At 42.8% G+C, this 66,496-nt stretch overlaps 3 protein-coding genes across 9 annotated transcripts; 1 reads left to right on the top strand and 2 right to left on the bottom strand.

Moving 5' to 3' along the window:
- Positions 1-22,506: 22,506 nt before the first annotated feature.
- LOC118207250 lies at positions 22,507-31,765 on the top strand. Of its 3 annotated transcripts, none has more exons than XM_035380639.1 (6): positions 22,507-23,052; positions 24,392-25,032; positions 25,691-25,843; positions 26,956-27,032; positions 27,929-28,195; positions 30,418-31,765. In XM_035380639.1, exons 2-6 carry the CDS (start codon positions 24,402-24,404, stop codon positions 30,460-30,462), a joined length of 1,173 nt encoding a protein of 390 aa, XP_035236530.1. In that variant the 5' UTR covers positions 22,507-23,052; positions 24,392-24,401; the 3' UTR covers positions 30,463-31,765. The 3 variants fall into 3 exon arrangements, with proteins under 3 accessions (XP_035236530.1, XP_035236528.1, XP_035236529.1); XM_035380637.1 differs by lacking the exon at positions 22,507-23,052 and adding an exon at positions 23,084-23,454; XM_035380638.1 differs by lacking the exon at positions 22,507-23,052 and adding an exon at positions 23,087-23,454 and having other exon boundaries at positions 25,694-25,843.
- Positions 31,766-34,314: 2,549 nt separating this feature from the next.
- LOC118207390 (patatin-like phospholipase domain-containing protein 2) lies at positions 34,315-46,201 on the bottom strand. The gene is made up of 9 exons (XM_035380899.1): positions 45,991-46,201; positions 44,786-45,018; positions 43,512-43,577; positions 42,788-42,997; positions 41,766-41,826; positions 38,658-38,972; positions 37,532-37,661; positions 36,893-37,015; positions 34,315-35,654 (listed from the first exon to the last, which is right to left on the bottom strand). Exons 1-9 carry the CDS (start codon positions 46,199-46,201, stop codon positions 35,258-35,260), a joined length of 1,746 nt encoding a protein of 581 aa, XP_035236790.1. The 3' UTR covers positions 34,315-35,257.
- Positions 46,202-54,440: 8,239 nt separating this feature from the next.
- Positions 54,441-64,700, bottom strand: etv7 (ETS variant transcription factor 7). Of its 5 annotated transcripts, none has more exons than XM_035380796.1 (9): positions 64,435-64,698; positions 63,602-63,740; positions 62,575-62,739; positions 59,798-59,929; positions 57,718-57,876; positions 57,183-57,410; positions 55,869-56,011; positions 55,228-55,328; positions 54,441-54,702 (listed from the first exon to the last, which is right to left on the bottom strand). In XM_035380796.1, exons 1-9 carry the CDS (start codon positions 64,468-64,470, stop codon positions 54,519-54,521), a joined length of 1,287 nt encoding a protein of 428 aa, XP_035236687.1. In that variant the 5' UTR covers positions 64,471-64,698; the 3' UTR covers positions 54,441-54,518. The 5 variants fall into 5 exon arrangements, 4 of the variants coding, with proteins under 4 accessions (XP_035236687.1, XP_035236688.1, XP_035236684.1 ...); XM_035380797.1 differs by having other exon boundaries at positions 63,602-63,737; XM_035380793.1 differs by having other exon boundaries at positions 63,602-64,698.
- Between the last annotated feature and the right edge of the window lie 1,796 nt (positions 64,701-66,496).

The following is a 66,496-nucleotide window of genomic DNA, read 5'->3' as shown; positions in this document are numbered from 1 at the left end:
CCGTTCAAATACCCCATTTAAATTCACGCGGCTCACCTGAGACGGGCAGCGCAGCCAAATGCTCATGCAAAGAGGAGGTCACAGAAGGTTCAGATATCAAGTGTTGCAAATGCTAAATACGCAGAAATTAAAAACGTAGAGACACACTAGCAAAAAAGAAATTGGCTTTATTTCAGTCTGCACCCCTACAGACTCGGTTCTAACATTCACCAAATCAGCTCAGAGAGAGAGAGAGAGAGAGAGAGAGAGAGAGAAAGGGCAGCCCAAAACAAACATACAGCGCTACATTTATATGTTTATTCTCACACATGGCATTGTCAAGCAGGCAGTCAGTAATTGTTCTAATCAATATTGCCACAATAAATCGAAGTAATTAATTAAATACACGGCCTTATTTTGTGATAGACATTTCAATTACACATTCTGTGCCAAGTAAACCAATTATTTTTGTAATTTAAATGTACGATGGTCTTCTCTATATATTGAAATTAAAGAGTGCAAAAGCAGCACAAACACAATGAATTAGATGTATAAAGGGGCAATATTGCAACTTTGCACACAACAATGATATTATGATTACTTCTCAAAGAGATAAATCCTAGATTAACCTGAGCACATACCCACACGAAAAGCAAAGCATATGTGTTGACTGTCGGGGAATCCTCTTTAAGTCTTCAAACCTCTATCAAACATGAATTATAATCTATATTATTGTTATTGTTTCTATTATCTATTATTACTATCAGTTATGATAATAATAATAATTATTATTATAATTATTATTATTATTATTATTATTTGCTCAACACAGAAAGCAGTATAAAATATGAATCATAACCTTATGCTGACACATTTCCTCCAGAGCTTATGAAGCATGCTCCTAAACCAAAAGAGCCTTATTAAAATTGCAGAGCCAATTCATTTTTTATAGGCCCACGCATCCCAGGTCTGTGACTGTGTGACACGCTCATGGCGTGGGAGAGCTCGCGTGGGCGCCCTGCACACGCGTGACCATCCGCAGCCCGTGAGCGCGTGCGTCTCCGAGCCCTCCGGAAGCGTGCGAAGGCACACGCGTGACCTTCCCAGAGCGTGTGTTCACGGACACGCCTCGCCTCAGATCCGTGGGCGCGGGGACAGGTCGCGCCCCAGCGCTCATGGAAAGAATGTCGGCGTGTATGCAGTGCCCGCGTGTCGGAGGTGTGTGTACGTGTGCGCGTGACATATGCAGTGTTGGCACCCTATATAAACGCCACCAGGCTGCTCCTGCATTCCTGCTCGTGCTTTGAATGCCGTCTTACAAAGCTCTTATTACCGAATGTAAAACTGTCAGCATCCTGCCCTACTTTCCACCAGATCCCATAGAACCTTCCGGAATGTACTGCATGCAGCTCCTTTTGAGTACTTCAGCACTTCCCTCTCTTGCGCTTCTCTTTAGTGGCAAGTATGGATTAGCTTTGTTCAAAGAGAAGAAAAAAAATGGTTTCTCTCTGCCTGATTGTCTGTTCTTCAGGGGCAGAGAGAACATTGCTTTTGTGATAATGTCCCTTCTTGTTCCTGCTAATGGCTGAGGTCCCCTTGTGCTGAGCATCCATCTGTCATCCTGTTGCTGACTCCTTGCTCTGGGGCAAGACTGCAGCAGAGATAATTCATAAATTACCGACGCCCCCCCAGAGTTTCAAATCCAATGGTTCGTCTCACTACAATATTTATCACAGCCACCGAGGCTGTGACTGCCCCATAGCGCTATGCGGAGCTAAGTGAAAATGTCCAAACTAGCTGTTTAATTCCTCGGTGATTCACTGAATAAGAGATACAGCAAACAAACACTGGCCCACTGACCTGTAACAGTAGGCAGCTGTGTACAGTGAGCTCCATAAGGTTTGGGACAAAGACATATTTCTTCTTGATTTGGCTCTGTACTTCACAATTTTATATGTATAATCAAACAATTCACATTTTATTAAAGAGTATTTTTAAACGTTTTGGTTTCACCATGTAGAAATTACGGCACTTTTCATAGGCCATCCTTCTTATGGTAAACTATTTTTTTTGTGGTGATTTGCACCTTGCAGTGTAGCCTCTGCAATTCTGTTTGTGAAGTCTTCTGCGGATGCAAGTCACTGACACATCCATGCCTGCCAGCTGAATAGTGTTTCTGATCTGTCGGACAGGTGTTGGAGGGTTTTTCTTCATTTTGGTGAGAATTCTTCCGACTGTAGAGGTCTTCCTTGGTCGATTAGGCCCTTTGTGATAACGGAGCGCAAAATGCGATCAAAAGCATTGAATCAAGACTAGATACTGAAAGCTCTCTTATATCTGCTCCAAAGAAGCAACTGAACACACCTGACTAATCAGAAACACTTGTGAAGCCATTTGTCCCAAACATTATGGTGCCCCAAAATGGGGGGGACTATGTATAAAAAGTGCAGCAATTTCTACATGGTGAAACCAGAAAATACACTTTAATAAAAGCGGAGAATCTGCACTTTAACCGCATGTGAATTGTTTGATTACAAATCTGAAAGTGTCGAGTACAGAGCCAAATCAAGAAAAAATATGTCCAAACATTATGGAGGTCTCAGTACATTGTTGGTATTCCATGTAATGGCTGTAATGATTGGTGCAGTATGCTGAAATTTAATTCAGTTTTTAACGGAAGGGTTTCGTATGCTAATGCTAATGTTTATACAGCCACTGGCTTGCATTCAGAGTGCAAACATATTTTAGTGTTCTCGTCTGGCACATTCTCCATGTGAGGTAATGCTCTCATCCTTCATCATTATGGGAAAAGTCTTAATGGTGAGGCTGTGATGCCCTTGGAGGACCTGGGCCAAGGCCAAAGCTTTTTATTGCCTTTCTTATCTCACCACCGCCAGTGATCAAAATGCTCCATCCGCACGGCTAGCCCCCTCCATTTAGCCACTTGTGCGACTTAGAACGTTTTGGGGTATAAATACTCTGAGAGGCCACAGAGGTAACGGAAGACTGAGTTTCATGAGCAGACACACCGAGCAGCCAATAACTCACTCCCTTTTAATCAATCAGAAGGTTTTGCTATCCGCAACAACCCACAATGTTTGGCTCAATCAATAAATCACCAATCATATGATAGCTCCTCCCATTTTGGTTTTACTCCATGTGTCTCAATTACCGGTCCAATCGTTGTCCAGACCTGGTTCAGATACATACTCAAAACACGTCAACTCTTCAGACAGTGGAAACATTTTAAAAATACCAAACGGTACTATTATGCAAAATAATTTAATTAACAAACCTGGAAAAATCATGTTTTTTTTAAAAGTGTCAGTAGTTGAATTGTACAGGGCCTCTAAGGGGTTACAGTATATGAAAGGTCAAATACAGTATTTGAACGAGATGAAATCTGGTTATTTTTTTATGCTTTTAAAGGGAAAAGTAGCAGCTGTAAAATGGCGGCCCTGTATGTTCATATCCAGGTTCCCACCTGTTTCCAGCCCCACACGCATGGCACTGATCCACATACAGGCGCAGGTAGCCGATGAAAAGCCTTTAAAGACAAAACAGAACCAATACAAGCAATCTGTATGTATTCAACCGCAAGGAACATACAGTATATCTCCAACTTATTCAGTACAACCTACGACATTTTATATTGAACTGCATGTGTCTGGTTTTAGGGGGAACTGCTGGCTGTCAATTCATCAACCCCAGAGTGTCCCTAAAGCACCACTCATAACCTACATCTCCAAATAGACCGCTCCTGCAGGTCTGGTTCTGCTGGAAACAGCCCAAATGTCACATTTCCCCTCAGTTCCTCACTGACGGGCACGTCCCATCCACAGCAGAGGGATTTACGGCTTTAAGGAGTGAGTGCATGCTGTGTGTGTGTGTGTGTGTTTGTGTGTTTGTGTGTGTGTGTGTGTGTATATGTGTATAGTGTGTAAGCATGCAATGTGTGTGTGTATGAGTTTGTATGTGTGTGGTGTATGAGCATGCCTTGTGTGTCTGTGTGTGTGTGTGTATGTTTGGTGTATGAGCATGCAGAGTGTGTGTGTGTGCATGCTTATTTGAATCCATGTGACCATGCAATGTCTGTGTGTGTGTGTGTGTGTGGGTAGGTGTGTGGGTAGGTGGGTGCATGCATGCATGTGGATGTGTGCAGGGGGGTGAGTGTGTGTCTGTGTGAGTCTGTGTCTGTTTCTGTGTGTGCGTGCGTGTGTGCGTGCATGTGTGTGTGTGTGTCTGTGCGTGCATGTGCGTGTGTCTGTGTGTGTGTGTGCGTGCATGCGTGTGTGTGTGTCTCTGTGCGTGCATGCATCCGTCCTTTCATTCTGAAGGTAAATACATCAAAGATATCAGAAAGTATGTTTTTATTCAGTGCTGTCAACCCGCATTACAGAGAGGGCATGAAGCAGAGGCTTTTCCTTCCAGATTATTCTATGCACCAGCTGGACGAACCTCAAACACACACCTTCCACCCATAACTGCTTATGCGGATAACACTGCGTTAAATGAAGAGAACAGTTTCAGCTTGTGAGTAATGTTGCTGTCGGTGGCTAACCTTGAGCTTCTGAAAGCCTCTTTCTGCTTGAAAGAAGTATAATAAGATCCAACAGACTAAGAGGAATGATATCAGACAGATGTTGCCAAGGTCAGTTAGCTGTGCAAGTCAAGGAAATCCTCTTTTTTGAAATCTTACCTCATGGACAATACATCTTTGTTTTTCATTCTGTTGTTAGTGCTGACTGGATGTTTGCTCTGCCTGAATTCCAAGTTGGATGTCAAGTTAGAAAAGCACAGATACCTGGTGGGGAAAAATGAAGACTGTGGTTTTAACTAACACAACCACTTCAAGATTAGGAAATACAGTGAAAGGGTCAACGGATTTAAACTTACAACCTTCATTAGACAGTGTGAGCATTTAGCAACAGCATAAGAAAGATTTTGGAAATATTACCACAAGGCTGTACATATAGAACAGAATATCCCTTATAGAAAAGCAGTTCTCTGCAATTCAGTTTAAACGTGTATACGTTTTGGATAATACAATGATTTGATGATGCATCTATTTTCTGAAAATCTATTACAAACTGTGAAAGCAGAAATAATTTCTGTGTCTGCCTATATGTTGTTAAGCATGGTAATTCATTTTTAATTCCCTGCTCTTGGTATTTAGATATACTCTATTTTCGGTAAGGGAGGCCTCTCCCCTACTCCCTTTACAGTTTCCTCAGTAGATGACTTTGTATTAGCTACAACCTGTTGTGAGAGCCCGCAGTGTGCTTTGAATCAGATGTCCAGAGCTAAGCTATCCATCTAATCCTGTCCATACCGGGCCTCGGGGTTGCCATGGATGCGGCATTAGTGCATGCCTGAAGCATCAAAACAATGAGTATCCACACATGCTCCATTAATACAATAACTTCATTTTTCATTGAAATTGTAGGAAAAAAATAATAAATCAAAAAGGAAGACTTGTTTTTCTTTGTTGCCCTTCTTTTGTTTCCTGTGTTTTGTTTCATAACCTTTTATGGCGAAACGCCTTTGTGACAGCAGTCATGTTGTGATGTTAACTAAAGGCAAAGAGACTTGGCCTCAGCCTGGAGCTCAAGCACATTGCAGTGGTCTGAATTATTGAGTGGGAGGCTTGTGAAAGTGATTGAATCAGTCTCACCTTGACACCAGTCATACTGAGGCCTACGGCAAAGAATAAACAAACCTGAATGGGACAACAATACACACACACACACACACACCACCACACACACACACACACACACACACACCACCACACACACACACACACACACACACACCACCACACACACACACACACACACACACACCACCACACACATTATAGCTGAGCAGTGTCTTCACACACACACACACACACACACCACCACACACTCTCACACACACACACACACACCCACACACACACACACCACCACACACATGTAAGCACACACACCACCACACGCATTATAGCTGAGCAGTGTCTTCACACACACACACACACACCAATGCACACACACTTGCACACACACACACACGCACACAGACACACACATACACACACACACACATGCATACACACACACACACACACACACACCCACACATACACGCACACACCCACACGAATACACACACACACACCCACACACACAAACACAGACTCACACACTGCTTGGAACTTTCCATCAAAGCAGGCTTGTTAAAGATGGATCGCTCTCATGCATCTTTTACGTCTCTCCGAGCGGGCTCTGGTGCTTCAGCTGGGCTGGGGTTCCAGCATAGCGGTCAGCCTGCTGGGTTCCAGTAACCCCAGGAAAAAAAAAGCAGTAATAAAGCTGTTACAATGGCTTTCCCCTCTCAGTTTGCAGAGAGCTGCAGTCTTCTTTTACAGCAGCACTGAGGGGCGGAGAGCAGGCGTCTCCGACTGCAGCGACCCAAGACGTCTCAGCCTTGGCGGGAGAGAGGTGCGGCGCATTCCAAGGGCTCGGCTGCCTCTTCTTCGAGGAGCTGCTGTGCCACTGCATGCAGGCAGACCCCCACCGAGCAGCTGTGAAGGATCAGTACAAAACCACAACAACAGCGACAGAGCTGGTGCACTAACACAGACGTGTTCGCTTGAACTTCTCCTGTTGTTGACAGAAAAACCTAATTCGTGCTTAGGTCCTGGTGGGTTGCTTCATGGTACTAAAAGGTTATTTCACTTAATGGGGTTTTTTGATATGATTTCAGTTTTAGTGTATGCTTTTGATTGGCCCAGAGAGTGAATTGTGTTAAATGAATCATATTTGAAATATTTAGAATAGTTATTGATGACCTGTTGGCTTTACAATAGCGGGCATCGGGCATTCAGAAGTTTGTTGAAAGCAAGAATATGCACTTGAAGCAACTCAAGTATCAGCTATGCTCAAGAGGCTGTGCATATTTAAGATTATTCTTGATAAAATTCATTTTCATATCATTTTTGGTTATGGAACATGCCACCTAATGTGTAAACTTCTATTAATGTTAATAATTGCAAAGAAAAAAATTAAATGAACGCGTTCAGATGTACAGCTTTCAGACACATGATATCCCTGAACAATGAGCAACTTTTTGCATCAATTTTTTACAAGCTAGTTTTAAAGAGATCAGAAATTTCAGGTCTTTCTCTTCATACTGCCAAACAATCTGTTCAACAAATTAATTGCATTGGAACAATTTTGGATGGAAAAAAGGATTTGAAAATGAATATGTCCTCTTTATAAGGAGATTAAAATCGGATGGTAGTACAATTGTAGGTAAATATAGAGGAAAAACACAATGAATACCATTGAGTGATTTATTTTATTTATTTTTTTGGGTGGGTGGGGGGGGGGGGGGGGGGGGTCACACCTAGTTTCCATTCCTTTCAAGTATTCACACTGTAAGGAGTACGGACACCTAGAGATTTTATTCAGCTGCTGATTCAAAGGTTTATAGTCTGTAGCTTTCTTGTTTTTCCTCGTGTCTGTGTGATATAGTCACTCCTATTTTTAACTGCCTCTATCAGAGTGAGTAATAGATAATATCTGGGCTCGGAGATAAGATTCCAGTCTCTGACTCACTGATGAGCTCGAGGGATCCGCGTGCATTTTCGCCATGCAGAGTCACTCTTTGGCACGCGAGACAGACTAGGTAGCGGATTGTTTTCCAATCTGGAGTTCTGGACCGCTGTCAGAAGCCGGGAAACGTAGGCTACCTACCTCATCGCGTTCACTGGCAATGGGAGGGGATGACTCCACGTACGCCTATACGCTACCCATATTCAACAGGGATGAGATACTGGCTACAAACTATCGCTAAAAACAATAAAAAATAAAGTAAATACATTTATTTTAAAAAATACACAGTGGCCGTTTTCCCGGCAAAGCTCAGACAGGTTAATATCATATCCGTAAAGCACATTATCTGATTGCCGACGGGCGCACTGGCCCACAATCCCTGTTGGGGCGTCCTTTGGGAAAGAGCTCATCGGCTACTCTAAACAGTGAGTTAAGACTGCACTGTGTTCCCTGCACCATCCCCCCCAAAGAACCACACCGATGGTATTTCTGATGTCTGCATTTTCACGGTGGGTTAAATTACATAATTACTAGAGGCGACGACCTCAAACCGTCTGGTTGCGCAGCAAGGCTTTTAAAGCATTTGGCAGTTATCTGACTGTCAGAGTCATGCAGTGCAATGACAACACAGTAGACCTACGTTTTACAACCCGTATTTTGATTTTTTTTTTTTTTAATCCAAAGCCCAGGCCTGTCGTTTAGCATGGAATCGATTTCTGAGTTTGATGTTTCTTAGGTGAGTTAGGACTGTTCTGAGCATGTGGGCTGTGTGTTATAGTTATCGTCATTTTATTGACAACGCCGATTATATAATGAAACCATAAATGCAGTTTATGGGGCTACAAAATATCGAATGGAATTTAAATGCCAATGATGCAGTTTTTTTTTGGAAATATGTTTTCTGCATGGACAAGCGAGAGTAGAGAACAGGCACTACTGTAATAGTACAGTCTTATTCTTTGCTACCTGTCAGTTTCTTGTGTAAGAATACGAGTGACAAACTGCTTTCATAAGAGAAATCTGTGTTCCATACAATTTCATAGGACTCAATTCGACAGACCGCATTTATAAAACAGATCGTTATGATCTGAATCCCAAAGCATCCTTTTGCGTAGTATGAAAAGCATACCAGCTGGAAATGTGTGGGGAAAGCAAGCTTGTGATTGGGACAGCACACTGAAATTGAATGTTTTGGTAAAAACTTCAACAGGACCAACAGCCCTACAAAGATAAATAAATAAGTAAATACATTTCTGTGATGTTTACAACAAGGCAGGTACATTGTTGGAACGTCAGTATATGAGCCAGGGCATGAGCCTACGTACCCAGAACTTCATAAATATTCAGTCTGTAAAAACAACAGCGGAGCTGAGCTTTTAAAGTCCCTCTATATAAGTCTGCTAAAATGTAAGTGCATCTACTTGTTTTGGGCTTGTGTAAGATGTGGTATAATTTTTAGCCTCTTTGTATTGCATAGCTCCCTATCTGCAGTACACTGAATGTGGGTCAAATCCAGACTCTATGTGAACAGAGTGGCATAAGAGGATTTTGGATTCACTGAAACTCCTCACTAAACAGTAACTCTTGGATCTAAAATGATTATAGCCCATACATTTTCTGTCATCACATTCTGCTGCAAGAAAGCTGTTGTAGGCAAATTTACAACGGGATTTTTGCCCATTTACAACAAGATCACACAATACATTTGGGCTATCCTGCTGGATATTTTTTATAAAGACATGGTACCTAGAACTTGGGGTTCTCTTGGGGTATTTTAATGGTCATGAATTGTAGTAGTTTATGAAAGTATTCAACCATATACAACTGAACACAAACCCCTCCAACTTCTCCCATGTTCTCCCTTCTGTGATTTTAGGAGTCTTTGTCATAATTTTGTTCTCCAGAATCGTTGTCAGACTTGATCCGCATTTCAGTGTGATTTTATTTTCCTTTACAAGATCATTTTAAGTCCCTACATAGTAACACCTTTGCTTTTTGTACACTCACCTCGCTGTTTTTCTGTGAATACCTGTTTCATTTATATGTTCTTTCGCTTATTACTTTTAGCAGCCATACCACCACGCACTCTGCTGCTGCCGACTGGCTGATCCTAAGCAGGTGTGGGCTTGGTTAGTACTTGGATGGGAGACCACCAGGGAATAGTTGCTGCTGGAAGTGGTGTTGGTGGGCCAGCAGGGGGCACTCTTCCCTCTGGTCAAATAAACCCCAATGACCCAGTGCAGTGACGGGGACACTGTGCTGTAGGAGATGCCGTCTTTCGGATGAGACGTTAAACCGAGGTCCTGACTCACTGTGGTCATTAAAGATCCCATGACACTATTCGCAAAGAGTAGGGGGTTCCCCGGTGTCCTGGCTAAAATCCCAGATCTGGCTCTTGCAAAAACTTGCCACCTAATCATCCCCAGATTTAACTGGCTAAAAAAAATGTTCTCTCCCTCCAGTGGAGCTGCTCAGTGGCCAACAATAGAGGATTGTGGTTGTACTGGGCAGCTCCCAGGTGTGAATGTGTATGAGTGTGAAGCAAGTTGTTCCTGCAAAAGAGCATCCGTGTTCAGTGAACCTACCCTGGGTAAATAAAGGTTAAAAAATAAAAAACTATGACAGCAGCGTGCATTTTGTACATCTTAACATGTCCTATGATGTCAATTTTGGAATAAAGAGTGCTGGTAAAATTAGTGAATAAAAGAAATGGTATTGCAAGCACTGTGGCATAGTGTAGCTATCAATCTGTGCTGTTCTGTAAATGAGCTCAAGATATGTTACAGACGAGGAACTGACACCAGGAAGATGGGTTTTGTTTACCGTAATTAGGAAAGAGGCAGAAAAACAAGCAGACTTAAGACCGTTAATACCCTTCCCCTGTCTACTGTCTCTCATGTATAGTTAACTGCCTGAGTGCAGACGTGGTCCACAATGGGGCCGGGTCAGTGTGCTAAACCTTTAATAGCCTGATGCTTTGTTCCCCTCTCCCCTAAAGCCCAGCAGTTTAGGGTGTCTGTACATAGGCGCTGTCCTGGCCTCGGGTACGGTGTGTATGGAGCTTCTGTTTGGTGCCCCTTTACCTGCCACTTTTCACCAGGGGCTGCACTGGAGGGCGTGACCGAACAGCAGTTAAGAATTCTGTCATCGTTAATTCAATTAGCGCTCAGACAACAAAAAAATGTACACCCCATAACTTTTTACATCCACGGTTCAGCACCTCCTTTTTAAGAATTCATTTTAAGAATGTTAATTGAAACGGAAACAAAAACAAACAAGCAAAAAATGTTCCATCGCTTCCTAAATAGTAATGTTGTTTCATATGTGCAGAGAGATTTTCCCTTTCGAATAACATCAAAGACAGCCATGCCTTCAGAAACTAAAGGTGGCAGGGAAGGTGTTTGCACATGTGTGTGTGTGCATGTGTTTGTGTGTGTGTGTGTGAGAGAGTTTGTGTGTGTGTGTGTGAGGCGTGTGTGTGTGTAAGTGAGTGTGTGTGTGTGGTGTGTATGAGTTGTATATGTGTGTGGCGTGTGTGTGTGAGGTGTATGTGTGTGTGTGTGTGTGTGTGTGTGTGTGTGTGTGCTGCACAGTAATACATAAAGGAATTAGCCGGGAAAAGCTGTGTTTTATGGGATGGAAAATAAGCCCTGCCATCTGTTAAGAGACTGTTCTCTAGAAATTATATTTAAAATACAGCTCTGGGAGCTTGGTGTGTGTGGTGTCTGGTGTGTGTGCGTGTGTGTGCGCCTGTACGTGTGCGTGTGTGTGAATATCTGTGTGTGCATGCGTATGTGTGTGCATGTGCCTGTACGTGTGCTTGTGTGTGAATATCTGTGTGTGTATGTGTATGTGTGTGCATGTGTGTGAATATCTGTGTGTGTGCATGCGTATGTGTGTGCGTGTGTGTGAATATCTGTGTGTGTGCATGCATATGTGTGTGCGTGTGTGAATATCTGTGTGTGTGTATGCGTATGTGTGTGTGTGTGTGTGAATATCTGCGTGTGTGCATGCGTATGTGTGTGTGTGTGTGTGAATATCTGTGTGTGTGCATGTGTGTGCGTGTGTGTGAATATCTGTGTGTGTATGCGTATGTGTGTGCGTGTGTGTGAATATCTGTGTGTGTGCATGCATATGTGTGTAGTTTTGGCCTAGCCTGCATGAACAGATTGGCCTTTCCCCCCTGGGCTTGGTGCATTGAAAAGCTCTTTTGTCACACATGTTTACAGCCATTGACCGCTGCAAGGACTTCCCCGTCTCTCTGGTTTCTGCCACAGTCGGACATTGTTACTGCTTAATTATTGAGAATGATCTTTACCTTCCCTTCATCTGAATAATTCAAGGGCAATATGGATGCTGGTCTTCATGGCTCAAACATTCAAGGGAGATCGGCCTGCATGATTGTTTAAATGTACATGATTTAAACTTGAGCCACCTATATAACAGGTGTCTTATATAAGATATCCAGACACACAGATCTCTCATCCACATGCACGTAGATGTAGAGAGCCCTCATCCACGTACATGTGGCTCTCTCAGCACACGCAACCGTATACAGGCCTGCACGATCACACACACGCAAAGTAGGCTTATGTGAAAGTGCATCAGTTGTGCAGCCTTATCCCTTCTTTGAGACCTGACGTCGGCTGTTAGCGGGCGCGCGCTGCGACTCTGTCAGCGGACGCTCTGTGATGCCGGGGCCTGTTTGAGTTACGCAGCCGGCTTGTTTTCCCGGGGCCTGACCTCCAGCAGAGGTCAGGGGGAAAACTAGCGCTGATACAGCGTATACGGTTGCACACAGCGTACGGTCGCTTAGCCGCGGAGAGGGTGATTAAAGCTAAACTTCTGGACAGGCGAGCCTTATCACCCGAGACGAAAGGTGAGCCCCGCGATTTGACTCGCGCCCTGCTTTCGGCCCGTGAAAGAACGCTGTGGTTAGCAGGCTAGCAGGCCACCGTCTGGTTCGCTTCGTTTGGGTTCAGGTGCTGGTGCTGATGCTACGCTGTGAACGGCTGTCACTGCAAGGCTACCAAGATGAGGATCAGCTTTTCGCTGAGTCCAGTGGGTGGCTGGTCCTGCGGCTAGTGCTCTGCTGGGGTGACTCGCGAAAGGCCGCTGGGGCAACAGCGGTGCTGAAAGGGGGCCGCTGGGGCAACAGCGGTGCTGAAAGGGGGCCGCTGGCTTTCCTGGACTGGACTGGAGAGCGCGTTTCGACGCCGACTCCCATCTCTCAGGGGCCAGGTTAGCATCGCTATTTTTTCCCCTGATTTCCACAGAAACGGCGCTTCAGACAGCTGTGACATGATCCCCCCCGTAACTCTCCTAGGCTCCTCCCCCTCCGTTCTCTCTGTCGGGGGGGGGGGGGGGGGGGGGGGGGGGGGATTGTGGGATTGGTCCACCATTTTGAGTTCTGACTGACAGATGGTCTGAATAACAATGATCAGATCTCTGTTCTGGGAGATTAGGTAATTTCACATGGTGGTCGTGTAACACGGTGGTTGTGGAGCTTAACTGTACAAGCAAAGGTTGAGAGGTTTTAACCCTTGCCCAGGCAGCACGCTGGGAAAAGCAACACAGGGACGACGTAGGCGCTCTGTCGCATCCGTCTGTGGGAAGAACTTGTGATGTAGCGCGGAGGTAGTTTGCTCATTCGCTAAGATGTCGCGGCAACGTTGCTTACCTCGGCTCTGCTACAGAAGCAGCTTTGTGGGAAATGTATCGATGAGAACGTCATCAAGCATGAAAGACTACAGATAGTTTGCACAGGCATAGAAATGACTTTCGATAGTTTTCCTGTTTATTCAAAACTCAAAAGCCTTAAATTCTACTCTTGAAATCAACATTTTTCTTTGGAATATTTCTGTCTATGCTCAATCAAACAGTTTTCGCTTGATAGTTTGACACCACTCTGATTCCGTGCCTAGCGAGGTAGCTGCAGCATCTTCCCAATGGGCAAACTGCCTCCACGCTACATCACGAGTTCCTCCCACAGACGGAGCGCGACAGAGCGCCCAGCTCCTTCTTACATCGACGTGCTGTCAGGGTGGAATGCGACTGACATTGTACATGACAATATTGCGCAGTCTTAAATTTGTATATCTATAACATGTATAATGCAAGTTGCCCTAATAAAAAATTTGGATGCTTTCTAATAAATACCTCTCACTTTACTCAATTTAGGACTTCATACAAGACACCACACTGGGATTCGAGCCTTCTGAAGTGAAGGGTTCTAGACTCACACTCATAAAGTAAATATCTGGGATCAGGTTCTCCCTGTCCGTATCCTGACCTCATCCATTAGGAGCTAAACAGAAAACCGGCCCACCCTCTCTGAGGCCCACCCTCTCTGAAGCCCATTGTTAGCACGGGGGTCGGGTTTACGCAGCAGGTTTGTACAGAGAGGTACTCACCGTGCCTGCACTCTTTCTGTCTGTGCCTGAGGGGACAGCAGGGCCTGGACCACAATGCAACAGGGCAGCATTGTGCCCGGGCTTTCGGTAACCTTCTTCTCTGAGTGTGCAGGAAGCAGGACTCCAGCTCTTGGCTAACGGCCAGCTGCAGTCTCAGAGGTCACTGAGGTTACTATTATTTTGGTTTGGGTTGCCCCCCTGTGGCAATTGTCTGTTATTGCGGTTTCTTATTTTTCTCCTTTGTCCCTGTTGTTGTTGTTTTGGATGAACCCAGACAGTTCTCTCTGAGCATGCGCTGGTGCCAGTTCTCTCTGAGCATGCGCTGGTGCCAAGTCTCTCTGAGCATGCGCTGGTGCCAGCTCTCTCTGAGCATGCACTGGGGTCAACTCCCTGAGCATGCACTGGGGTCAGCTCTCTCTGAGCATGCGCTGGGGCCAGCTCTCTCTGAGCATGCACTGGGGTCAACTCCCTGAGCATGCGCTGGTGCCAGCTCTCTCTGAGCATGCGCTGGTGCCAGCTCTCCCTGAGCATGCGCTGGTGCCAGCTCTCCCTGAGCATGCGCTGGTGCCAGCTCTCCCTGAGCATGCGCTGGGGCCAGCTCTCTCTGAGCATGCGCTGGTGCCAGCTCTCTCTGAGCATGCACTGGGGTCAACTCCCTGAGCATGCGCTGGTGCCAGCTCTCCCTGAGCATGCGCTGGGGCCAGCTCTCTCTGAGCATGCGCTGGTGCCAGCTCTCTCTGAGCATGCGCTGGGGCCAACTCCCTGAGCATGCGCTGGTACCCAGACAGCTCTGTCTGAGCATGCGCTGGTTGCTGAAAAATGAGCTTTCCCCTGGAAATAAAATAAGAGCAAAGCTCCGGGCAGTTATTTAACCTATGGTTAGTTTTTTTTTTATTTTAAACTTGCGAATATGCAAAAGTCTCGTTTGGCCCTTTAAATTGTGTGGCTGTGGCCAGGCGGTGCAAATCCGCCTGGCACCACTGAGCAGGCTCCCGGCGCATGTCTGGATCTGCCCCGCCTCGCCGGGTTGCTATGCCACCGTCTCCGTCTCCATGGCCCCCTCTCATTTGTTCACAGGCAGACGACGGAGGATGCCACCGCCCGAGCTGGAACGACGGGGCCTGACATCGCTGGAGAGCAGGCTCATTCACCATGACAGGCCTTGCTATTTTACATTACGTTATTTGTATTAGAAAGCTCTCTTTTCTCTTCATTCTGTCCCTTTTTTAAAGATGCACAGGCAGTGACTGCTCTAAAAAGGCTTTATTTGCAGCCAAGCTTTTCTCCTTTAATTAAAAAAAAAAATCAGTGACTCAACACCTTCATGGTAACCCGAAAGACACTCACTGTGTTCTCTTTAAGCAGAAAATATCAGCTTAAAGGAAATCTACAGCTTAAGGAAAATTCATTAAGATATGAACAAAATAATCCATGTAAATCAATACTATGTTGGTTGTTAACCAGTGCTAATTTATCAAGAGGTTATCAGCAGTACACAGTGGCTATACACCTGTTTGTGGCGTGATTAAAAACATTCTGATCTGTCACCTGGCCTGGAGCGCCCGCCTCAAACCGTCTGATTCTGACGTTGGCACGGTCACGGCTTCCTTGCGTGGGCAAGCTCATCTGCTGATATGCCAGTGTCACAACTGGCACTACGGTGGCCCGCTAGCGGACCACCGAGACAGGAAGTCAAAATGAGTGCTGTCACCTCACCGGTATGCGGTTGTATTTCTTGTTTTTTCACTGAAGTTACAGGCAACGTAGTGTGTCTTGCCACTAGCGGACGGCTGTTTTGCTAACTTGCAGAACGCTGGTTGACCGGCACCGATCCACTAGGTGCTTGCTTGCCTGCTGAGAAGCATAAGAACAACAGAAGAGAACAGAAGAGCATCTGAGGATAAGAGAAGTTCCAAAAAGGTGTTGATGGAAAATAAAGAACAAACTGATGGATAAAAATGGACAAGGGGGAAAAAATCAAAGCCAGTATAGAAGAACTATGGCAACATATGGCAAAGAATGCCCTAAAGATCCGGGCATTCCAGTGAAATAGTTTTAAAAGCCTTTATTGTAGCTGGCAGAGCAGGACACAGGGGCATGATGGGATTCTGTTTGGAGCTGGAGGGCTGGCTGACCAGCTGTCAGAAATAACCATTTCATTCCATGTTTTTGTTTTTCTGTTTGTCTGTTTTTTGTTTTGTTTTGTTTTTTTTGCACTGGGAGGTGGTAGAGAAGCACACTCATGGCCAGTGTTTACAGAGAACGCTCATGGTGAGTGAGTCAGCAGCACGATCGTCCAATCACCAAACGCGATGCTGACTAACGCTTCCTCTGTGAGTTTGCACTGATCGTGATGTCAGACCGTAGCACTGCTTTTGAGGGATTTATGAAGATTTTAGAAGATTCATGCACAGCATAATGTTCTAATTATGGCCATTTTTTTTCTATCAGTCCTGATAACAATATATTTTAGCATGTTAAAACCGTATATGCTTTTTGAAATTTCCTCTAATTGTTCAGGAAGGAAAATATAAAAGAGATATACGGTAAGGCTGTTGGGCTGCAGTAGTCATATGCAGACATAAGAGCGCGGGGATGATCATGGTTGAGCACAGAAAGAAACCGAAATGGAACAGCACAGTTGCATTGTAAATTGAGTAGACACTCATGACTAGGCAAGAGAGCAGCTGCATTATTACCTCATCAGTACCTCATCAGTACATTATTAGACCTGCACAGTGACTTCTCTCTCTCTGCTCCCTTGGTTCCTGCCTGCATTTGCTTGTAACTGTATTTCAGTGTGCTCACTGTGCCCCCTAGTGGTGGAGCCTGGTAAATTTTGAAAAGAGGGTGGAAATTTCCAGAGAAATATATACATTTCAACTGAGCTACAGCCTCTCCCAGAAGATCACATTGCAGAAAATTCTGGGCTCTGCCAAGTCATATCAGATAGGATTTTACTGTAATAATCCCAGTTATTTATTAAACAAGAGGAAACCACACGTTTCAAGGTCAAACTTGTAGAGGAAGCATTAGCCATAAAGGTATTTTATCCTGGACTTTTCTTGGTAAAATTAATTCAGAACAAAGTAGGCAAGACAAAATGAAAGTCATGTGAAACACATTCATGATTCATGATGCAAGAAATTAGGACATTAAAATAAGATACATACATTGAAGAACATTTTTGATTATTTTCCCATGCTATGCATTGTCAAATTAGATTTAAAAAAATATATTTTATGATTATGTTCTTTGAAGGTGAAAACATCAAATAACCTGAAAGAAAATGAAAGCTATGTCAAGAAACACATTCATGATTCATGATGCAAGAAATAAGGATATTGAAATAAGGGAAATGAGGTATGTTGATTCACATTTTTGATCATTTGCCCATATAATGCACTGTAAAATCTGATTTTAAAATATTTTATGATTATGTTCATTAAAGTTCAAAGAACTATCCACTGTTGAGCTTTATTTTACTAAATTGTGATTATTGTAGTAAAAATCATGCAATTTTTGTTTGATTATCAAGCTAATTTTAGTCTGTGATTGTTGTATCCATTTCTGTTCTTTTGTATTACGAAGGATTGATTATAAAACGAATTGGGCCTTGAGTTTAGAGAAGTAACAATAGATTGAATTTATATAATGCTTTTCATGTTCTCAAAATGCTTCACAGTGAGGGGGAAGCTCACTTCAGTCACCACCAATATAGCACCCACATGGGGCAATGCGTAGCAGCCATTTTGTGCCAAACCACTTACCACAAATCAGCCAATAAAAAAAAAAAAAAAAACTGGGAACTGATTCAGGAGCCAGACCGAAGACTGACAGTTTGGCCAGGACCTCCTAACCCAGGGGACCTCCTACTAATTATGCCATGGGATTGACACCCCAGTACAGGAAATGTATGCAATAAACATTGATTTTCGATTTCATTCATTCTTCCTCTGTTCTTGGGCACCTACCCACTTCTGAAATGCTGCCTGTTCATCATTCCCAAGCCCCTCCCGCATTCTAACACTGTTTTTAATTACTGTACTTCAAACTTGCGCCATCAATATGTGCATTCATATTTAATGAGCTTGTGAGTGCACATACACAAATTATTCATCAGGGTCATTCCCCTAATATTGCTCTAAGTGCTGCTCTCAAAGTCATTTTAAGTACAAACGATTTCCATGCAAATTGAATGCCTTTAGAAGAGTTAGGTGACAATTGAAGACCAATACAATACATTTGAATTTTGGCTCGAATTGAAGACTTGGCTTGGCTGCAAGGAGAACATTTTTAAAATCCCCATGGACCAACCATCCATCCACCTATTATCTAACTCGCTTATGCTTGGTCATGGACACGGAGCCTATCCCAGCATGCATTGGATGTACCTTACTGAACCCGTGTTCAGCAGTTGTCTACGATCATGAAAATGCACTTTTGTACGTCGCTTTGGATAAAAGCGTCTGCCAAATGAATGTAATGTAATGTAAAATGTAAATGAGAGGCAGGAACACAGCCTGGACAGGCCACCAGTCGATCATGAAGCACAAACACTATTCACTCACACACTCATACCTAGGGGCAATTTAGACTCTCCAATTAACCTAATCTGCAAGTCTTTGGACTGTGGGAGGGAACTCACACAGGCACAAGGAAAACATGCAAACTCCACACTGAATGGCCCCTGTTCTTTGGTCCATGGTGCTGCAGTGGATAGCACTCTAACCTCACAGCTAGAAGGTCCTGGGTTCGAATGCTGGCCTGGGCTGTTCTGTGTGGAGTTTGCATGTTCTCCCTGTGTTCGCGTGAGTTTCCTCTGGGTACTTCAATATCCTCCCACAGTCCAAAAACATGCAGGTAGGCTAATTGGAGACTCTAAATTTCCCATAGGTATGAGTGTGTGAGTGAAGGGTGTGTGATAGATTGGCAACCTGTCCAGGGTGTATTCCTGCCTCTTGCCCAATGCATGCTGGGATAGGCTCATCACCTCCCATGACCCTGACCAGGAATAAGCGGATATAGATAACGGATGGATGAATGGAACAGTTTAGCAGAGTGAAACCTGTCAGCTGACATGAGGGTAAAGGTGTGACGTTTTAATACCTGTAGACAGAGAGGGTTAGTATTTCAAATGCATGTGTTTTAAGGCTGTCAAATGTGCCATGAAATTGAGTTTTAATATTAGCTTTGTAATTAGTTAGAGTTCGAATATATTCGAGTATCATTTGCCTATAATTCACAAAAATAAACTGCTTATTGTCGGGCGCAATATGCACGTGACGCTCCCTCTAAACTGGCATACGTGTTATTTTCCACAAGCGGGCAGTAGAATAGAGGACATCGGTGAACTTTAATACTGGGTTACTACATCATCCTAAAACGTATTTCAGATCAACTGTGTGGCGCGTGCGTAGAAAATCACGTCAAAGTAGTGATTTATAAAATTTCAACATCACTCGATTTGACTGTGGAAACGGTCGTGGCTCTATGTCAGGTCTTCACTTGACGTATGCACGCAAGTTCATTTTATAAATGAGCCCCCTTCAGTTTCTATAGCCTAATGCGCAAATGAATAAAACACTTTCTCGTGGATGTAATTTGCCACAAATCGCATTTATTAATCATAGGGAAATGATTGTTTATAGGAAATCCCTGTTCATTTCTTAACACAAAAACTTTTTAAACGGTTAATACCTGTAGCCTAAAACAACATAAATTACTGTTTAGTTTAACTTCTTTCATCATCCAATTTTATCAAAATCTTCAGAAAAGAAAGGAAACATAGCCTGCCATGAGAACATTATTTAGCCTAAATTGTTAGCTGACCAGATCTGTTGATCGAAGTGGAAAAAGAGACTGGCTCGCGAGACTAGCTGACCGGTAACGTTCGGTGTCCATGGGGCTGAAAGTATCACCGGAGGTTATTGGCAAGGAAAACCAGACGATCCACTTGCTTGGGTCCAGGGCAGAACGTTTTTTGTTGACAGAGGAAGTAGCGTTAGCACAGGAAATGAACTTTGCGTGCATGAACATGATTCGCCACATGAAATTAAAGCCTGCATGGTAATTACAATACGCGGGATCCAAAACTAATATTCGAATGCTCAAATTTAGGTTCTAACTTTTAAAAAAGAAAGATTTTCGAATAGTTTTCGAACTTAGAATATTTTTTGACAGCCCTAATGTGTTTGAAATGTGTATTTGCATATATGTATTTTCATTACATTACATTACATTATAGGCATTTGGCAGACGCTCTTATCCAGAGCGACGTACAACAAAGTGTATAACCATAACCAGGAACAAGTATGAGTTTCATATGCAGTATGGGCATTCTGCAGACATTCAGTGGAATACCTGTCAGACCTGTTACTAGTGACATCTTAAAATATAAGCTGGTAAAATACAGCTCTGCAGATCCCTGGGGATTTGCAATGATTTGCACTAAACCAAAATGTAGTATCATATGAAATAATATTTTGTTCAGAATATTGGTGAACATAGGTGCATCTTTTAAAACTGTCAGCAGTGTGCAGGAATTTTACTTGTGTCTAACGGATTAACTTAATTTGGATCATGTGACCCAGGTCTGTTACCTGTACAGGTCAGGTGGGGGATTGTGGAGTGCCAGTGTTGGATGGCTGCAGTCATTTGCACCCCTCTGAATCATTTAACTCAGTTTGATTAGGACGGGTGTGTTTACGACCGGAGTGTTTCCGCAATGTGCGGTTCATTTGTATGATTTATTTCCCATGTCCCCATCCCTGCGCCTCTGTCAGACAGTCACCTCCTCTCTGTCATCCAGAGAAAAACATATTTTTGCCCGTGTATGAACCCCTGAGGATGCAGCGAGGCACTGTGAGTTGGGCGGCGTCTGACAGGATAACGACTGCGGTTTCAGCTGAGTACGGTTTCGTTTCCCTCTGGCAGTTTCTCGGAAAGAGACTGCTGTCGGGTTTGTTCACTGCAGTGCGCTTGAATGATGGTGTAATTCACACGGACGCCGCATTCGCGAAAGGTTAAATAGATTCATTTGGCTGATTTTAACCTTATATGACTCTGCGCTGCTAGGTCAGAACATCGCCGTGAAAGCATATGTTAACTAAATGAATGAAACAAGCTCCTGTTGAGCTGTACTCACAAGCAATAGGCTACGCAGTGCCACTAACCTCCCTCGTGTCCTCGGTTTAGGTCCGGTAATAAACGCAACACTGCCAACAATGCTTGAAATGTAACTGTTCTGCGCCAGCAAAGATTCAGTGCCCATGAGCTACCCACTTGCAGGCTGCAGTCGGCACAGCTTTAGGTCCACCCGTATTTTCACATCGGCCCTACTGCTTCCCTCTAGAGGACAGTTCAGGTAAACAGAAGACATGTAATAAAAATGCGAAATGGTTGGCGAATGATCCTGCCGTTAGTCGATGGTTGCAGTGCAGATTGGTGAAACACCAGCAGACGGACAGCTTGCACCAACAATGATACAATAAGTGCTTTCATCCTAGTTTGGTCTTTTCTTCAATTTCAAAGTTTCTTTGCAGCAAAGCAACAGATTTGGGCAGCACACTCAAGCAAAGGAAACATCTTTGTACAGGGCTCAAACGCATCCAGCAAAGAACAAAGCTTCATAACAATGCCTACTCAAATTTAATACACATACACGACAGAATATTCAGCCTGCTCTCAGTATAAGGCAGAACGTTGACTGATATTTATATTAAATTATTACCATAACAATGAACAACCATTATTTGTCATTCATAATTGTTGGCTCCTATCGGCACTGAAACAAAGCGTAAAGTACAACAGGATAACACAACAGGTAGCAAAAACAGATAGCTTTACTATTGTAGCTTACATTGTGAACTGTACACTTACCATATTTTAAGTACATTTTTAAGATTGGAGAACCATGTACAGGCTGGTTTGCATTTTCACTGCTTTCACACATCAAAACGATTCTGGTTATTATATCTTATTCAGTAGATAAAAATGCTCAGTGGGGAAAAACAAGATGTAATAGCACTACTCTCTGATCCTGCTTGGAACTGGTCAGCTTGGATAAACTGTGGGTCTCTGGCCTCTATTGCATTACCTGTTTCTAAACTACAGAGGCATAAGGTCTTATGGTGACCCATAAGGCATAAGGAGTGTTAGGTCCTTCCTGGAAGAGGAGACTTTATTGACCGTTCGGGGGAGTCAGGTCACAGAGACATGTGAGATGATTAATTTGAGGTGAGGTCTTAAACTGTCAAATGCCTCCTGCAGTGCCCCCCACCCGAAACCCACCAGCCCCCCAATCCAAAGTCATTGATGGACAGCCCCACAAATGGCCGTGTGTGTGGTATTCAACGTTCCAGAGAAAGAGGGAGAGATGAATGAACTCATCTCCCTGTTTGTTGTTCCCACAACTACAGCCCCTTGAGTAAATAAATGCTGGAGCCTTGAGCTCCAACACCTGGGCAAACGAGCTGGATCCCGTAGACTCCTGAGGGCGGTGCTAAATTACCTTTGACCCTGCTTACACAGCATGTCCTCCATGCACCCCTCTGCATCAACATCCCTGGATATTCAATAACTGAAGCCATGGAGCTGACAGGACTAATTGTGTGATAGAGAGGATGGGTTTTCGCATATGTACAATTGCCAAATGTGCCACGATTATCTATGTTGTCAGTCTTAATTACAATACCCAACCACGAAGATCACTTCCAGTGGGTTCACCTTTGTGATAGCTGAGCGTTTAACTTAGTTTCTGACCTGGAACAATTTTCTGTACTGTATGAGGTTAAAAAGTAATGAAAGATGAAGAAGAAGAAGAAGGATAGTTTCTATATTATAAGTATGTTGCACATTTCAAAAACACGCTTTTGTATTAACTGAACGACAACTTCCTGGGTGCAATTGTTGTCACCTTAGCAGTGTAGCCTTCCTGGCCAGTACGGTGTAGTCACACCTTTGGACCTTGGAATGGTGACGACTGTCTTATAAAGTGCGTGTGAATTGTTACAATTTTACTTGACCAAGCAGGACATGGAATAGTTCAACACTACAAGGTGAGTTTCGTTCTTACAAAACTTTAATCTGCCTACATGGTCCTTTAACAGTTCTAACAGTTTTCTGGAAATTCCGAAATTGAATCATGTTACATTTTCATATCGTAATATTTCATCCGCCCAATATTTCCGTAAAATTGCAAAGTGACGAGAGCAAGAATTTTTATTTATTTATTTTTATTTTTTTGAAGCTGGCCACGGCAGGACTGCAACTTCCCTTTTTGCAAATAGTAAATGGCTCCTTTTGAACCTTTTTGAGGAACTGCAGCGTCGCATTCTGCTACTTGAGATTTCATTTTCATTTTCAAAAGCAAACTTGAAAGATACGGTGCGGAAGAAAGATCATAGCATACGTTAATTTGACATGATACAGGGTGCACGATGCTTCATTAACGACGGACAGTGAGTTCATTTCAGTAATTTACAACACGTTCCGTGTAATTGACTTATACAGCCATATTAATTACTGATTAATGTTTCAATAATTTTACGGGGTTGTGAGAATCGCTGTTCGAATGCCCTTTCCTCAAGGGTAGTAATTTTTTGGCAATTAAAAGATCACGTTGGAGTTTTTCAGTTCCGTCGTTTGCAACTGAAGAACTTTGTCCTTGTGTCAACGTTGGAACTAGATGATTTTGATTAAAACATGGAATTAGTACTACATAATTGTACATATGGTTAGTTTTATTGTTGCAAATAGTTGATATGTGTTGAGACAGGTTGAACTTTTTTTTTTTACTGTAACCTACTGTCTGCTTAATGCTCCTGTCAGGTGGTTGACCTTTCCCTGTCACCCGTGCAGTATCTTTATATGAACTGATATCTCTCAGACAAGCGCTTTAATGAGAGTACAAAGTAATGTGCGTAATAAAGGTGTCATGTGTTAACCATTTCATTTAGGCAGGTGCAATCCCTCCCATTGTTGGGGGGTTTGAGGGGAGTAGTCTGTGGACCCCTAGTGCAGTTTGCCTCTAGTGCTCTCAATTCATAACAATCACTTGCCTTCCGATCTGCGTCAAACTTTATTTAAAATACCTTTTAGACAACATTACAATTCCTGCAGATTACTGACAATTTTAAAATAATCTTTTTACCAATATTTTTACCAATATTGAGAACAAAAATTGTGAGAACAAAAATCATGTGATTGTGTTGACATATGATGTTTGAGGTCAGTAACATGTTTCATTGATAATTCTCCGTTATTTACAGGAATGGTTTTAAACATTATGGGCATCTAAAACAGCTTCTTATTTTAGGAGGCCGTGGGCTTCCACTCTTTTAAATCTTGGGGTTCCCGTGAGTACTGCTCCCCCTTCTCAGCGCGATGCCTTTGCAGGGAGTCGAGGATGATGATGATGGCTGAGCCTCCGGAGCAGCCAGACCCAGGAGGCCGTGCGCTGCTGTGTTTGGGCCGCAGGGACACCAGTCGCCTCCTGGAGGCGTACGTGAGGCGGAGCCTGAGCCTGAACGACGGGTCCCCCCCCAGGCGGCCCAAGGCCTCGAAGTGGACGGCCGTGGCCAAGAGGCTGAGACCCGGCACCGTCAGGTCCTCCAGCGATGGCTCCGCCCACCTGTGGAGGCGGAGACTGGGCGGCACGGGGCGGGTTCCCTCCCCCGCCGAGGCCCCGCCCACGGGACGCCCCCCCAAGCCCTCGCTGGCTGGGGGCAGCTTGCGGAGGAACGACAGGAAGGAGAAGGGCTCGTCGGCGCTGAAGGGCTTCCTGGACCTGTTCTCCAGGAAGGCCCGGGAGCCCCGCAGTGAGAGGACGGGGGCCTGTGGGGCCCCGGACGGCCCCACCCGGCCCGTCTCCCTCCCTCTTCATTTTCAGGGCGGAGTGGAGCAGCACTCCCAGCGGGGCCCGACCTCCTTGGGAAAGAGGTGCTCCGTTCTTACGCTGTCCCACCACAGCCCAGAAAGCGCCCAGACCCAAAGGGCACCCTCTTTCCGAATTCTACCTGGGACAGAACAAGCAGAAGGTGAGTACAGGGAACATACAACGGACTAGTGTGCATTGCATTACTTTACATTTATTTGGCAGATGCTTTTATCCAAAACAACGGACCATAAGTGCATACGTACATACAGTACAAGATGCAAGGCACGCCTTACATCTAACATCACTGCCTGACCTCACTAATGCTCTTCTGGCTGAATGGAGGCAAATCCCTGCAGCAGTGCTCCAAAATCTAGTATAAAGTCTTCCCAGAAGAATGGAGGTTGCTACAGCAGCAAAGAGTAGATCAACTCCATATTAATGCCCATAACTTTGGATGATATGTTGTAGGTCAGGTGTCCACATACTTTTGGCCATATAGTTTACTGTATATTTGGTGTGCCTCCATGTATTCAAATGTATTATTCAGTATATCACTGTATATTTCTTAATATATGGCATTATATCCTCATCATGTATGTTACCACTTGTGTAATTGTTGCAAAGAGAGAAATGTGGTTACAGGTGGATAGAACTTACTTCAGTATAATACATAAATGAAAGCAACAATGCTGAACAAAATGGCTACCTTGATGCTGATCGTCTAAGGTTCTTGTCTAAGGTTCCTGTCTGGGTTCTTGTCTCGGTTCTTGTCTGAGGTTCTTGTCACGGTTCTTGTCTCAGTTCTTTTGTTGCTTTAGCAGTGGTTTCCGTGGAGCCCACCAGTGCGTACTACGAGAACGTGTCGCAGGAGCTGGAGCGCATCGTGAAGGAGGTGAAAGACAGCCCGTCTGAGGAGGTCCAGCCGTGCTTCACTGTAGCTCGGATGAGGGCCAGCACGGGGGCCGCTGAAGGTACTGCGTGTCACCTCCTCTGCTACGGCATCAGAGTCTAATGAAAAGAATCCTCACGGGGGTCACAGAAGAAAGGTTTCTTTCACATGCGATTGGTCGGGCTGTTGAACCCCATTCTTATCACTATTTTAATAGCTGGGCTCCAGTGTTTCAACAAGAACACCGCAGATTTATATTCGGGGGTTCAGGTCAGGTGTTTGCTCAGGTCTGGTGTTCAGGTCTTTTTTGTTTATACTGTTTGATCTTTTTGCTCTGTGACATTTAATTGAATTATTCGTTCAAGTTGTATGTCTTGGATGTATGATTAAGGAATATCTGTAGGAAGATTTTATGTAACTTTTATTAAGATTAGAAAATCTTATGACCCTCAGGTCTGTTCTCTCTCAGTAGATCTCTATAGCAGAAATGAGTCTGTATATCTGATTGTACGCTTGAAATGAGATTAGCTTGAAATGTATTTGTTAAGAGAAAAAGTCATTACTTGCTGTACAGACGTATTTGGATGCAATAAGTAGTAACTGGGCTTGTAACCGAAAGGTTGCAGGTTCGATTCCCGGGTAAGGACACTGCCGTTGTACCCTTGAGCAAGGTACTTAACCTGCATTGCTTCAGTATATATCCAGCTGTATAAATGGATACAATGTAAAATGCTGTGTAAAAAGTTGTGTAAGTCGCTCTGGATAAGAGCGTCCGCTAAATGCCTGTAATGTAATGTAATGTAATAACACAACAATCATAATGGCTGTGAAGATTGCAGGCTTGACAGATTTTCTCTCAGTTTCTCTCAAAGATGAGCAGTACATATCACACACTCCACGTGCAAATCCACCATCTTCACATTTGCCTTTAATTGCCATCAAGCTGTATAACTTTAGAATGGTCTCAGTTTTTGTTTGTCAGAATACGGTTCTGTATATTGAATTCTGTTATCATGGTTACCAAGGTTTTCAAACAATATTATATCAGCCATACAATTAATATTACGCCCCACCTCTAGTTTTTGAACACAAACAATCTTGACTTAAAGCCGAAATTTGTCTTTGACATTGTCCACAGAATTTCACGACAGAATTTTTGAGATTATGAACTCTTTCGACTGAATCTGTTTTCAGCATTATCTTCAGATGAGGAAACCATCGAGAAGATCATCAGTTTGTTAAAGCAACAGGGGGATGACTTCAATGTGAGGGTAAGCTGTCACTGTATGTAGCCAAATGTATGGAAATAGGACTGGAAAAGTTGAGGCTCTCAAACGTATGTACAGTAGAGCATGTCCTTCAGCCAGTAGAATAAGGGGTACAAATTAAAACGGTCAAAGTAAATTCCACTTAGATACCAGGGATATTTTATTACACAGTGAGCTGCAAATGTATGGCATAGTGAATCGTGGCATGGATCCTTCACTCAGTGCTGGATACTCTCTAGGCCAGTGGCAACCAGTGGGAACATCCTTTACCTCAACAGCGGCATTTTAACCAAGCAAGTCACCTTGTTTAGGCCAGGCCGCCCGTGCCTGGCCAGCTGGTCAGTGTGGGGTGTTATAAGGAACCCTCCCATAACATCCCAGATTCCAGCAAAGATTTCCAAATGGACTTCCAGCCAGTGGCATCGAACGGGGTGTTATTCAGTTATTCAGTAAATCCTTCAGTGAAAATGACCCAATGCCTATCCTCCTGCTGTTAACCTGGAATACTGGGGGTGTTTAGATTAAATAATGGGGAGAAAACCCACTTGTTTCTCTGTTTCTCTGTAAATACATAAACACTGAAAAAAAGACTTCAGTCTGCATTTATTTAGTTGACTCACAGAGATATATAAGGATTTATTATTTTTTTTAGTACTACAGAAAAGTGGCTGTTTATATTTTGTTATACAAACTATTCTTTGTAGAAATTTGGCTGCAGTGAAAATCATTTTCCCATTATATCCCTGTACATATTGCTGGTTGAATAGCATTATAACGTACCTATCTCAGCTAGCTACATGGCTACCATGGGTCCCAGAGTAATTCCTTCACTAAATAAAAAGCCAGGAAAACGAACGTCGGCAGTCCTAGTCATGCCTACCCCTCATTTCCCTCCCCAGATTAAGGAGAGCGCTGGAGCGAGCTCCTTCTTCCAGAGCCTGTCGTACGGGGCTTTCCGCCAGCTGGCCGACCGCTACATGGAGGAGGAGGTGCCCAGCGAGCTGCCCGCAGACACCGCCGCCCCCGAGCTGGTCAAGTTCGCCTTCACCCTGGACTTCACCGCCAAGGTGGCTGGCCTCTCCAACCAGGCCGTCAGCCGCATCATGGGTTTCGGGAACCAGTACCTGCAGGACCGCTTCACCCAGATGATCAAGGCCCAGGTTCCGGTAAATACACCTGGGGGGGGGGGGGGGGGGGGCTTTGCCCAGCTTTAGTATTCCTTTAGGAAAGCTGGGTTCTTCTTTGGCTTGATTCTCTTATCCCAAGCATCCGGAAGCATCTTGGAAGCATATATACTGCATTAAAACAGACATGCATTAAATACACAGGACAGGAACAATGGCAGATTTCAAATCATCGAGAGTGTCACTAAGGCTGTGTTTATTTGAAAAGTCACAAGATAAACATCAGAAACCTTGATTTGGTGATTTTATTAGGAGTTTATAAACTTTATCACTTCTGACTGAATCTGCAGTGAAGCAATGCCCCAAACATTACTACAGATTCTCCATTTGAATGTGAATCGGCCATTTTGATTTGAAAGCAGAAATTGACCAATGCCTGTGGCTGTTGTGTGCTCTTCCACTGTTATCAGTTGACAGTTTCTTCACGCATTGCTTAAACCCCAGTTGATCAGGAAGGAGTGCGAATACTAGTTCTAACCACAACATAAAAAAGGATGTATAACTTTAGAATACAATGATGCATTAAATGCCTCTTCAGCATACGTAATGGACAAAAAGCCTCTTCAGTATACAACAAGAGCCTCTTCAGTTCCAGAGAAAACTAAATAGAGTTTTCTCGCTTTATGATCTTTTCTAGTGAACAGCAAATAAAAGTAACAGTGTGGATAGGAAGATGGTTCAGAACTTAACCTCAATAAAGTACACAACGAATAATAAACCATGCAGGGACTAGACATTAATTTAGGCAACTAATCTAGACTTGCAAAGATAAGCCAAGGATAGGTCTGCTAGTCACCCTAGCACAGGTGATCTGGCATGAAAAGAGCTGGGCCCCAAATCTCTTTCGACTGATCCTTTATCAGTCTGACAACTAAAGCAATGAAAACACCAACTAGGAAGTCCTAAAAGACCAGTGGAGTAGACAGCTAAAATAAAACTGCATACATTAGGTGCATAATAATTGAGGGTAATGAGTAATTCAAACTGGCTATGCCATTTTCTGCCTCTTTTAATGCCAACAGGAAGGGTGTTGTCCAGACCTGGGTCAAATACACAATTGTTTTGGATTCAAATACTTTTCTGTGCTCTATTGATCTTGCCTGGTGTAATTGAGCCTGCCAATATGACCAGAAGGTGGGGTTTGCACTTTTTGAGAGATCAGACAAGATCAGTAAAGCATTGAAAAGTGTCATGTTTCGTGGTTTGTCTGTGTTTCCCTTTTTGGGCCGCCAGGTGGCGGCACTTCAGTTTTTAGTTCTGTCCTTTTAACCTGTTTAATTGTTTTCAATTATTCTATTATTGTTTTTGGGTTGTCTCTTTTCCCTTCCCTCTCTGTGGCCTGATTGTTCATTGTGCCCTCCTGTGTCTCGTCAGTGTCGTGTCTATTTAAGTTCCCTTCTCCCTGGTGCTGGATCCTTGTTTGTTTGTGCCTCTGATTGTGTTTCTGCCCCGCGTGTTTCCTTCTGAGAGTAGCTTCCTGTGTTCTTGCCCACGTTCCGTTTTTACGTGCTTCTGGATTTTTGGATTTTCTTTGTTTCCTGAGTTTTGAAAATTTACTTTGCAAGGCCTTTTGTTCCCTTTTGTTCCAGATTTGTTTGTTCTGTTTCTTAAGTCTTTGTTTATTACCGTTTGGAGTTTTGAGTTTTTTCCCCCACTCTGCGTTTGGGTCCTAACCCCCCATGCACCTGACAGAAAAGTATTTGAATCCAAAACAAATATGTGTTTGACCCAGGTCTGGTGTTGTCACACCCTCATTGAACAAGAGAAAATACACCACAGCTGCTCTCAATGACCAATTACCTGCTCGTCTTAAAGACTCAAACAACAACAGCTGATCCACTAAGCCCTATAACGAAGTGCTGAGTCAAAGGAATCTCTAATTTAGTGAGATACTAAGAAATAATCGTACTAAGCAAAAACTAAAACATGCACTGAAGGAAACTAGCAGACACTGTAGGATAGGTGACTGCTACAATGTAAGCACTGAAAAGATAAAACTTTGCTCAGTCACTTCCTCTTTAGATATCTGTCTTTACACATGTGATCTAAGATCCTACCTAAACAATGGTTTTGTGGCAAATGCCAGTGAGGTAATATCATGCAAAGCTCTTGGGTGTGGAGAAATATTAGCATGTGTTGGACTGTTGGCTTGGAAGAGTATACGAATAAGAATGCATTGTGCCTTTTTGATTCTATGACTGCAGGTATCTCGAGACGAGGCAGTTCAAAGTTTCATGGATCCAGACTGATTGCGCTGAACTCCGGGAAATGAAGAACCAGATGAGAACAATGCTCCTCTGCTGGGACCTGCTTGGCAGTCTCGTGAAAGAACCATCATTAGCTGGGATGTTTTTCTGTTTCCTCCTTTCTCAGAAAATCCCACGCTGGAGAAATTTCGTTGAAACCCACATCTGACGCTCAGGAGGTGGGTGGCTCTCAGCTCTCGGCCCGCCGGCTACACGTGGCCCAGTTTGAATATGTGGGCCGGCCAGTTCTGAGACTAATAGGCCACTTTTATTTTCCAGTCAGTGGAAAGAAAATGACAGAAAAAGTGTGATGCAATAACTTTTTTTTTGCACTGAGGTGACAGTAAAGGAGTTTATGAGTCTGAAACTTGGAATGCACAACTGGGGGAATTAGGCTAAGAGCCACAAGTTGAGCTCTACATTAAAAACGGAGGAGACCTGTGATTTACTGGCAGAAAGAGGAAGTACACCTGGGAACCGTTTCATTGCAGGCATGTTCTGTGAGAGTGAAAGCAAGACTGCAGTTGTATCATCCCATGGTCTGTCATGTTGTCTTCTGCCACCATGACATTTAATAGAAGCTGTTGTTGTACAGTTCTCTATTTTTTTTTTGGCACAGGGTACAGGATGTAGACAAGACTGAATTCCCTGAAAGCACAAACTGTTTTTGTTCCTGGTTGAGAGTTGTTTGCCATGCCTAAAATTACAACAACAACAAAAAACCTACACTGATGCATTTAATGCAAAATGGCTGCTCAATAGCTGATGCTAACATGGTGCCCTATTGGTGTGCCTTTGAGTATCAGTCGTTTATTAATATAGAAAGCCTAACCAGAATGAATGACCGTATTGTGTGAATTATGTATTGCTGACAGGCCTTTTATTGTTGCATCGGGATGTTGGGCGAATGAATGTATCCTAGCGAATCACAGGACCCAGCATGTGACTCTGTGCTGTAAATGTGATTGGTCACGCCAGCGCACCATGCCTCTCCAGAGCTGTGACCCAAAATGTTGACTTAATTTTTTTGTTTCTTTTTAAGATTTTTTTTTTTTTTGGTACAAATTTGAGTGTTGTGCAATTTCATAAGCAGAATTTTGTATTACTGTGTATGCAGGCATACACAAGCTCAGCTGATTCATCATCTTTGAAACATGTTCTGCACACACTGATAGCTGTGTAAAAGTATGAGCTTATATGAATTAAAATCCATAGACAATTATTCAAATCAAATGACTGGATACTCTTCATAGACACTCTCTATGTATCTACACTCTTATAAATAAAGACACGGCTGCCACATGGACCCTGAAAGTACAATAATGTTCTATTTGGCTTTGAAAACGTACCAACAGTACCAAGCAATGCATTGCTGGGTAAGGGTACAATTTTATGTACCTGTATGATACCACACAAATGTTTATACCTTTTTAGGCACTTTCTCATACCTATTTTCTGAAAAGTGTACATAACGAGCCTAGTTTGGCTGAATGGCCTGTTCTCTCCGCTTTTTTTTTTTGTTTGTACACCTCAAAGTTTCTATTTAATACATCCTTGCAGGTCTTGAAGTATGCATCTTGATGGTAGAACTTAAGATGAATGCTCCATTTGTTTGGGACAAAGATATATATATATATTTTTTTTTTTTACTTGGGTCTGTAATCTATTTTATATCTGTAATCCACATATTCATATGTGGTTAAAGTGCACATGCTGAGCTTTTATTTTTGGGTATTTTCATACATTTTGGTTTCACCCTATAGAAATTACAGCACTTTCTATAGTGACTACTGCCCCAGAAGACTTCACACACAGAACTACACAGGCTACACTACAAAATGCAAAACACTGGTTAGCTGCAAAAACAGGATGGCTAGGTTACAGTTTCCTAAGAAGTGACTGAAAGAGCCTGCAGATTTTTGGAAAACAGTCTTTTGGACAGACAAGACAATGATTCACTTGTATCAGAGTGATGGCAAGAGCAAAGTGTGGAGTCCAAAAGGATGCCCGAGATCCAAAGCACACCCCTCCCCATCTGTGGGGGTGTTATGGTCTGGGCATGTATGGCTGCCACAGGTACTGGCTCACTTCAGTGATGATGTAAATGCTGATAGCAGCATTACAATGAAAAGTGCAGAGAAGCATCCTATCTGCTCAAATTAAAGCAAATGCCTCCAAACGTATTGGACACTGTTTCATCCTACAGCAAGGCAACGATCGCTGTAGGATGAAACATACATACGTATTTAAATTTAAGATAACCCTCTCTTGTTGAACTACCTGGAGAAACATGCAACTTAAACTCATTGAATTTGGCATAAAGCTCCTGAGAATTTGCCTATATTACTGAAGTTAATGCGAGTGATCACAAATTGAAATGTATATGAAATGTGAAAGCTAAAGGCTTTTAAATAACTGCAGAACATCGCATCGATGTGAGACTCGGTGCCATCACAGCCTGATGGATGACAGATGAAACTGCAAACAGAGCGAATAATGCATCCTAATGTAAAATTCTCAAACTCCTGATAAATGAAGACTCTACTACTGCGATTGGTTAGTCATATTTAATATGAAAATGTTCATCACTGTAGCAGGCCTACTTTAAAAGACTTTTTTATTTTAAATAAAAACATACTAATTTATAACACATCAGCAAGGATGCACACTGACATTTAGCAGCATATAACACCATAAGGAGGATAACATCTGCACAGAAAAATGTTCTTGTTTTTTTATTACAGTAATATCTAGCAAGTCACGCTTGTATAATAATGTCATTTATTTGAAACAAAAAGAAGCAATATACTGAAAATCGGGAGATGGGGGATTTCACCATTATTACACAGTACATAGAATTTTATAGTTCCAATGTACATTTTACATTTTTACATTTAGTTATCATTTTCTATTGCGTTTTTTTTTTAATGAATTACAATAGCAGTGCCACAGCAAGAAACTATTTTTCAGCTCAGTGTCTCATAATTAGAATTTTTCCTACTTATATAATGAGAAACCTGAATATCTCGTTATAATAAGAAAAAAATGTTTCTCATCAAAGCGAGAAACTTGAATATTTTGTTATAACAAGAACACATTTCGATATAGCGAGAACAGCAGAAAACTCTGCGAACGCTCCAATGCCATGCAGCCAACCAAGCCCCTCAAGCTGACCAATGAGAAGCCACCTGAAAAGGATCAGACTGATTATTTCTGTACAGGCCCATGCATTTCAGAATTCTTCCTAGTGTTCACATACTTATCACAGTTCAATCTAAAGTGCTCAAGGATAGTAGAATCTCACTGAGTCATTATTAAAGTGATTCTCTGATTTAAGGGCCTTTACTGAACAAATTCTGTGCATCACTTTCAATAGGCAATGTTCTCTTGTTATTACAAGATAAAAAAAAGTATCTCACTATAATGAGATATGAAAGTTTATCATCATAACTGGATCCTTTTTCACATTTTAATGAGAGATGTTAGTATGTCGTTTTAATGTGAACAGGATCTTGTTCAAGATACTGGGTGGAAAAATACCACAGTGGAAGCACTGTCCTGCTGTAAAATCCAGTAAAAGAAAAGTTATTTCTCACTCCCTCACCCTACACAAATACTGTTTAACTAAAAATGTTTTTTTTCTCACCCTACACAAATACTGTTTCATTAAAGATATTTTTTTTTTCTCACTTTACACAAATACTGTTTAACTAAAATGTCTTTTTTTTTTCTTACTCTACACCAGGGGTACCCTATACGTCGATCATGATCGACCGGGCGATCACAGAAGCGATCACAGATTTTTAAAAATGTGTCTAATTCTTCCCATTTGCCCATTTCCCTATGGCTTCTGTCTTGATTGACGTGAAATGTGAAATCTGCTGCTGTTGAGAACTTCGTTATATTAAGCATGTCCATTCATTGATATGGATGGTCACGTAAATGTCCAATATTACGTGATAGCAACACAATAACTTGCATTTTATATGGGTCACAGTTGTGGTCACATGATAAATCAGGTCCATTTTAGGCAGGGAATTTTGCTTTAAATATCCAACTGATAATGGTGTGAATCTGAAAGCTGGGATTTTATCAACATGTGATATTGGTGTAATGATTTTACTCTGCTGTCAGACAGGTTACTATACAATTTGTCTTATATTTTTATGCGATAATAATACACCTTGCCAATGCAATTGGCGCAGGGCAATCATGGTGGTGACACGATCTGGTCCATTTTAGGTTTTGCTTTCAATATCCGATGGACAATGGTGTTTTAAATCTAAACTGGGATTTTCTGTTCACAAATGATGCTGGTCTAACAATTTTACTTTTATGCCAATACAGCTAGCCTACAATTGTAGCTACTTGATTTTAGAAATAGAAACTACACACATGGTACAACTTTGGCTAGCTAAGCTAGTAGCTCTGCCCAACTCTACATATAGAACTCTACTATACACACACACACACACAAATGTTTGCTAGTGGTTGTACGCAGTATTGTTAAGTAGTTGGATTTACTAAATAAATAAAATTGCTGGATTTGCTTAATACAATTATAGACATGTTGCATGCAATTAAGTATATGTGACATCTTCAACTTAATTAGTTTGTCCTACCGTTCTTAATAACATTGCGTGCAGCCACTGTCCACCGATTTGTTTCTTATTTTTTGGTTACACTGCCACCCCACAAACTGCCCCGATCTGGAATATATCAGACAGCCTTTCAATCACAGGCTAGTTCAGAAGTGGAATGAACAGAACAGAAAATCATATTTTCCCCGGAGGGAACTTCAGGTAATTCGCAGTTCGCTCTTGTCCTTGGACAGCTGCAGGATGCTGGTTTCTCCTTCTCCTTCCCCTCCTCCCCCAGGGGATACCTGGGACGTGGAGAGGGTGGGGGCGGGCTCGTCCTCTCCCTCGGAGCTGGGGGGGGACCCCAGGGGCGGTGGCTGCTGGCAGGGGGGGAGGGCCGGGACGTCGGGCTGGCTGTCCACCTCCACCCCCAGGTCCAGCTGGAAGGAGAAGGCCAGGGCTTCAGGGCGGGGGCCGGAGCGGGATTCGGAGGAGCCCACGCCGGTGAGCTGCACCCTCAGGGTGGAACGCCGCCTCACACGGGCCATCTTCGGGGAAACCTCGCCCTCCGACAGGAACTCCAGCACGGGGGTCAGGCGAACGGGGGGAAGGTACCTGGCACAGGTGACCGGGGGGGAGGGGGGCAGAGCCGGGGCACAGCACACAGCATATTCCAAATGTCTCAGGTACTCAGCAGAAATGCTTTTCATTCCTTAGGCGAAAACCCCTCCTACAGGTATTAGTAACCGAAATGCGCAGCCAAAAACTTTGGTCCGAATAAAATTTACACTGCAATTTTATGTGATGAATTATAATATTTTTGTATGTGTTTTATATATATATATATATATATATTTCTATATTTTTCAATAATTTAATAAATTAAATTATATTAATACAATGTTCCCCTGGTCATTCCAATTTGTCTTCACTGCTGTGGTCCACCTCTGGTAACACGTCTTTGTGAATAATGAGTAATGAATCAGTGTTTTGTCTTTCAGAGTAATGAATCAGTGTTTTGTCTTTTAGAGTAATGAATCAGTGTTTTGTCTTTCAGAGTAATGAATCAGTGTTTTGTCTTTTAGAGTAATGAATCAGTGTTTTGTCTTTTAGAGTAATGAATCAGTGTTTTGTCTTTCAGAGTAATGAATCAGTGTTTTGTCTTTCAGAGTAATGAATCAGTGTTTTGTCTTTCAGAGTAATGAATCAGTGTTTTGTCTTTTAGAGTAATGAATCAGTGTTTTGTCTTTCAGAGTAATGAATCAGTGTTTTGTCTTTCAGAGTAATGAATCAGTGTTTTGTCTTTTAGAGTAATGAATCAGTGTTTTGTCTTTCAGAGTAATGAATCAGTGTTTTGTCTTTCAGAGTAATGAATCAGTGTTTTGTCTTTCAGAGTAATGAATCAGTGTTTTGTCTTTTAGAGTAATGAATCAGTGTTTTGTCTTTCAGAGTAATGAATCAGTGTTTTGTCTTTCAGAGTAATGAATCAGTGTTTTGTCTTTCAGAGTAATGAATCAGTGTTTTGTCTTTCGGGGTAATGAATCAGAGTTTTGTTTTTCGGAGTAATGAATCAGTGTTTTGTCTTTTAGAGTAATGAATCAGTGTTTTGTCTTTCAGAGTAATGAATCAGTGTTTTGTCTTTCGGGGTAATGAATCAGTGTTTTGTCTTTCGGGGTAATGAATCAGAGTTTTGTCTTTCGGGGTAATGAATCAGAGTTTTGCTGTATGGTTTATAAAACATGAACAGAGGAAGAAGCTATTAGTTGGTGGCTCAGGTTAAAACACTTGGTGAAGTGATAACCACAGGTCACAGTCAGGAAGACAGACAGGTACATCCCTCTGAAAGCACTCACCTGTCTGCCAGGTTCTTCTTCAGGCTGGACACGGTGGTTCTGATGAGAAACAGCACAATCTGCTTTGTGTCCTGCCACAGCCAGAACACATCCTCTGGGACGCGCCTTAGCCAGAGCAGCAGCCTGCGGAGAACACACACACACACACGCACACACACACACGCGCACACACACGCACACACACACACACACACACACGCGCACACACACACACCACCACAGTGTCATACGGACGCATCCCAACACCAAAGCAAAATCGTGTGCAGGTACAGAGATGTCAAACAGAACTCACAGAGAAAGTTTACACCTATGAAGTGTAAGCCCTTCAGGCCCAGAAAGAGGAGACAGGCAGGAGTTTGCTGAGGTTTACGCATTTTAAATAGGGATTAGTCAGAGTGCGTTCGCTTTTCAGGGTCAGGTCTTTCAGAATACTGTAGCATCAAATATCTGAACAGGTTTTGAAAGAGACGCTTCTGGGGTGCTCTTTGGCAACTCTACACGAAAGTCCTGCTCTTGTCTCCCATTCTTCACAGCTATCCTTTGCTGCTTTCTGTCCACCTCACAGAACGTTACAGGTACAGGTGTGAAGTTGTGGTGCTGCCTGTTGGAGGAGCGGCACAAGCTGAATAGGTGCATTACCTGCAGGTGAAGTGAAAGAAGATGCAAGCAGGCAGTGTGTAGGGCAAGAGTAGATACGATATCAGATGTGCTTGGAAGGTGTCATGGAAACCCAGCAGTCCGATTTGGGCCATGAGGTTGCATAGCAGGGCTAAAACAAGAAACACAGTCACCAAATGTCATTAAGCACGTGCAGTGAGTTCCTGTCTACTGCAGAGGAAGAACATACTGTACAGCCTGAGAATGAGATAAAGACAAATGCCTCAGAGACAAAACACAGACCAATATAAATAGGAAAATGGCTCCTACCAACTGTGAAATTTGCCATTCAAGTACTTTTGTCGTGAAAAAAAAAAATTTGTACTTTAAATTCTGATTTTTAGTCTTCATGAGTACATTACATCCAGAAATTCAGTCACTTCTACAGCAAACAACTGACCAAAATGACTAAATAATTTTTTTTAAAATTTGCTTTTCAAAGATAAGAGAAACACTAACACATTAAGATGCGTAGAGCAGCATCAATTTCAGCTTCAATCCATAATGTGGGGGTGTGTTTGTGTGTGTGTGTGTGCGGGGGGGGGCTCTAATCAATTATTTGAATCAAACTGCCAGTTGACCGCAACTTTGAGGCCTTGAGTTGCTGAGCTGATAAGTAAAGGGAGGAGGGGGCCTTGACTGGGGAAAGGGAGGGGGTGGGCTCTGGCCCACGCAGGGGTGCTGTGGGGGGCGGGGGCGGGGGGGTGGTCTCGGGCCCATGCAGGGGTGCTGTGAGGGGAGGGGAGGGGGGGAGTGTGGGGGGTGCTGTGAGGGGAGGGGAGGGGGGGAGTGTGGGGGGTGCTGTGAGGGGGGAAGGGGGGTGGTCTCGGGCCCATGCAGGGGTGCTGTGAGGGGGTGAGGGGGGGGACCTTGGCCCACGTGGGGGTGCTGTGAGAGGGGAAAGGGGGGGGGGACTCTGGCCCACGCAGGGGTGCTGTGGGGGGGTGGGGGGGGGACTCTGGCCGACGTGGGGGTGCTGTGAGGGGGGGGACTCTGGCCCACGCAGGGATGCTGTGCTGGGGGGGGGGGGGGGGGGGGAGTGTGGGGGGGACTCTGGCCCACGCAGGGGTTCTGTGGGGGGTGGGGGGGGGTAGACATGAGCGCATACCTGTCTGTACCCAGCCTGGTAGACTCAGGTACAGGGCCTGCTCCAGGGAGCTCAGACTCCAGCCCGAGCTCTCCGGACTCGGGGAGCAACACCCCGAAATCCCCGCCTTCTTCTGCGGGACTGCGGTCGGGACCTCCCTCTCCTCCTCCTCCTCCTCCTCCTCCTCCTCCTCCACTCCATTATTCTCCTCTTCTTTCTCTTCTCTTTCCGTCTCTTCTTCCTCTTGGAGCATATGAGATTCCACAACTCTCCCAGAACACGCTTTAGAGGATGGGGCCAGGCCGTTCATCACAGAGGGCTGGTACTCTATGAGATCTAAAAACATCACACCCCAAAACACAGTTCTGCCATTATCCATCGATTACCGGAGACTAAAGTGACTGGTCTCAATGTAAAGTTCAGCTCAGTGTATTTGGCTAATGTGTATCCAGTTTGAAGACAATGTGAACTGTACTTTAGTATTATGATGGTAAATCAGAAGACCAGAGACATTACAATCAGCACACTCTGGAGTGCCTTTCTTGAAAAGCAGTGATCATGCTGAGAAACCAGAAATCCTGGAACTTTTAACCCTTCACAAACCCTTCAAAGCACTACGTTATAAAATGCGGTCAAAATTTTAAAAAATACACTCAAAGGTTTGCATTCAGTTTCAGGTCAGAAAGTGCAACTTGCCTGTCATCATTTTGTGTTCCACTTTTCTCTCACGGGTAGAGACCCAGACGGAGGTGTGAGTGTGGGAGGAAGTCACAGCCATCCCCGTTAAAGCAATCACTCTGTCTACAGGAAGGGGGCCTTGTTAAAGGGCCTTCTGGGTATGGAAGGTCAGAGAAACAGCCCGGGCACACAATGTTTGTGCAGGCCACACTGACATGCTGCCAAGTGCAGCTATTTTTGGTGGGCACAGTACATAAAGTGGACAGCTGTTGGCCACAGTCATGACAGGGTAGCAGTGTCTGCTCTTGTATTAATAGTGTTTATTAGTGGACAATGCCACTGATCCTGTAATCAAAAGCTTCCAAACCTGTATAAATACAGCACAATCTGTAGGCTATGGACTTTAGCTAGTATGCTAACATAAACCACCATGCTAAGTAGCTACAGATACAAGACAAGCACTGTCCAGAAACACACTATATGAATTATTTTGCAAGCTGGCATACTCTTTTCGCTAGCTAAACTACTAGGGAGCTGTATTAGCTAAGCGGATGTTTCTTCCTTACCAAGCAAATGGCTATCTACACTGCTGTTCTACCTGTAGATAGTTAGCTTGCTTGCTAAAGTCCATACAATTTTGGCGCCTTTATATGGGTTTGAAAGCCAGTTAGATTAAGGACATTTATCGAAAGTACCTTGAACAATTATAGGAAAACATAGGTAGCATTTTTTGGGACATGGTTTAGATTTCTTAGAACATATTGGTAAAGGTTTTGGTTTAGGTATAACTTCTAATAGTTGTGTTTTTTTTTTACATATTCACTGTATAGTGTATTTGTAGAGTATGTGAGTAACTTCTATTGATGGGCAAAGCAGTTCTTTTCAGTGTACTGAATCATTAGAATCAGTTCATTAAAAAGATTCGATAAAAAGATTCGTTCACTGAATCGTTCAGTGCTTGACCGGAGCTCCGACTGCATTGAACTGAAACACGGTCGAACGTTCAGTTCAGCTCGTTAACAAGTGAACTGAGAACGGTCGTTCGTGAAGGATAAGCCAGTGAGCTGAGAATTTAATTGGATAAAGATACCGTTTACAAACTGAAAGCTGCCATAACAAAGTCCTACCCTATTATATACAACATGTATATTTTCGCGACACCTAATTATTAAATAAAATATTTGGTACTACGACCTACATCGAGACTTCAAGACATGAGAGGGAGGGAGAGGGAGGGGGCGGGCTTGAGTGACTCAGCGACTGTCCGTCACTCAGGGCTCACGTTCACTGTGTACGTTCAGTGAACGAATTACTGAACATGCACCGTTCAGTGTATCCCTGCAAACGAATCACGTTCGCTCGCAACTGACTGGGAGCTCAACTGAACTGACTGAGAAATGAACGGATCCTTTCAGGAAGTGATTCAGTTCAGTTTATTCACCAAAAAGATTAATTATTTTGAGCGAATCGTTCGCGAACGATACAACATTAGTAACTTCGCTTTTTACAATGCAAACATTTTTGCAGAGATAATACTGTACACGCTATAGCGCCAATGTTCACCCTCTGTTCATCATCAGAAATATAATTTATAAATTAAGAGTGATAATATAAATTATAGCAAAGCCTCAGATGACCCATGTTGAGGGACATAATAACACTGAAATAGTTCTAATATTCACGTGGAGCCTGGTCTGTGGCCAGTTCCGTGGCCAATTACCATATCCGATAAGAGCACTCTCCTCTAATTTGCATGATGAATGGATCAGAGAGCGGACTGAGCGCACTCCGGACACGCTGCCACCACACTGTAATGCAGCGGGTCAGCTCCACACGCATTGCTAACCGCGCGCGTCCTTCAGGCTGCGTGTGAGGCGCCCTCGTGTGAAGCCAGTCCAGAAGTCGACGGCCGATGTTCCCTGGTGACGCGCTGGCGCCACTGGAGCAGACGGTGTACCAGCCAAGTATCTCTACGCTCTGCTCAAGGACAGTTACCCTGGCATATCTTCCACTGTAAACAATCACCAACAGAGCTCATTCCCCTGCAATAAGCCAAAGTCTTCAGCTTCTCGTCTTACATTTCTATTTATCTACCCCCTTTTAACCCCATCCTACAAAAATAATTACATTCTAGGGGAAAAAAATAAATAAATAAAATGCGTTAAGCTTTAAGATTTGACAAAGCCAAATAAGTGGGTATATTCAAGTAAGAGCACCGTGACATACTTATTTGACCTTTGTCATGAACGGTGTATAACAAAATCGTACAAAACCGCTTCCCACTCAGCAGGTGAATTCGGTGGATTGCTGAGGATTCAGCTGTTCTCAGCTAGCTGCCGCTGGCTAATAGCGATGCAGCAGCGCTATGCACCACGTACTGCAGCGACTGCAGCGGTAGCAAACAACCACAACCACGACACAGGGGGTTTGAGGATTCTGAAATATTCTTACCGCTTCTTTGCAAAAAGAAATGAGCATCCTGGTATCCACTGGCATAAGCCTTCTGAAGAACCTAAAATGCAATGACATTTTTTAACGTAAGTCAGGGCATAACAAATAATAAATCATAAATTTGCATCCCACCGTAGCTGTGGAAACAGACAGTGACCAGAACAACACTTGCAAGGCATTAAAGTGTAAAAAAAAGTATAATAATTAATCACACAACTCATTATTTCCTTTCTGTTAGTCTCAGATGAAGTGTTCTCATGTCGAGTGTTTGCTTGGCAAACCAAGAGGGGAAATAAAACACTTCACAAGTAGTATTCACAACATAAAATGTGCTCTTATAAGAAATGAAGAGAAACTCACCACTGGATTCTCCTTTCACATTTTTTGTGTGTCTCATTTGTTTCTCTTTCTGACTCCCTGGGCAACCTCTAATATCATAATCTCTCTCTGGAGGAGTGTGGTGGCTACAGTCTTTCCTGTCAGCGAGTTAAGCATTGGAAGAATCACTCCGTTCATTCTAACAGTTTTTAACCAAGGTCATCTCTCTGTTACTGTTGACTTCCCACTTTTAAAAAAAAAAGTGGTTCATCCTTGAAGAGTGCCTGGACAGTGATTGTTGAAAGGAGTATTTATAACATTTACTTTTACAAGGATAATTTTAATAATAAAATAATGAATGATGTTTGTGCTTGCTTTACAAATTTGTATAATATTTTCTGCCACGATAACAGTATTATGACATTTATATTTGAATTATTATGCATTTTGTTCCTAGCTGACACTCTTGGGTAGAATGACTTAGACTTTACAGTTTTTTTATATACTACCCATTCATTGAGATGGATATTTCACTTCCTCAAGAGTAGAACAGCAGCGCCTTATCAGGGAATTGAGCCTGCAACCCCTGTAGGTACAAGCTCACGTCCCTTAACCGTTACACCACGCTCTGTGCATGGTAAGCCCTGCAGTGCTCTCTGGGGCACAGCTCCAGTTTTACAGACGGAGGAGAAAGGGGGTCTCACAGAGCCCGCGGGGGGGAAGAGGGCGTCTATCATCCGGTGGAAGTTGGGGGTGGTCATCTGGAAGGCCAGCCCGCTCACCACCAGGTCGTAGTGGCTTTGAGGGGGGTCACGGGGGCAGATGTCCACGTCGCCAGCAAACGGCGACACCGACAGGATTCTGTGGCGGTTGTGCACGGGCTGGATGCTGGTGAAGCCTCCGTCCATGTAGTACTACAAGCGTACACGTCAAAATGTTAAGAGTCCGCCCTTACAGAAATGCAACCCACTGAAAATATCACGAAATAAGATGTGTTGTCTAGATTTCGCAACACTACACAACACGTATAAATGCCGCAATACATTATAGTATTGCGAAACATTTTTATTTTTATATTTTCAGAAAAGTCAATGCTATATGGAAGAAAATGGCATTCCATTTCCGTAAGGGACAAACGACAGTTTATAACTGTTCACAGTGCAGTCTGCTGAGGGACGCTGGTGACAAAGCCTCAAAACAAAGTTATAAGTCGAACCAAAAAACTGAAACTGAAACAAAATAGCCATGAAAAAAAAAGTGCAAACTGAAACTAAACATAAACTGATCTGGAACCTTACCTATAAAACTAAAAAATAATATAAAACCCAACACATATATATTTTTTAACAGTTTTTATTTCTTATTTATTTATTGTTCTTATTTTTTAATTATTTTATTTAACACAAGTGCTTATGCTTGTATACTCACATCTCCCTTGAAACGGGGTGGCGTCAATCCACAGTACAAGGGAAGAAAGCAACTGCACAACAGCGCCTTCCGGTGGACAGAAAGTTTTCAGTCAGACATGAGGCATGCTAAGGTCTTGTAGCGAAAGTTCTGTAGTCTGCTGAGCACCTTCAACATCCTTCACATTCGTCCCACATACAAAGCACACAAAACATGAGAGGAGGGCCATTGCACAGCTGGACTGTGGGAATGTTTATTGTGTGTATTCATAAAGGGTGCTTTAACTGTCACATCTTGTGTTTACTTGTATAATGTGTTTCAACTGTTAAGGCTTGTAATTGCACTGTTCTGATATGGTACTGATATGCCTCGATTACATCATTGTTGTTTTTATTGCCTACCTTCTGTATGTGCAGGAAAAATTCCCCTCGGGGCAAATAGAAATCTATTCTACTCTATTTTGCAGGGATTGAAATACACAGAGGTATTCACTGAGATCAACACACCATCATTAATTTTAATTGACTACTGCAACTATGGCAACATTTTCACAGCATATAAAGTACATACATGTTTTAAATAATTATGCGGTAAAAGAAGACAAGCTTGCACATTACATTCTTCTGTCTGGGAATATGAGCGTGTGGATCAGCTGTTCATACAGATTCCTGCTCCTTATCCAGCCAGACGACAGAGACCACTAAGCAGCCCGCCTTTCCCATGGGCTGTTGGCGCACCGTCCTTTTGCAAATCTGTCAGCGAGGCAGTCGAGACGAGGACCCGAATGCAAAACCGCTGACGAGCGGTCCTGCCCCCTAGTGGACCGCCGCGGCACTGACATTCAAAACACTGCTGGAGCAGCCGCTGGCCCCGGTAGCAGTACAGTACACGCTTGCTTGCTTAGAACTGTCCCCCCCCAGACCCTCCTAATTAGTACTGAGATTTCAGTTCATTCACCATTATGTGCATCCACTGAACGATTGATAATGTACCTTGGTGAACGTGTTAATGCCAGTTCAGATCAATGATTCGCAACGAGACAAAACAGTTTTAGAATGTTGCAGAGAAAACTGCAGCGGTGTGAACTGGTTAGTTGCAGAGCGTCTGAAGCCGTTGCCTGGGGTCTCAAAAAGACCCACCTTGTCAAATCGCCAAGTGCAGTTTTAGAACGTTTACAATCAGACGCCTTGGAATTTTGCAAGTTGCATCCAGTCTCGTTGCGAATCATTGATCTGAACTGGCCTTTGGATTGCTCAGCGTTTGTGGGAAGAGAGGCAGAGAAATGAGCGGCTCACCTGGATCAGGTCTTCCCTGGACTGGAAGCGCGAGATCAGAACGGCCTTGCCGTCGGGGACGCGCATCGCGGCGACGTGAAGGCGGCCGCCGGCCCGCAGGTGCGCGTTCTCCGGGATGACGCGGCGCAGCACGCGCTCGATCCCCCGGAACACGTCGGCGGAGGGGTGCAGCGGCCCCCCAGCGCGTCTCCGCAGGCCCTGGGCGAACTTTATCATCTCGTCCCGCGCGTGACCTGTCCCGGGAAAAACAGCACCGCGCCTCCTGAAGCTCACGCGGCGCGGGTCACAAGTATTTTGGACGGAAACCGAGACGAACAGGGTCTGAAGACGGCTGCAGGGCAGGCCTGACTGAGCATCACCTATGGGTCTATGGGTCTATGGATCTATGGGTCGTAGACTACAGGCAGTCATCGAATGCAAAGGATTTGCAACCAAGTGCTAAATATGATGACTTTACTTAAGATTTTGTCAATTTGTCCAATTAGGTTTGGTCCCCTAAAATGGAGGGACTATGTATTAGATTCTCGCACGGATCACCCGGTATGGACGTACATACCCTCAAATTAAAGCTGACTATCTGCACTTTAATAACATATTTTTTCTTTCATTTTAAATCCAATGTGTTGGAGTACAGAGCCAAAACGACAAAAATGGAATCACTGTCCCAACACGTACGTATGGTCTGCACTGTGTACACCCTCTTACTGTTGATTTGATGTACAGTCAAGCTCAGCTCAAGTGGCCATGTAGTGTAGTGGCCAAGGGACTGGGGCTTGTAGCACAATAGGCCACAGGTTCAAACGCGCGATGAAGCATTGTTGAACCCCTACCCCTATGTAAGGCAATTAACCTGATTCTATGGTGTAAATATTGAACTGAACATACACATACTATGCCAAATGAATAGTTGTGCAAGTCATTATAGATCAAATATACAAAATATTAAAATTATGTTGTACAAATTATGGAAATAGTAACCATCGATTTAACTGATAAGCAAGGTGGGAACAGTGTGTGTGTGTGTGTACACATATGTAGACATAACAACTCCTATTAATATTAATAATAGTTATGCACAAATGTATCGTACAATAGCTACAATTTATATACAATTACATACAATTTATTGTATAAAAGCACTCAAACCATTGATCTGTTTTACAGATGGATGTGGGTTTCATTAGCCAATGTATGGCGGCACTCACCCATATTTGTCCCGCAAACGACGGCTGCCGCAGCCAAGGAGCCGGCTGATGCCCCGAACACTTCGGGCGCCCCCTCCACCACCCCCGGGGCCACGTCCAGCAGGCACTGGACCACGCCCAGCTGGTAAACCGCGAGAAACCCAGACCCCAAGAAGGACATGGAGAGCGGCGCCTTCCCAGCCAGGGCGGCTGTCCCCGACTTCGGAGACATGATGACGGTCCCCGATATGCTTCTCCGACAAATTTCTCTCTAAATAAAAAATACAATTTAGATTATAGATTTTCTTTGAAATGACTTTGGAATTGTGTAGTCCTCTAGTCAAAGCTGGGAAGGCACTGCAAGGGTCAGTCCTGACGACTTTCTTCCCACCCTACCAGAGTTGCATATAAGTAACGCAACCAAATAAGTAAGCAAGCCCACTTTAGTGAAAAAGCAAAATGGACTTGTCCCACCTTGCCTTTTTCCTTTTAAGAGAAAGGCCTTTTTATATTCATCAGAAATTAGCTGGAGCGTGGAGTGAGGTCACAATTCATCATAAAATGTGTGTGTATGTGTGACTGGAAAAAACCATACAAAATTTTAACTGGTCAATAAGGTCATGTGGGATAAAGCTGGGTGGGGGACTGAGCTTCCTGTGTAGTTTAGGAGCTGTGAGAATGTAATCTGCATGGCCTTTTGTAGATTATAAGGAACTAGGGAATTAAGGGGGAATCACATTATTAAATTAAACCAATTTTACATGGTATCACATAGGGTTTGCGAGCCAGGCTAATATATGCCAATCGCAAAAGAAAACTTAGCATGAGCTAATTAGCTAACCTGATCCAACCAAGCAATAGTTTGCAAGTTTGTTATGCACTGTGGATTTTAAATCAATTGGATCTTCATGAAGAGACAAAAATTGAAGAGATTAATTTGCTTTAATTTAAATCACAAAAACAAAGCAATGTGTGGTGAGCCATTGGCTTTCCAACTGACATCTGACACTGTAAACTTCTTGCAAAGCTGAATGTTGTAATGCGACTGGGAAAACTGACTGGACCACAGTTTGGTATCAAAGACTGCCTTCAGAATGCAACACACTTTCACCGATGAAGGCAATACGCTGAAATATTTAGAAGTTTAAGCCCGATCTTAACTATAAGCGCTGAGTATGGATCTTTCCTAGATCTGTGCACCTGGGCTGAAATAAGAGCAAAATCTATTTCTAATAAAAGATATATATTTACCGACTCAATGGCTCATTCAGTGAATTACAAGACAGAACTAGCCTTTTGAGTTTTACATTCTTCCCACAGCTAATAAAGGAGTCGGTTGTAAATCTTTTGGCTGGGAGTCAGCTGTGCGCATAAATCAGCAGAACTGATTGATTTTGTTGTAGAAATCAGAGTTCCTTCCGGGGCTTATGAGGGAACACTTACATTCTTTTGAAATGCTCAGCATGTACTTGGGCGTTAACAAAACTATCCCTTTTCTGAGCACCAAGATACATTCCTTTTCAAGCCTTTCAAGGTCACTTCAGGTGTCACACTGTCCTCAAGCTGAGAAACAAGAAAGTCCAATAGCCAGGCTTGAAATTCAGTGTCAGTAACCTTATGTGGTTATACTCACAGCAAATTAGGAATTTCTAACCAGCAAAAGAACATTCACTTGCTTTAGGCAGACAAGTCAAATTTTGGGCAAACGCTACAGTATGGAATTTCTAGCATTTTCCTGAGGCTGGTTATTTGTGTTCAATAGATGGCTATATTACAGGACGTTTCTATAGCATTAATGGCATACGTCAGTCCAATATACAAAAGAAAATGAGACAATCACAAAGTAATGTGAGGTTTTGTTTGATGGACCCAGCAAACAGTACAGTACCCAGCTCAATGCTGGCGTGTATGGGCAGCTGTGGGTCAGGCAGCCCACAGTCAGCCAAACACTGGCTCGGTGGAGAAGCTTCGCCAATTCCTACTTCCGTTTATTTGCATTTTTCTTTACTTAAACTCGGAGACACATTGGGCCTCATTCACAAAACTTTTCTTAAATTAATTCTTACTTTGGTTCATAAAAAAGTCCCTACCGAAAAAACAATATGAGATTCATGACACATGTGCAGACCTTTGTTTTTGTGCATATCCCAGGTGTGTGAGATGATGAATGCTGGCTGTTTGTAAATTTTATGCGCAATTCTGTTCATGTGATTTCCAGAAGGAAACAGCCATGACCAAATACAGATAAGAAAAAAATGATGAATGTTCTGGAAACGTTCTTACACAGTGTTCACGATTAGCTTCAGAGTTTGCTGTGAGAAGTTCCAGGGGTCTGGAGCACAGGCAGACTATGCAGGATTTTTAACATGACGATATTATAAAATGACCATGCTAAGGCATATCAATGATGCACTGGCAATCTATAACTTTACTTAAGTTCACCAAATTCCTGCACCTTTTTACCTGTTTTTGTTATTCTAAAATATGTTACAGACGTTTCTGGGTGTGGACTCAGTGTGGGGAGGGGTGGGCGTGGCTACAGAGCCTGTGGCTTGGGATCAGATTCCAGAAGTGTGTGCTGGCACTAGCTTCGTACTGCAAAGCCGTAGAACTGTCGTTATTGGACAATCAAAACAACGGCGGGGAAGAACAAAACAACCAGAACGCGACGGGTATCGCTGTAAAGGCCGCAGCAAAATTTCTGAACATTAAGAGGCTGACATGGGAATCTGTGAGTGCTGAACTCTCAGGGTCAATGTATTGGTTGATTGTTGTGATGGTTTTAACCCCTTTGCACACATGGCAAATCTGTCCAATCTTTGCCCATTTAGGGGGTGCCTTATTTAAAGCCTTATAACTCCAGATGTGAGCATCACAGAGACTTGAAAAATGAAGTGCCACAAATGCAATTGTCTAGGCATTTAATGGCATTATGAAATACCACTAACCTATTTAAATTCTCAATTTCAAAAATAACGTATTTAACCAAAATATTTTCAGCAGTAACACTTACATTTGGATGATTAAATCTGAGTTCAGTAGACAGAGACAGAGACAGAATCAATGCCGTCATTCCCTTGCTCAGACTTAGTCCAGAAAACAGTATATCAGCTAGGTCTACCAGCAAACATATGCCTTAGCCAAGTTCTCAACCATAATATTTTCTAAAAAATCACAAAAGTCATCAATAAAGCTTTGCCAGGCGTGGTGTCTTTTACTGCTATCACAGACTGAATGCTTAATGCAGTGATAAAGAGACAAAACTTTCAGTTACACTGAGTTATAAAATGCTATTCCAAAAGTAAAATTACCCATACATTGTTAGAAAGCTTATTCTGCCACCTAGATTAATTGTCGATCAAGTCAAACTGTACTACAATACCATAAACAACTTGTGTGGAAGGTACCCAGGCGTCACAATGGAGCATATATTTCTCAAACGGATTGTCCAGGACAATATATGAACACTCAGCCTTGTGGCTAAATATAAAGGAAAACATAACTCAAACATGTACCCAACTATAATGGCTGTAGTAAATATCATCGGGCAAGAAGATGCCGTAGTAACCCAGCTTGCTAACTAGCCAGCCATACAGCCCGACATCACTATTCAACACGTGTTTTAAGCAGGGGACCAGGGGATTTCTATTCTCCAAGAAGATGATGAACTCCAGTGGTTACTAAAGGTATTGCAGTTCAGTAAGCCTCCAGTGCACGGGCGGCCAACCCTGGTCCTGGAGAGCCACAGGGTCTGCTGATTTTTGTTTTCACCTTAAACACAGCAACCACTTAGCCTGAAGAAACCAGGTGAGGTGAGTTAACTGTGTAAATAACTGCTATAATTGATCAATTAAGTGCAGAGTAAAAACAAATACCAGCAGACCCTGCGGCTCTCCAGGACCTGGGTTGGCCACCCCCTGCTCTACTGCCAAAAAGAGAATTAAGCTCTTAAACGTCTTCACACTGAACTAATTACCATCCAAGCACCAATGTTTTTCTGATTCCCACAGAAAAAGATATAAGATTTCTTTCATTCCAATATGGTCCGCATGGTTTTACGTCACAGTGCGTGCAACTGCTTACACGAGTACACTCACGCATGAACAAGTTTAAGGCTGTTATTGACTAATCGATGCAGAAAAGAGTTGAATTGAGAGTTGCCCACACAGAACCGATGTATTGGAATATGCAGAGTATTAAACCACGACCTAGGATTGCATGGATCCACAGCCATTCTTGTTTTTATTATACTGTTATTTTGATATATTAATATTAATAATAATAATGTTACTTGCCATAATTGTCTGGTGCCCATTGTTCATGGTGATGACTCGTTACAAATAAATAAATGATTAGTAATAAAGCTGGCATATGTGGCTCTTAAATTAAGATTCAATTATGCTGATTCCACCATATTATTTTGACTACATTCTCATTCTGATGTTGCTAATAATAACCTAATATCATAAAAAATATTATTAGTTGTAGTATTTCTGTCTTTACATGATGATGGTGCTGATGATGACGAGTAATCACATATGGAAAATAAATAGGTCAACATAAATTAAAAAACGAGAATAGCTACATTTAACTTGCTCTTACATCATGTTCACAAAGGTGCTGATTAAGGTGAAGTGGTGATGATGAAGATGATAAACATGTCAAGATGACGATTGTATGAATATAGAATAATATATAAGCCTAATTTACCAAGATTTTATGTCATTTTAGCATTTTGCCCATTTATTTATTATTTCCTGGCTAACTCATAGTTGCTTGTGCGCTGTGATAGACCGACCATCATGTCAGTGGCTGCAGCTTTTTGTAGTGATAGGTCTGAACAATTAAGGTTTGATTTATTTTACCCTCATTGATTGTGCACACGCACACACACACACACAAACAGTCTGCAACAACTTTCCACTGTTAGAGACAGATGACCACACATAGAGTTCAATCATTGTTTGTAAGGATATACAATATGCACAGAACAAAGGGGTGTCACCGGCAGCAGACTAATTGGGAGTCCTGGGGAAGTCTGGTGCAATGTATATTCCTTCCTAGGAACGTACACGCTTGGCAATCACAGACCTGCCAACCTTAGGAAAATATTTTGAGTACCACAATAGTCAGTGTAACGCTTAGTTTGCATGATTTCGCACCACTTCCCTTTGCACGCACACACAAGCCTTTCTTCATAATTCTAGTTCTGACTGTTGAAGTGATCAGGCAAAATTGTATAATTTGACCTGATTCTAAAATATCACTTGCACTGCACTGGGCTATATAATGATATACTTGCAAGTCAAAAGTTTGAGTACACCTGCTTAAAACAATTTTTTCATGATTAATATTTCATTATATGATATGTGTGCTTATACAAACAGATAACCATAAGTGAATTGCATTCAATTATTTAATAAAAATGGAAATAATTTATTTTGTATATTGTAACATTTTCATTTTCAAGTATTTACAGAAACTTATGTTGTAATGTAAAAAAAAAAAAAAAAAACTTGTGACGTGAAACACTGTCAATTATGAATAAAACCAAGTTTCTGTTCATGATTTCCATTTTAATTTAATAATTTAATAATTGAATCAGCTTATATAGGCACACATCATATAGGCCTAATGAAAAAAAAAGTATTCAATTGAAAAATTATCTAGGAATGTAAGCTTTTGTAACTAGAGGTTTAGCTAAATTATTACCTGAAGCTCCTTGGTGGCTAATGTCAAAATCATAATTGCACAATGTGCAAAATTCATAGTGCGGAAGTTTTGAGGGGCGGAGGCACGGCCATTGCTCCTGATATTTTGCGAGGAACTTCCGGGGGGCATGGACTCGCTTCTTTTTAGTAGGTCTGCTGCTCTCTCTCTCCTTGTCAGTATCCTCGTCATCTGAGGTCATGATTATTTTCTAACTGCAAGGCTGGTCGGGTGACTGGCTGCAATAATAGGAATTATTTGCTACGTTAGCAGTCTATAGTCAAACACCTTTGCAATGGTCACTTTGCTCCAACAGAGCGTGCGCGATTCAAAGTTTGAACAGGGAGTCTCCGTAGCGTTTGAGTTACTGCAGCTAAATTATCAGTTATTCACACGTCTCGTAACGAGGCTAAATCGCATGCGAGCTACTACTACGGCTAACTATATACGCAGATTTATCTCATTAGGATATACCCCTTGAAATGCATCGTCTCGTAAAGTTAAGGAACATGTTTTAACGTTTTATATGTTAACATTACGGTCACATTTTTGTGCTTGATTATTATTCCTCACTTCCCATTTTACATCAGCAATGCAGCGTTACGCCTCGGTGGATAATAAAGTACCGCTGCGTATCAGTTGATGATAGCACAAGGTCAAGGTCGTAGCATCTGGTTCAATCCGAGGGATGTAGTTTAAATACCGAATAAATGTACGGCATTGTTTTGTATTAATTGATTGCTTTCCGTAATTAAATTACAATAATATATTTTTTTGTTGTTGCGTAGTTTCAGCTGGCATTTCGTACCTGCGTATTTTGACCAAGAATTGCGTGGTTGGTACACAAAATGCGTGCAGGTTGGCAGGTCTGCAATCACCACACCTCTCAGGCATCTGATAACCAGCAGGAATTCCCCAACAGGTCAGGTGACACAGAGGTATTGTATTGCAAGATGATAAGGGAAACCGAAATAAGGAAGTGTGGTAATATTGTCAAAACACAATTTAGTTTGCCACCATAAGAGGAATTTAAAAAAAGTAGTAAAAAAGTTTCTGCTCTTTATTGTGAGTTTCAGTTTATTCATTGCATATTTGTACTTGTTTTGAGTTATTGCGTTTTAGTTATCACAAAAACGATGCACGTACACACACACACACACACACACACATATATATATATATATATATATATATATATACTAACGAATATATTACAGATGTTACTTAAGTACAGTATGGAATAATTGTAGTCAAACAACAAAAATGAATGTGCCATTCTTAAACTGCAGAGCAATGAAAACATTGAGATATTTAAGAAATGACTATATTTCCATGACATTCAAAATTTATTTACATACACAACTCATTTCAGCATTTTTTTCACAATAGACACAGTTTTTTTAATAAAAATTTGAAAACAAAAAAGGCTGTTTGTCAAAACATTTAATGTCTTAACAGAACTCAGGAAAATAATGCATTGTGCATTCTGTACATTTCATTCTCATAGGTCTTTATTTTGGTATTTTTAGTTAGGTCTTAGGTCCTTAGTTTGATACAGATGCTATGCTTCTGTAAGACTTTTACGTAAGTTTAGGTACAGTGCATTTGTCAGGATAATATATTCCCAAATATAACTACATTCTGACTTCATTCATAAATATTTGGACATTAGAACAATGAAATGGTCATTCTTGGATCACTAATATCCCCCTTGTAAATAGAGATTCTATTTTTTCTTTGTGATGTACAACTTCCTGCTGTAAAGGAAGAAGTAACATCTTACAATTAAAGTGACTGTCAAATATTAGAACATGGCAAAATCAGAGAAATGCTAATCAAGTGATGTAAATTGTGAGACTGTGGGAAAATTCTTTAAAGAAGTTTCTTGTTTAAAAAAATGAAAGGAATTAAGGAAATAAATTATCTGTAGATTTTGTTTGATCAGCTCTTGGATGTCAACATCAGATGTATGTTTTATTTCTATTGGTGAGTTATTCAGGTAGATTATTCAGATTCTATATGTAAAAATCATATAAAGTCATGGATAGATCATTATTTGTAGCCTCTGAATGGGTCTTACGTAAAAAAAAAATTATTTTTTAAATTGTGAGTCTTTTTACAAAAGCTATACATCATTTTCTAGACCTGGGTCAAACAAATTATTTGTATTACTTTGACCATTTAGACATACATTCAGTTCTTGCAAATTATTGAAAATGTTTTTTTTTTAAATCACCAATATTCAAAACAAGATTCCCACTTCTTTCCCATGCCTGTACGTTTTTGTGTAGCAAACCGTATCACTGAAAAGTCTGCATAAGTGATTTCAAATATTACTGGCATCCAAACAGTGAAAAACGTCAAAAACATTTTATAACAGGGTCTGCCGCCTACTCCTACTCTGCCTGCGGTTGTGTTTGAGTCTCTGGCTGGCTCAGGTTCAGAGGGGTGAGGGGGTGAGTGTGTGTGAGGTTCAGAGAGGTGAGGGGGTGAGTGTGTGTGAGGTTCAGAGGGGTGAGGGGGTGAGTGTGTGTGAGGTTCAGAGGGGTGAGGGGGTGAGTGTGTGTGAGGTTCAGAGAGGGGTGAGGGGGTGAGTGTGTGTGAGGTTCAGAGAGGTGAGGGGGTGAGTGTGTGTGAGGTTCAGAGAGGTGAGGGTGAGTGTGTGTGAGGTTCAGAGGGGTGAGGGGGTGAGTGTGTGTGAGGTTCAGAGAGGGGTGAGGGGGTGAGTGTGTGTGAGGTTCAGAGAGGGGTGAGGGGGTGAGTGTGTGTGAGGTTCAGAGAGGGGTGAGGGGTGAGTGTGTGGTTCTGAGGGGGTGAGGGGATGGGTATGTGTGACAGGTTCAGATGGCTGAGGGGGTGAGGGGCGTGGCTACAGACACTGGGGAGGGAGGGCTGGGGCTGGATGCAGGAGACACCTCCAGGCTGTCCTCTCTGAAGTCGGGGGAAGACAGGTGGTCCGGGGACTCTGCTTGGTCCAGCCGGTCAGCTCTGCTGTTCAGTATCTCCTCTGGAGTCTTCAGAAACCTTCCACAGAAATGCCCTGTTCAGCCTCTCATTCAGAACCCCTGCCCTCATAATGCTCAGATTTTCATTTTATTTTTTTAAAGACACTTTCTTAAAATATTTTTTTTTGCTACAGCTGGCATCTTGTATTTCATTATGGCCATAATTCATTAAATAAGAGGAAATTGCCTAGTTAGTGATGTGTTATCATGCGACCTCTACTCCTTTAGTTTCAGCTAGTCGAAGATGCATTTGGTGCAACCATCAGTAAAGCACATGATACCATTGTGGTCCTTCTTTAAGAGACAGCCAGGGCATTGTACTCACGGCTGAATGCATATTCATTGCTTATATAATGTCCATTCATATCATTGGCCAGTGTAGTATGCGTTTACCATACCTTTAATCCACTAATTTGGGAGACATGTTATGAGAATTTATTATTATTATTTTTTCTTTTTTTGACAATAAAAGCAATCACACTGATTCTTGACTCGTATAGAAATTGCAGTGTCCACATTTTGTGTCGTCTGTATGAGAACTCACCGGAATAGCAGTTTCTGACCAGGCTCTTTCTTAATGATGTTGAGCTTGTAGTAGTGTCGTAGTGCTCTGGACATTTTCTCATAGGTCATATTAGCCCTGTTCTAGGAGGAGACCCCAATACAAAACAGTCAACACTTTCTCCTTCTAATTTAAGCCTTTGAGGCGTAAGATCACAAATATGAAATCAGAATGTTCTCAGAAGAACATTCTACTGCTGATGTAACAATCACTAGTGATAATTGTAATCAATGGAGTTCTAGAACACTGACTTGGAATTTTGGAAACGCATTCTGAAAAAAACCTCCTCTTCAAAGGGTTAAAGATCCTTATGCCAATGGTTCTGCTCCTTTTATAAGCATGTACATTTTTTGTGACCCTTGACATCTTAAACTACACATTCACTTGAATTGTGCCAGTGGGGACCAAATGTTAAATAGAGATAAACAGAGTTAAATTAACACTGTTAGAGTTGAATTAACACTGTTAGAGTTATATTAACACTGTTAAAGTTGAATTAACACTGTTAGAGTTATATTAACACTGTTAGAGCTGAATTGACACCGTTAGAGTTGAATGAACACTGTTCACAGAGTTAAATTAACACTGGGCATTTCACTGTGTATCCTGCCAAGGAGGCTCACCTTGTGGTTCCCCCACAGCCGGGCCAGCCCGTTGGGATCCACCACCCGGAACACCATGGACTCTGGGTCTACCCATCGGATGAAGGGCGCGTAGCGGCTGTCGGACAGCAGCTGATACACGTAGTCCCAGAGCAGCCGGCAGTCTGCAGAGGGCGGGACACCGCGCTGGTTCAGCCTGACTTCCCAGCGCCCAGGCCAGCCAGGACAAGCCCAAATCCCCAGTGAGTCTGCATCTGCAGCTTCACTCCAAACACTCAGACTGCCAACCTTTTAGCTAGGCCTGGGGGATGCTAGCGTCAGGCTAAAACCTGCCTGCACAATGACCCCTCGATGTTAGCATCGTACTCCCACTCAAAGATGGCCACTGACTTCCATATTGTGATAGCAAGCTACCTGTGATGGTACAGTAAGTAGAAGCACATATATGACTATAGATTAACCAGAGGGCAGACTCAACACTGAAAGCACAGTTTGCCTTCTGTTAAAGCTGAACCTAAGAAATTAAGTGAAGAAAAGGAACACGAGGAGTCAGATATCTGGATTGTCTTTTGTAGTATCTGTGTTTGAAGAGCCAAAATGGCGGGCTTGAGGCACCGTTAATGCACTGATAAAACACAGAGTTAGAGTGAAAAAGCTCTGGCACGCACTATTGAGCCTACTAATAACTGCAGCCAGCTGAAAAACCTGTCATTTGGGGGCGGCCCAGAGGTGAGAAGTTGAAGTTGGCAACTGGAAGAAACCTGTGATTGTATAATCCATTTTGGCTCATTCTCCCATCTCTGGTGTTCATTTTATAATTGGTTCCCAAACATACAGAGGACATTACCCAATGAATGACTTAAAATGTTTCCTTGGACTCGGCTGAAAATGCAGCCTAGTGTATAATTCAAATATGGAACTAAAATGTTTTAGTTATGTCAAATCAACTACATCCAATGCCAATGGAACAGAATCAACAGTTATAGTATGCGATCTTACATTACATAACATTACAGGCATTTAGCAGGTGCTCTTATCCAGAGCAACTTACACAAGTTTACACATCTTTACCCACTCCAACCCTGCCCACGACACACAGTCTGGGAACCACCGTGTTAGACCACCTTTGAAATCAATGGTTCGTTTGAATCCTCCCTGTATTTACAGTACAACAGTACTCCATCAGACTTCACAATACCTCAACAGACTAGATACATCTCCACCATAACTGAATGAGCCACAGGTGCAGAAGCTTGAGTGGGTGCTATAACTATGACCATTGATGGCATATAGCATACCATCCCACAGGTGATGAGGCGGTTGCCATGGTGATACCTGGAATCTTGCCGTTGGCTTCGCTGGGCTGGGTAGTGCTCCTGGAACTGGGGTTTGCCGCCCTGCTGGACAGGTTGAGAGGCTCCTCTTTGCAGCAGAGGACTGTGGGTAGGCCGGGCCGGGCCAGGGAGCCGGTGTGCTGTGCGGTCGCCGCGGGCGACAGGTGCTGTTCAGACTCAGCAGTAGTCTGGGCCAGGTTCCTCTGCAAATCTGATTGGACAGAGAGTTCTGCAAACGTTCAGAGTCTGGATCAGACAGAACTGTATCAGCAGGAACTGGAGCAATGTATGGGAAAGCTTCAGAACCTGGGAATACTGCTCAAACAATTCTGAGAGTCTTGGAGATCTAGCTCTTGGAATGGAAGGTATTAGCTGTTCTGGTGAATATGGTCAAAGCTTTATGGTTAATGAAAAGAAAAAAAATCAGCATCACGGGCCTGCCACAACAGAGATTTGAGGACACAGGAAACAAGTTTGCATTTGAGCCAGGATTTTAGGGAAACATGACTGGACACCACAGTGAGTTTGAGACTGACCTCCTAAATGTGTCTGCTGCCTGGGATAGGTGAAAGGAGGTGAAGACAGTTCCCTAAGGTCCTGGAAATGGTCATTCTTATGCGTGGCCATGGTCGAGCTGTTGGGGTGTAGGTTCCCCTCGCACACAGGGACTGACCTGTAGGACAGGCCAGGGGGAACTGAGAGATACAGAGATCATTAACATACCGATAAATTAAACCGCTAACCATCAGCATTAATATTAATGCTGTTATTATGGTTTTTACAATCATCGTTATTTAAGTGACTATTATGTTCTGCTGTTGTGTGAGATTAATTATAAGAGTAACTATACGATAAAAAAACAACATTTTGACCCTTTAGTGCCCTCAGGGATTGGGTTAACATGTCAGCCTGCACCTTATTACTGAGGAGGTTTTCAACCAGCTTTGAGAAGAACCAGAAAATTGTTGACTTACTTTCAAACATTTAATTGTCATTAAAATTATGACATTCCTTAGTAAATATCCAACTATTAGGAATGGCTGTGTATGAGTCACCTTGAACAAAGTCTGACTGTTAAAATTAATTTAGAAAATAATACCTGGTATTTTTGCCAAGAAACCACGACCTGACATGTTTCTGGATTTGCAGAAACATGTTCTGTATGTTTTTCAGTAGAAGTGATTTCTCTATTTAAATCTAATTGCCATTTGCTCCATTGGTTTGGTATCTAAGACACACAGCCCTGGAAGAAGGAGGAGCTTTTCCTCTGCCAGGACGAGATCAACCATCTCTGAACAGCCACACCTGTTGGCACAGGTTCCTCCACCGACAGTAACCTCTACCTACAGTTGGAAAGTACCAATCTGTGCCTCTATGAGTGTGTGAATGTCTGTTTCCTGTGTGTGTGTGTGTGTGTGTATGTGTGCAGGTCTGTTTCCTGTGTGTGTGTGTTTGTGTGTGTGTGTGTGCACTGTGCATGTCTGTTCCTCTGTGTGTGTGTGTATGTGTGTGTGTGTGTGTGTATGTCTGTTCCTGTGTGTGTGTGTGCATGTCTGTTCCCCTTTGCATGCATGTGTGTGTGTGCATGTCTGTACCTCTGTGCATGCATGTGTGTGTGTGCATGTCTGTTCCTCAGTGTGTGTGCGCGTGTGCAGAATTTGCAAACAACTGTTTAACTGAGATAACAGCCTGCACTTGAAGGGAACCGGGACGAATTCACATATGATGTATGCTATGCTAGACTAGGGCTATTTAGTGGATAAGACTTACATTCTTCAGCCACTTCAGCACACCTGTGGTACTAGTGCTAAGCTTATTGGTTTGGTGATTACTGCAGAGCCAGTATGTAGATTTATTTTTGCAAATAAGCTTGGAGGCCCCGTGTACAGCCACATTAATTTAAGAAAAAGTTTCACATTAATCACTCACTTCACTTCCTTTTATCACTACCTTGCAGAATTAAAATGCACCAGTGGGTGAAATTTGAGACTTTTAAAAAGGTTAATGAGGGTTTAAGCTTTCATGGTGAGGTTAATTTGTTCCTGAAAATATAACAAAAAAAATGTATGGATTACAAGCTGATGCAGGCCTGAATTTCTGCACTGTAACCTCAACTGACTTCCACCACACCAGGAAGTACTCAGGTTGTCAGTGGCAGCATTTAAAATGGCAATAAGCAAAGGAAATTACTTTTAAATGAAACATGAAAATTTGTGAAATCAAAACAACTATTTTGAATGTGTAAATGATCGGGCACTGAATGCAATCACCATTACCAAACTATTAAAAACTCACAAGTGAAAATCAGGGTGACTTTATTTTTTGCTACATTCATTTTTTTGTTTTTGTTTTTAATGTATAGGCATCCACTGCAGGACCATACTTGCCTTGACGACATAGCGTCATAGCTATAACATAAATCACAGTGCCCAAGTCCTTTCAGTGTCATCGCCCAGCTAAATGTTGGCTAGCTCAAGAAAACCATTACCTCAATGTATGGCGTTAGAGCATCCTGCAAGTCACACAGGGCGAGATTCCACTTCCTGTTGTGGTAAAATGCAGAGGCGAAGCGGCCAGACGGGCGTCGCGGGCGGTGGCCAGGAGCCCGGGGCTTACCTGCGCTCCCGTTTGTGTCTCTGTGCGGAGGCGAAGGGGCGCCCGGCCTCTGCGAGGGTCTGGGGAGGTAACAGCACACCATGGCCCGCCTCTGCTGCTTCACCTGCTGCAGAAGCTCGTACAGGACGTCCCCTAAACCAAAAAAAAAAAAACGGCGCACGGCACATCTGGATATGATCTCTGCTGTCCACCACAACACGTCAAATTAGCGCTGACACGGACTTCATGGGAATTCGGGGCGGCGACAGAGAACCTGACTTAAATCAAAGGTAAATCAAGGACTTCCGCTACGACATGGATGTGGGACAATGTACCCGGCACTGTGTCAGGAGGTAAACATGCACGTGACGCCTGACTGCTCTAGGGGCGGCGAACGTATTTGGGAAGGGAAGGTCACGGTTTGAGTGTGCCTGGGCACGCAGGGACAGCAGTGCTATTCAAAGCACGCGCCTTCGCTGCATCGTTTGTTTTTCTCTTCCTCCCTCCTGAGGCTGAGGCACGCGCATCCATCCAGGGTTCTGGTATACATGATATTTATATTTCTTAATAGCAACAGGTAGCAGTCAGCGTGACACGCCTGGGCGGGAGGTGCGGCAGTGCCGGGGAACGCCGTTGGTTGCCGCATGGAGAGGGAGAAAGCGCACACACACAGAACATGAAATAAAATAAACGCCATCTTCACCCTTCCCCCTCACGGGTTCCAGGCAAAAACAATTAACTAAAACAACAAACTAAAATAACGAAGACAAAAGAAGGCAAAACCGGCCAGCTCCTCCCACTTTTCAGCAGTGGATTACTTTTCCCCCGTCTTTTTAAAAGAAACAAAACTGAAATTAAACGAAACTCAAATGAAGAAACTCGCTCTCGGTCTAAGACCCAAAATGTGGAGAGCAGCACACCTTTAAGCACCTGGGCTGACTAGCTAACGCAGCCCAGGTGCGTGTGCTCTCTCCACCAGCCAGCGCAGCCGAGACCAATCCGCCTCTCTGGCCTGGTGGACCGAATGCCACAGTACTAGTCTACGTTGATTCATACAACAAAGTAATGATTTGCCCCAAATAGCCACCTAGATTAATGATTGAAGCAGGCTTAAGACGGTGTTACCAGTCAAGGCGAACTTTGTGCACAGGGTTGACCTTCACAAGGACACAGGACACAGCCCAAAGGGAGAAAGAGAACCTTCATTTATTTATCCCAACGGCTTCCAGGTACATTTATCCAGGTCAGAAAACCCTCCTTTCACCAGTGGGCTTCACAGAATAGCCCAGATTAATCAAAATTGAATCGAATGCTACAGTCGAAATCACTGAGCTCGCCAGTGCCCTTTTTCTTCTTAATGATATTCCGTTTGATTTTGAATAGGCTAAGGTCTGGCCTATGTCTGCTTTTTTTCATATTTCTCAGTCTCATAATGGCTTGATTGACTTTCATTGGTACAACTCCGGTCCTCATGTTGGCAAATGCTAACAGCAGACTCCAAAAGGCAATCCAAAGCCTAGAATCAAGACTAGATCATGAACGCTCTCTTATACCTGCACTAAGGAAGCATCTGATCACACTTGAATAATCAGAAATACCTGTGAAGCCATTTGTTCCAAACATTATGGTGCACTTACATGGAAAGGGAAAGGGCTACGTACAAAAAGTTCTGTTATTTCTACACGGTGAAACCAAAATGTCCTAATAGCCCTTAATAAAAGCTGAGAATCTGCACTTTAACCACATGTTGTTTGATTACAAATATAAAATTATGGATTACAGAGCTAAATCAAGATAAAATATAACTCTGTCCTAAATGTTATGGCACTGTGTGTGTGTGTGTGTGTATGTATGTATATATATTATATATATATGTGTGTGTGTGTGTATGTATGTATATATACACACACACTATACACATACTATATGAGCAAAAAATCTGGACACCCCTTGGTCTGGGGGCTGTTTTTTATGGTTTGGGCTAGGCCCCGTAGTTCCAGTGAAGGCAAATCTTAATACAATGACATGATAGACATTTCTGAGCTTCCAAACATTCTGGCAACAGTTTGGGGAAGACCCTCAGCTGTTTCAGCATGACAGGGCCCCGGGCACACAGCGAGGTCCATATAAAAATGGCTTTGTCGAGATCGGTGCGGAAGAACTCGACTGGCCTGCACAGAGCCCTGAACCCCATCCAACACCTTTGGGATGAATTAGAAAGCAAACTGTGAGCCAGGTCTAATTGCTCAATCAGTGGCCAACCTCACTAATGCTCTTCTGGTTGAATGGAAGTAAATCCCTGCAGCAACGCTCCAACATCTAGTATAAAGCCTTCTCAGAAGAGTGGAGGCTTTTATAGGAGCAAAGGGCGGACCAACTGCATATTAATGCCCATAATTTTGAATGAGATATTGGGTGTCAGGTGTCCACATACTTTTGGCCATGTTGTGAATATAAGTTTTTAAACATTAGGCCTTTACCGATTTCTGTCCTATTTACCCTCACATAGACAAAAATAAGCAACCTAATTGCAGTTGCTTATTTTTCCTCCTTGCTTCCTTTCCTTGGATCCTTTCCTAATGCCCTTTCCTTTCTTCCTTGTATTCTACTTTATGTTTTACTACACAATACTAACCATTCAAGTATCCTATATTTGAAAAATGATTAATTGGCCTCTCAGTGAACCCTGTACTCTTGAAACCTGTAAATGGGATTCTTCTATTGGAGTTATTTAATTGTTTCTATACCATCCACCCCCTACTGGTGGCCAGTACTCCATCCCCCACAATCCCTCTCACCTGAACTAGGGCAGCGCAGGCGGAAGTCTTCTTTGGTCAGGAGGCAGAGGGCTTTGCCATTCATCTCGAACTTGGCCTGGTCCGTCCTGCGCAGTGAGTACTCTTTCTGGGCCCAGTGCAGCCAGTGACTCACGTCGTCCTTACCCCATAGAGACGGGTTTATGCCTGGAGGGACGTGCCGTTAGTGCCACTGACACAAGAAACGTTACAGCGCATCCACAGGTTTCTCTTTTTAAGGGAGGCTAAGTACAAATAAAACATACGCAACTCCTATCCCCTTTTAACTAGCACCTTCTCATTTTCTCTTGACTTCCATGTTTGGAATGACTTATAGTACTTGTAAGCCCATCTCATCTTTGCAGTGTTCTCTATATCCCTATATTTTGAGTGTAGACAAGCACAGGCATAAGACTGCACTGGCAGTGTCTTTTTTCACTCAAAAGTCTGCCAGCTGAGCCATGCAGTCACTTGATTTGCTTTTGTGTAATGAACTGGGGACTGTCCCCTTGCCTGGAGCTTCCCTCTCTGCATTGATGTGCCCAACTGTGGGGCTGTTGGAGGAAGTTAGAACTGATATGGTCAGGATTTGATACCAGACCGTGGGGTGTGTGACTATGCTGGTAATTTGCTGTAGAAGGATGTGCCAGTTGACAGCCCATGTTGTTCCTCTTTTTGAATGGAAGACAAGTCCCTTTCTTACTGTTTTAAAGACAATTAGCGATTTCTTCACAGCTGCAGTGTGCTGTCAAAACTTTTCAGATATTTTTTTGATCTAAGAGCTGCTTTCAAATACGTGTCACGTGACAACCAAAATGCAAAGAACTCAGGACACATTCTGGTTTGGATACAATAACTTGACTCCGTTCAAAGGTGTAATTTATGTTGATATTGAATTATTGAAAACGTGAGGACAGCATCCTATTGATCAACCAGGAAAAATGTACCCGTAGAAGGCCTAAGCTTATCAAAACATGTCTGACAGAGTGAACAGGTTAAAGGTACAGTAGGAGACAGTTAAGCTACGTACGAAGTCTTCCGGGGAGCCGACAGAGCTCCTCGTGAGCACCAGGATATACGGAAGATACTGGGCTGCGCGGGACCGTAACTGCCGCGGGAGAAGCGGGCGAACAAGCAGCTTGGGGGCTGCTTCTCCCCCCACAATCCTGCTGAAAGCACACAACAATCATCAACTTTTGCTGTATTAAACATACTAACTGCGCATCATTAATAAACATGTCGGATAGCCTGTTGAATGTTTACCGCCTTGGCCCTGTTTTTTCTATTAAGATCTTTCGACGCATTTTATTGTAATAAAAATGTATAGAACATTAATAATATCAGTTTATTTTATTTATAATTATGTTATTATTCACTCTTCTTGACGATTCGTAGCTGTTGCACCTTGGCAATTCAAATAAATATTAAAACAAAAAATCTCTGCAAAACAACAAAAAAGTTCAGTTAGCCTACCAATTCGTTAAACGCAATTACTGGAGCTTACAGGCTACGCAAGTGATTCATACCGTAACAAAACGTTATTCTCATATTAAAAGTGAAAGTAATCTATTCCTAGTTTTGAAATGGCTGTCGAGCTTGTAGGTTACATTTCGAGTATGAAGCTATTGCCACCTTTCACTTTGATGAGCTAGGAATGACAAACGAGAGGTCCAATACTTCCTTACGGGGAATTTCGGTTTTACTCTGATATTCCTTTAGGCGAACTTTCTCTTCAATGTCAATTCGCCATTATAGCCTACGTGTTTATTACATGTAAAGCATAATTACACCCATCGTTTAAAAGTAAATTCAATAACATTGTATACAGGTTTAGCATTTCCTGGTTTACTGCACTGAACTTACCTTGATAAAAGGTAGTTGTGAGGAGCCGTCACTCATGTTCCTTTACCTGAGATGGAAGAAAACCACTTTTCCCAAATCCTGTTAATTTAACAGTTGACTAGTTTGAATTGCTAAAGCAACTTTAACAGCGAAGTCTATAAATTCGTCTTTAGCCTACGGTAAGGCCGAATATTGAAACTGAGTCGACGGTAGCCTTTCAGTACTTTTAGGATCGCATGATATATTTTAAGTAACCTTCCGGGAAATGAAAACGAAAGGACCGGATCTGCTTATTGTATGTGCACGAGGGTGTGCTAATGGGCTACAGCAAGAAGCTGAGGAAAAGAAAAAAAAAGTGAGAGACAAAACTTGTTTCGATTCATGCATAAAACGACGTGTAAAATGATACATTAAATAAAAAGATACAGGTCTACACCAATCTAAAAAATTATATTTATAAATATGAATATGTCCTACAGTACAATCCCAATCCCAGTGTTTTGCCACTCACCGTTCATCGTTATAAGCCATCATTTTATTGATAGCAGCGCTGCAACACTTTATGTGGAAAACACAGTTGCATACAATAACCCTTGGATCATTCAGCAATACTAATAATAATAAGAAGGATGAAATAGTAGCCTAGAAAGTTTCCTTCATAATCAGCCCATGTCTGTATTATTATTATTATTATTATTATTATTATTAGTAGTAGTAGTAGTAGTAGTAGTAGTAGTAGTAGTAGTAGTAGTGGTAGTAGTAGTAGTAGAAGTTGTTGTTGTAATTGTAGTAGTAGTAGTGCTACTACTTTACAGCAGGGACGTGCACAGACATTTTGAGGGGCTGTTGCTCTAACCTGAAGAAAGGGAAACCCCCCTCACATACACAGTGCTGGGTGTGGGCTTCCAGGGCTGTTCATGCAGTCGTATTTATATTTATATATGTAGCATTAATATACACAATGGCGTAGGTAGGCTTTGGGGGGACACATTAAATGGGTGGTCTGGGGGTCCTTCCCCAGGAAATTTTGAGCGTCAAACACATAATTTCCTGCATTCCGGTGAATTTTTATGCACCAAATTTCTGCCTTTTCTGCATCAATTTATGGTGGAAATGCTTCTTTCATGTTTTTTATTTGGGGGGGGGGGGGTTAAATGCCAATGCCGTGTTCTAAATATTGAGGGGGACGTATCTTCAGGCTGGAAAATAACCCGTTAAACCAGAGAAATTGCTGAGTCGTCTTAGAATCTTTATTGCATCAGAAACGGACGCTGTAGCGTTGTTAACTACGTCACAATGGATATAACAGCTGTTTTAGAATGTCATTGCATCACCAGGACAATTTTGCAGCCCGGATAAAAATTGGCGTGACACAGCCACAACAGCAAACATAAAACAATTATTATTATTTTTTTCCTCCAGAGGGGCAGCTCAGCCAAAGAGGGCAAATGGCCTGTTGCTAGGGCAACTTTAGCCCGGCCTTGTGCACGTCCTTGCTTTACTGTAAATTGGCCAGTATTAAATCAACTCTTAGAGTACATATGGTCCTTGTAAGGCGGTGTACTGAGTGGACCCAGGTGCAGACTACGAGACTGAGGCAGAGATGAGGTGGCAGGGAAAAAATAAAGATTTAATAGAATTGATTCAAATAACAGAAACACTGAACAAGGCTAAACAAACGGAAGGCAAAATAAACCGGAGATGAGACTCCAAAATAACAAAGGCCGTAATACCAAAAACAAAGACCTTAAACAGGAAACAAACAGGTAACAAAGAAACAAGTAGGCCTAATCTTTCCAAAATACCAAACAGACAAAACTTTAGGGAGCAAAATGAGGAATTTGACAACAGTCCAAGAAAACTCAAGACTGAGCAAAGTCAGGAACATGGAATAAATAGAGAAAACCAAACAAGACGCAGGTGGAACAGATGACACATAGTGAGGCTGGGTAATCAGGACAGACACAGGTGAAAGAAATCAAAAGTTGAAGGGTGAGTACTGGCGGCATCTAGTGGATGATGCCGGAAGGACCCGGGCGAACCCTGACAGTCCTGCTGTGGTCCAGGGGGCCATAAGTATTCT

The sequence above is a fragment of the Anguilla anguilla genome, chromosome 11 (assembly GCF_013347855.1).
Source record: "Anguilla anguilla isolate fAngAng1 chromosome 11, fAngAng1.pri, whole genome shotgun sequence".
Classification (NCBI taxonomy): domain Eukaryota; kingdom Metazoa; phylum Chordata; class Actinopteri; order Anguilliformes; family Anguillidae; genus Anguilla; species Anguilla anguilla.
The sequence above is the reverse complement of the archived record's forward strand: the minus strand, read 5'-3'. Positions and strand labels throughout refer to the sequence as shown.

Excerpts from the sequence above, each read along its gene's own strand:
- LOC118207250 (XM_035380637.1), top strand. The coding sequence starts at position 23,417 with ATGATACAGGGTGCACGATGCTTCATTAACGACGGACA. Across the intron at positions 23,455-24,391 it reads TGCTTCATTAACGACGGACA|GGAGTCGAGGATGATGATGA; the intron begins GTGAGTTCATTT and ends ATGCCTTTGCAG. Across the intron at positions 28,196-30,417 it reads TGATCAAGGCCCAGGTTCCG|GTATCTCGAGACGAGGCAGT; the intron begins GTAAATACACCT and ends CTATGACTGCAG.
- LOC118207390 (XM_035380899.1), bottom strand. The coding sequence starts at position 46,201 with ATGTCTCCGAAGTCGGGGACAGCCGCCCTGGCTGGGAAGGCGCCGCTC. Across the intron at positions 43,578-44,785 it reads CCAGGGAAGACCTGATCCAG|GCGCTGTTGTGCAGTTGCTT; the intron begins GTGAGCCGCTCA and ends GTCCACCGGAAG. Across the intron at positions 41,827-42,787 it reads TCTTCCCCCCCGCGGGCTCT|GTTCTTCAGAAGGCTTATGC; the intron begins GTGAGACCCCCT and ends ATTGCATTTTAG.
- etv7 (XM_035380793.1), bottom strand. The coding sequence starts at position 63,809 with ATGTTTATTAATGATGCGCAGTTAGTATGTTTAATACAGCAAAAGTTG. Across the intron at positions 57,411-57,717 it reads GCAGCAGACACATTTAGGAG|AACTCTCTGTCCAATCAGAT; the intron begins GTCAGTCTCAAA and ends GAACGTTTGCAG. Across the intron at positions 56,012-57,182 it reads AGCCAACGGCAAGATTCCAG|ACTGCCGGCTGCTCTGGGAC; the intron begins GTATCACCATGG and ends CGCCCTCTGCAG.